At 44.6% G+C, this 71,590-nt stretch overlaps 3 protein-coding genes and 1 pseudogene across 3 annotated transcripts; 1 reads left to right on the forward strand and 3 right to left on the reverse strand.

Annotated features, from left to right (window-relative positions):
* Window positions 1–15,985: 15,985 nt before the first annotated feature.
* On the reverse strand, window positions 15,986–26,545 carry LOC120915990 (phospholipase A2 inhibitor 25 kDa subunit-like). The gene is made up of 5 exons (XM_040326831.1): window positions 26,278–26,545; window positions 20,949–21,062; window positions 19,250–19,399; window positions 18,073–18,216; window positions 15,986–16,281 (listed from the first exon to the last, which is right to left on the reverse strand). The coding sequence occupies exons 1-5, from the start codon at window positions 26,327–26,329 to the stop codon at window positions 16,088–16,090; spliced, it is 654 nt and encodes a 217-aa protein (XP_040182765.1). The 5' UTR covers window positions 26,330–26,545; the 3' UTR covers window positions 15,986–16,087.
* An 11,245-nt stretch (window positions 26,546–37,790) lies between these two features.
* Window positions 37,791–37,900, forward strand: LOC120916612 (annotated as a pseudogene).
* A 3,054-nt stretch (window positions 37,901–40,954) lies between these two features.
* LOC120916326 (phospholipase A2 inhibitor and Ly6/PLAUR domain-containing protein-like) lies at window positions 40,955–54,355 on the reverse strand. Its single transcript, XM_040327232.1, has 5 exons — window positions 54,255–54,355; window positions 50,338–50,457; window positions 45,476–45,625; window positions 44,106–44,243; window positions 40,955–41,495 (listed from the first exon to the last, which is right to left on the reverse strand). Exons 1-5 carry the CDS (start codon window positions 54,304–54,306, stop codon window positions 41,293–41,295), a joined length of 663 nt encoding a protein of 220 aa, XP_040183166.1. The 5' UTR covers window positions 54,307–54,355; the 3' UTR covers window positions 40,955–41,292.
* A 4,714-nt stretch (window positions 54,356–59,069) lies between these two features.
* Window positions 59,070–70,262, reverse strand: LOC120916327 (phospholipase A2 inhibitor 25 kDa subunit-like). Its single transcript, XM_040327233.1, has 5 exons — window positions 69,920–70,262; window positions 66,543–66,662; window positions 65,570–65,716; window positions 62,765–62,908; window positions 59,070–59,470 (listed from the first exon to the last, which is right to left on the reverse strand). The coding sequence occupies exons 1-5, from the start codon at window positions 69,963–69,965 to the stop codon at window positions 59,277–59,279; spliced, it is 651 nt and encodes a 216-aa protein (XP_040183167.1). The 5' UTR covers window positions 69,966–70,262; the 3' UTR covers window positions 59,070–59,276.
* Window positions 70,263–71,590: the final 1,328 nt, after the last annotated feature.

The raw sequence follows: 71,590 nt of genomic DNA on the forward strand, positions 1-71,590 counted from the left end.
ATATATATTTTTTTTAAATTGTTGCTCTTTTTTTGTTTATAGCGCAAAAAATAAAAACCGCAGAGGTGATCAAATACCACCAAAAGAAAGCTCTATTTGTGGGGAAAAAAGGACGCCAATTTTGTTTGGGAGCCACGTCGCACGACCGCGCAATTGTCAGTTAAAGCGACGCAGTGCCGGACGCTGAGATTTCGCCTGGGAACGAAGGGGGTTTATGTGCCCAGTAAGCAAGTGGTTAAGATCCGCTCCCGCAAGTTTGGGAGGCAAGTGGGTAATTCACAAACCACTTACCTCCAAACTTGCGGCGGCGGATCGTAAATGCAAATTCCGCGGCTAGGGGGAGTGTACTATTTAAATCAGGCGCGTTCCCGCGCCGATTTAAATGCGCATGCGCCGTCCGGAAAATTTCCCGGCGTGCATTGCTCCCACTGACGTCACTAGGACGTCAGTGGTTTCGACGTGAGCGTGACTTGCGACGCGCGTGTTTGTGAATCGGCATACGCAAACGACGTTAGAAAATTCAAATTCGACGCAGGAACGCCGGCTATACTTAACATTGGCTGCGCCTGATAAAAGGTATACGACGGAAAACCGCTACGGAAACGTCGTAAGAAGACTGCGACGGGTCCGCGTACGTTCGTGAATTCGCGTATCTCGCTGATTTACATATTATTTATCGTAAATCAGCGGGAACGCCCCCGGCGCCATTTTTAAATTGAAAAAAAGATCCGACAGTGTAACACAGTGTAACACTGTCAGATCTTAGCCCTATCTATGCGTAACTGATTCTATGAATCAGGCGCATAGATAGGACCAGTGTAAGTCAGAGATACGATGGTGTATCTGTAGATACACCGTCGTATCTCTTTGTGAATCTGGCCCAAACTGTCCGTTTCTGTGTCAGTCTATGAGACTTCACTGTGTGTAGAGATAATCGGCGGGAGAACAAGTTCAAACACTTCTCCCCCCCCCGATTATCTCTGTTTCATAAACTGTTTATGGGCTGTGATCAGTGGTGATCCTTGGGATCACCGCTCTTCACTGCTTCATAAACGGACACCATAGACCCATTTAACTTCACAACATTTAAACAAATGTTCATTAAAAAAAAAGGTTAACAAGATCAGTGGCGGTTCGTTCATAGAGGGCGCTGGAGCGCCGCCCCCTCTGGCTCTCACCGCCACTGAGTCTAATAACATAGATTCATGCATTGCACGAATCTATGTTATTATCGGCGCTGCCGCTGTTCTATTCAGATGGTCGGCGCACATGTCCGGCCTTCTGGTTAACGGCAGCTGGTTGGCTGTACGGAAGTGCCTATCAGAGCCAATGGCTTTCCGAGTACAGCCCTCGTGTCCCGGAAGCTTATACAAGGAACGCACTAGGGATGCGCTCCTTGTATAAGACTGACAGGTGTCTCAGCCAATCAGGTTCACCGGTTCTGGTAACCTGATTGGCTGAAGCATCATCGAGGGCGGGAGAAGACATCGAGGGACGGTGGAAGCAGGGTGGCTGACCCCAAAAAGGTAAGTGCCGGGCTGAAATGGGGAGGGGGCGTTTTACAGGGCACAGTGGCAGAATTTAACAGGGCACAGTGGCGAGTACAATTGATGGGCACAGTGGCAGAATTTAACAGGGCACAGTGGCGAGTACAATTGATGGGCACAGTGGCGAGTACAATTGATGGGCACAGTGGCGAGTACAATTGATGGGCACAGTGGCGAGTACAATTGATGGGCACAGTGGTGACAACAATTCATGGGCACAATGGTGACAACAATTGATGGGCACAGTGGTGACAACAATTGATGGGCACAGTGGTGACAACAATTGATGGGCACAGTGGTGACAACAATTGATGGGCACAATGGTGACAACAATTGATGGGCACAGTGGTGACAACAATTCATGGGCACAATGGTGACAACAATTGATGGGCACAGTGGTAACGTTTGATGGCATGGCACAGTGGCTGCATTTGGCATGGCACAGTGGTGACAACAATTGATGGGCACAGTGGTGACAATTGATGGGCATAGTGGTGACAATTGATAGCACAGTGGCTGCGTGTAATGGCATGGCACAGTGGTGACAGTTGATTGGCACAGTGGCTGCGTTTGATGGCATGGCACAGTGGCGACAATTGATGGCACAGTGGCGACAATTGATGGCATGGCACAGTGGCTGCAATTGATGTGCACAGTAGATGTGTATGATGGGCACAGTGGCTGCCTTTGATGGGCACAGTGACTGCAATTGATGGGCACAGTAGCTGTGTATGATGGGCACTGTGAGGCTGCAATAATTTTTTGTTTTTTTTTTGCGCCCCCCCAAAAAATTTGGAGCACCAGCCGCCACTGAACAAGATAAAAAAAAAAAGAAGAAGCAAATTGATACATTAGGAGCCTCATTTTTAAGCACTTGTTTTATATTTGTTGGGATTGTATTGAAATCAAATTGCCATTCTATTTTTTTTTATATATTTGTGGGGAAATGTAAAATTTAATAAAAACTTTTTATATTGTTTACAGAAGAAATACTAACTTTATCAACAATTTGTGGTTGCGCCACAAAGAGCGTCTGCGATATGGGTCGCACATATTTGTGTGAAGAAGGAATAGCGACGGATGTTGAATATAGCTGCACCAGTGGAAGTACTGCAAACTAAAGAGGCTTCAACCTCCCACCTAGGATTTGTATTTTATTTTGAAAAATGTTGATCTGAAACGTAGAAAAAGAAAAAAAAAACTTTAAACTAAGGCTGCATTCACACCTGAGCGACAAAACGCCCGACGCCCGACGCCGGACGCTTCTGCCGCTAGAGGGGAGAATTCCCATTGCTGTCTATGGAGATGGTTCACATCTCATAGACGCCGAACGCCTGTCGCCTGAAAAAAAGTCCCGGACCCTTTTTTTCAGGCGACATTGGCGTTTGCCCATTGACAGCAATGGGAAGACTTTGAGAAAAAAAAAATTGAAAGTTTCACACTCGCGGTAAAATACGCCGCTACCGCCGAACGCGGCTGTCGCTCAGATGTGAATGGAGTCTTAGATAACCGTAATCCTTCACCACTTCAATGCCGGGCACTTACACCCCCTTCCTGCCCAGGCCAACTTTCAGCTTTCTGCGCTGTCGCACTTTGAATGACAATTGCGCGGTCGTGCTACACTGTACCCAAACACATTTTTTTATCATTTTGTTCCCACAAATAGAGCTGTCTTTGGGTGGTATTTGATCACTGCTGGGGTTAAAAAAAATGCCCAAAAACCCCAAAAAAATACCAAAAATGTTGATAAAATAGGCCCGGATTCACGTAACACTTATGCCGACGTATGTCGAGATACGCCGCGTAAGTGTAAATGTGCGCCATCGTATCTCTGCGCCGTGCCCATAGAACTAGATACGCCTGAAAATAGGCTTCCTCCGAGCGACGTAACTTTCCTACGCCGGTGTATCTTGGGCGCATATTTACGCTGGCCGCAAGGGGCACTCCCATTGATTTACGCGTTGAATATGCAAATGACTGAGATAAGCCGATTCACGAACGTACTTGCGCCCGTCGCAGTAATATAAGCCGTTTGCGTAAGTCGTACGTCCGGCGTAAAGTTATTCCACATATAGGAGGCGCAGCCCATGCAAAGGTATGGACCAGGGAACAGCCGTCGTATTTTACGTCGTTTACGTAGTACTACGTGAATGGGGATGGGCGTAGGTTAAGTTCAGTGATTCGACGTATCTTAGGCGTTCTTTCCGACGTGATTCTGAGCATGCGCACTGGGAAGCGTCCACGGGACGGCGCATGCGCCGTTCGTTCGGCTCATCATTTGCATGGGGTCACGGTTCATTTAAATGGATCACGCCCACTTCCACCTACTTTGAATTAGGCGGGCTTACGCCTACGAATTTACGTTACGCCGGCGCAACGTTGGGAGCATTTCCTTTGAGAATACTGTGCTTGCCGCTCTGCGCAGCGTATATTTGATACGCTACGCCGGCATAAAGATGCGCCCAGGTATGTGAATCCGGCCCATAACGTTTTTCTTTGTTTCTGTTATAAAATTGTGTAAATAAATAGGTTTTCTCCTTTACTGAAGGGCACTGATGAGGTGGCACTGATGGGCACTGGTAAGGTGGCACTGGTGGGCTCTGATGAGGTGGTACTGATGAGGTGGCACTGATGGGCACTGATAATAGGCACTGATAGGCGACACTGATGGGCACTGATAGGTGGCACTGGTATGCAGCACTGAAGGGCACTCATAGGCAGCACTGATGGGCACTTATAAGGCGGCACTGATGAGGTGGCACTGATGGGTACTGATAATAAGCACTGATGCCGCGTCATTAAAAACGATGGTGTGTGGGCTCCAGAGCATTTTTCACGACGTAAAAAATGGGCATTAAAAATTTTGAACATGCCCTAAATTTTCACGTTGTTTTTAACGTCGTAAAAAATGGTCGTGTGTGGGCTTTAACAATGTGAAAAACCGCACATGCTCAGAAGCAAGTTATGAGACGGGAGCGCTCGTTCTGGTAAAACTAGCGTTCGTAATGGAGATATCACATTCATCACGCTGTAACAGACTGAAAAGCGCAAATCGCCTTTTACTAACACGGAATCAGCAAAAGCAGCCCCAAGGGTGGCGCCATCCGAATGGTACTTCCCCTTTATAGTGCCGTCGTACGTGTTGTACGTCACCGCGCTTTGCTAGAGCATTTTTTTTCACAATCGTGTGTAGGCAAGGCCGGGTTGAAAAAAAAACATTGGCCCAGATTCTCGTAGGAGATACGCCGTCGTATCTCTGAGTGTGAGGCGTCGTATCTTGGCGCCTGATTCAAAGAATCAGATACGCCAGAATTTGTATAAGATACGACCAGCGTAAGTCTCTTACGCCGTCGTATCCTAACTGCATATTTACGCTGGCCGCTAGGGGCGTGTACGCTGATTTACGCCTAGAAATATGTAAATCAGCTAGATATGCCAATTCACGAACGTACGCCCGGGCGACGCAGTACAGATACGCCGTTTACTTTAGGCTTTTCCCGGCGTAAAGTTACCCCTGCTATATGAGGCGCAGATGAGGCGTACCAATGTTAAGTATGGACGTCGGAACAGCGTAAAATTTTTCACATTTTACATCGTTTGCGTAAGTCGTTCGCGAATAGGGATGGGCGTCATTTCCGTTCACGTCGAAAGCATTGGCTCCTTGCGGGTTAATTTGGAGCATGCGCACTGGGATACTTTCACGGATGGCGCATGCGCCGTTCATAAAAAGCGTCATTTACGTGGGGTCACATTAAATTTACATAACACACGCCCACATCTTCCACATTTGAACTAGGCGGGCTTACGCCGGCCTATTTACGCTACGCCGCCGCAACTTTGGTTTGAGAATACTGCACTTGCCTGTCAAAGTTGCGGCGGCGTAACGTAAATAGGATACGTTACGCCCGCACAAAGATGCGCGCTTCTACGTGAATCCGGGCCATTGTTTTTTCCTAGACCATTAAAAATGGTCGTGTGTAAGCAGCATGATAGGCGGCACTGATGGGCACTGATAGGCGGCACTGGTATGCAGCACTGATGGGCACTCATAGACCAATGTTCTTCTCTGGCCTAACCACTCTCTACGTAAATACCCCAGCTATGGGAAGCTGCACAGGCCAAGCAGCAGAAACCCCATAGCATATTAACCCTACAAAACCCATCTATAAATCACAATAAACATTTTAGGCACCAGCAGATTTTTTTTTTTGATCTGTTAGTAGTAGAGAATGTTTGAAAAAACCTTTTTATTGTAGCCACAATCTCTAATGTTTTACCTAACACAGTATATATGAAAACTATAGAATTATCAGAATGATTGAATTTTCATAATAATTTAAAAAAACATGTTATATTTATGGTCGTGGCCCTCTGACCGAGAGAGATGTGGATCACATAAACACGCGACAAGACTTACAACATAAATAGACCTGAAGTGTGCCTTGGTGGTCTGGTCAGTATGCCAAGAAAAGGGGGCATACCCAAGCTAAGTAATGGGTAGTTAATTGAAGAAGGACATGCTGAGAAGTGCCCTGAAAAAGGGAAGGGCGGGAGGGTGTCGAATGCGATTGAATGCGCAGACTCACGGACATGAGGTGAGCTGGGAAGAGTCGGCCCAGTGACGTGTAGTACTGCACACTGAACCGACAAAGAGCATGTGTGAGTGGGCTGCTTAAATACCCTCCGGGCTCCTCCCATAAACTCAGGCCACCATTTTGGCCTTCTAATTTATGGTCGTGGCCCTCTGACCGAGAGAGATGTGGATCACATAAACACGCGACAAGACTTACAACATAAATAGACCTGAAGTGTGCCTTGGTGGTCTGGTCAGTATGCCAAGAAAAGGGGGCAAAAGACTCAGATAGGGAATAGTTTATATTGATTTCTTGTATTTATTGAGCCAGCTTGGTAAAGGCTTGTGCCATTCCTTCATGAGGATTTGGGATGTATGTGGCAAAACAAGGAGACTTCCATCAGCCTGGTATTTTGATTACGTAGTCTGGTACTCCCTGTTGGGAGGCAACTGAGGCTGCTCCAATTCGGAAAGAATGTCCAGAGAACTGACTGGGGTTTGAAGCCCAAGTTACTTAGGAGGATTCTGACATGCTTGACACACTGGCTGACACTCAGGGAGCTGGTTTAGAAAGGGTAGCAACGAGCTACCATCAGATTGGCTGGGTAGATGGAGCAGTAGTGGGTCGAGCACCGTCACTGGGCGTCAGGCGTTGTCAGTCTGAAACAGGTTGATGTCAACCCCAGGGGCCTGTTTGTTGCGTTTGCAGACTGTGAGAGTGTAGTGGTTCGAAAGCGAGTCAGGTGGCGTCGGAGCAGTGTGTGACTGCCGGAGCCGCTGACTAAATTCACTAGGTTGTAGGGAACCGTAGAAGGCCTGGTAGATGGTTGTTGGGTGACTAGACTGGGCAAAGCCCTAAACAGGGAACGAGTAAGGATTTTAGACATGTCCCTAAAGAGGGGACTCTTGAAAGGTAGGCGCTTGCCACTGACTACAGGTTGGTGCTTCTGTATGCCCTGTAGGAGGGACTTGACTGCATGGGCTCGAGAATACTGACGGTTTACTGGGGTCCTGCAGGGACAGGAAATGCTGGATGCCATCTAGATATGGCGTGATAGTATTGTGAGAAATGGTCAGCTGCATGTGGCAATACGATATGAAGGCTAGGATGTGTCCAACGTTGCCTATTGCTGCTCCGGGGCAAGGGGCCAAAAATTTGCGATTAGTGTTCCAAGCAGTGCGATAGGCCTTCAGTGTGTTGCGTGCCAAGGAGTGGTTAATAAGTTGGATTGCGTTGGCGAGATGCGACTTCAGTCCGTCGTCAGCAATGTCCATGGTGGGACAGGGATAGTTGTTGGGTCGGCTCCAGGCTCTTGCTGGAAAAAACATCCATTCCAAGGTTGGAATAGGATAGCGCATCAGCTGCTTTTTGCATTTGCCTGGAAAACGTCTACATAAGATATTAACTGGTGACGGAGTGACAGCTGTGTGAGCCTGCGCAGGAAGTGATGGGGAGTGACTTAGATCTATCTTAATTGATGATGTCGGCTGTGGCCTGATTGTCTGTGGTGAAGAACAGTGTCTGTCCTGTTCAAGTGTGGTCCCAGACCTGGGCAGCTGCCACGATGGGGTGCAGCACGAGGTGTGATGAAGACTGGGTGAAGCAAAAATGTAAGAGAATTTCTGGGGGCCAAGTTTTGGAGAACCAGTGGCGGCCTAAAAATGGCTGCAAAAGCCTTTGGTGGCTCGGCTGACACTGTCGGGATGAAGATTGAAATGATGTTCTATCAGGTGGGGAAGTTGTCCCACATAGCCAAGTCTGCTACTGATGCTTGGTCTAGTTTGAGAACTTGGACTGGATCTTGCATTGGTGTGAGAAAATCAAGACAATACACAGGTGCTCAACAAGACGATATACATGCACTCGCAGGCCAACGTGCACTCGCAGGCCAACGTGCACTCGCAGGCCAACGTGCACTCGCAGGCCAACGTGCACTCGCTGGTGCTGGATGAAAACCTGAACTAACCGCAGGGAAAAAAACTGAGAAAAGATGAGTGGCCCGCGTGCCACTGAAGATGAATGGCCAACTGGGTGCCACTGTGTGTTTGTGTGGCTGATTGTTTGTCACTGAGGTGTGTTTGCAAGTTTAGTTTGTATTCGGGTTTGCATGTAGGTGCGTGCCGCTAAGTGTTTTATACTACTGCAGACAATATTGTGCGGTTGCAAGGGTGTCAGTGAGTGTCAGGTTGCTGGGACGATATTGTGTGGTGGCAGGGGCCTTGAGTATGAAGGTTTGATGGTTGCAAGGGTCTGTCTGGTTTGCTGAGACGATATTGCGTGGTTACAAAGGTCTCGATGATTATGAGGTTTGTTTTGAGATGGCATGGTGTGGTTGCACAGGTCTCAACAAGTGAGGGGTTGCTGAGACGATGTTGCGTTTTGCAATGGTCTCAAATGAGTGTCGGCCGCTGAGACAACTTTGTATGGCTGCAAGGGTCTAAATGGGTGTCAGGTTGCTGAGACGATATTGCAGTTGCAATGGTCTCAAATGAGTGTCAGGTTGCTAAGATGACTTTGTATGGCTGCAAAGGTCTGAACGGCTGTCAGGTTGCTGAGATGAGATTGTGTGGTTGCAAAGGTCTAGAAGGGTGTGAGGTAGCTGAGATGATATTACATTTAGCAAGGGTCTCAAATGAGTGTCAAGTTGCCGAGACAATATTCCCCTTTATTTTAATTTTTTTATGAAAACGACTGTGAATGAAACGCTGGTAAACATGAGTTACCGCATCTGGCAGTGTTTACAAGCTGTTACAGGCATTGGCGTTTGGAATGCGTTTCGAATGCCTCTGAACATCCGTCTGAACCCATTTTTTTTTTTTTTTTTTTTTTACCAACAGCAGTGTACATGAGGCCAAAGATGATTTGTCTGGCTGCAAGGGTCTCAATGAATGCCAGGTTGCTGGGGCGAGACTGTATGGTCACAAAGGTCTTTGGCGAGTGGGAGGTTGCTCAAGACAGTATTGCGTGGTTGCAAAAGTCTTGATGAGTGTGGGGCTGCTGAGACGGTATTGTGTTTGCAAGGGTCTGAACTATGGTGTGAGGCTGCTGAGACGGTATTCCGTGGTTGCAAGGGTCTTTATGAGTGTGGGGCTGCTGAGACGGTATTGCGTTTGCGAGGATCTCAACAATGGTGTGAGGCTGCTGAGATGGTATTGCGTGGTTGCAAGGGACTTGATGAGTGTAGGGCTGCTGAGATGGTATTGCGTTTGCATGGGTCTCAACAATGGTGTGAGGCTGCTGAGATGGTATTGCGTGGTTGCAAGAGTCTTGATGAGTGTAGGGCTGCTGAGACGGTATTGCGTTTGCAAGGATCTCAACAATGGTGTGAGGCTGCTGAGACGATTTTGCATGGTTGCAATGGTCTCAACAGGTGTCAGGTTGCTGGGCCGAGATTGTGTGGTGACAATTTATTTTTTTCTGCTTTTTTTTTTTTTTTTTTGCATATTTTTTTTTTTTTTTTTTTGCGTTTTGTAAGGGTCATGTGTTGCAAGGGTCTTAACAAGGGTGTCAGGCTGCTGAGACAATTGTGTGCTTGCAAGAGTCTCCATGAGTGTGGGGTTGCTGACACGGTATTGCGTTTGCAAGGGTCTCAACAAGGGTGTCAGGCTGCAGAGACGAATTTTGCGTGCTTGCAAGAGTCTCCATGAGTGTGGGGCTGCTGAGACGGTATTGCGTTTGCAAGGGTGTCAGGCTGCTAAGACAATTTTCTGTGCTTGCAAGTGTCTCCATGAGTGTGGGGCTGCTGAGACGGTATTGCGTTTGCAAGGGTCTCAACAAGGGTGTCAGGCTGCAGAGACGAATTTTGCGTGCTTGCAAGAGTCTCCATGAGTGTGGGGCTGCTGAGACGGTATTGCGTTTGCAAGGGTCTCAACAAGGGTGTCAGGCTGCAGAGACGAATTTTGCGTGCTTGCAAGAGTCTCCATGAGTGTGGGGCTGCTGAGACGGTATTGCGTTTGCAAGGGTCTCAACAAGGGTGTCAGGCTGCGAAGACAAATTTTGCATCGTTGCAACGGTCTGAACAGGTGTCAGGTTGCGGGGCTGAGATTGTGTGGTGGCATTTTTTTTTTTTTTTTTTTTTTTTTTTTTTTTTTTTGCACTTTTATATTTCTATTTCTTTTTGCGTTTTTTTTTTTTTCTTTTTTTTTGCATTTTTTTTTTTTTTTTTTCGTTTTGTAAGGGTCATGTGTTGCAAGGGTCTTAACAAGGGTGTCAGGCTGCTGAGACGATTTAGTGTGGTTGCAAGAGTCTCGATGAGTGTGGGGCTGCTAAGACGGTATTGCGTTTGCAAGGGTCTTAACAAGGGTGTCAGGCTGTGGAGACGAATTTTGCATCGTTGCAACGGTCTCAACAGGTGTCAGGTTGCTGGGCTGAGATTACGTGGTGGCAATATTTTTTTTTTTCTTTTTTTTTTTGTTTTTTTGTATTTTTTTCTTTTTTTTGTTTTTTTTTTTTTTTTTTTTTTTTTTTTTTGCATTTTGTAAGGGTCATGTGTTGCCAGGGTCTCAGCAAGGGTATCAGACTGCTGAGATGATTTGCATGGTTGCAAGGTCTCAATCAATAAGAATTGGGTTACTGAGAAAGGATAGAAACACCTGGTTTGTTTGTACCTTAAGCAAGCAGTATAAGGTAGGACAACGCCTGTTTGAATCGTAGGTTCCATAGGGGCCACTAATGAACGATATGGGAGACAACGAATGGTAGCAAATTGATAGAACATAAAGAATGTAATAACAAATCTTACTTGCGACAGTGGGCCATGCGAGTGAGTTTGCGGCGGACTGTGGCTGGAGTGAAACATGTCGGGAAGGTGTAGCGTGCTGCCGTGCATGGGGCAAAACAACGAGGTTTGGTGTAGAAAATAGAACACAAGAAGTACGTATCAATGCTTTGTAAGCTCCACTGTGGGAACCAAACATATGGTACAGGTGACACCATGAGTGGCCACGAATTTGACATGACAAACAAGCTAACGAATCCTACCTGGGACAGTAAAGTGCGACTGGGTTTGCTTTGGACTGGAGTGGATGTGCAACACATCCCAAGAGTGTGGTGTGGCGCCATGCATGACGCACAGGCAACAACTTTGGTAAATAAATGAGAGAGAAGAGCCGTGTACAAGCAATTCGTAAGTTCCGCAGCGGGAACTAAAACACACGACATGGGGGAAACAATGAATGACAACGGTAGAAAGTATGCAATGTATCTGATACAAAACGGTTGTAAAATGCATGAAATGAATCCGATACGAATTGATAGTAAGGAGTATTGAACGAATCTGATACGAATTGGTTGTAGAGTGTATGCTACCCCTTGCTTTGAAACCGAACACCTACCAACCACCCATCCCCCCAGGCTAATCAAGTGCAGAGAAGGCACCATGTGAGTCCAATTACCACCTCAATCTGCCAAAGAACCCATACAAACACATGTCAATCTCCAAATGGATTTACAAATGAATCGTATGTTTGGCAGAAGGAAGTTGCAAATGTATTATGCCTGAGCCGAATGATGTTGGAACATGAGCAACAATAACTCAGCGGCAGATTTTCTTCCAAAAGGGATGCAGGATAGGAAGCATAACGAATTGTAAGATTGCACAAGATACGAAAAGGTTTGAATCCTACCTGCGACAGTAAGCGGGAACCGCCGGCGAAGACCATGAAGGGAAAAGCCGCAAAGCGCTTGCGATGTCGAATGCGATTGAATGCGCAGACTCACGGACATGAGGTGAGCTGGGAAGAGTCGGCCCAGTGACGTGTAGTACTGCACACTGAACCGACAAAGAGCATGTGTGAGTGGGCTGCTTAAATACCCTCCGGGCTCCTCCCATAAACTCAGGCCACCATTTTGGCCTTCTAATATATAAACTGATTATTTATTTCAATGTTTTTGAACAAACATTTTATGTTAGAAATAAAAATGTAATACAAATTGTATTGGCTTTTCAAATGCATAGCTTTAATTGTAAATCCAGGGTGTCGGCAACTCTTTTTAAGGATGAAGCACAAAATTGGAACCAAAATATATGATGAGCACTTTGAGAATTCATTGAGAATTGCTACTCCATCCATCCATCCAACCAGATATTGATGAGTAACAAAAACAGTGGGGTAGATTCAGGTAGGGGTGCGCAAAACTGCGGCGGCGTAACGTATGACATTTACATTATGCAGCCGCAAGTTTTATGGGCAAGTGCTTGATTCACAAAGCACTTGCCTATAAAGTTGCGTAATTCAAATGATCCCGTAGGGGGCATGGATCATTTAAATTAGGCGCGTTCCCGCGCCGAACGTACTGCACATGCGCCGTCCCTAAAATTTCCCGACGTGCATTGCGGTAATTGACATCGCAAGGACTTCATTGGTATCGACGTGAACGTAAATGGCGTCCAGCGCCATTCATGGACAACTTACGCAAACAGCATAAAAAGTTCAAATCGCAACGCGGGAACAACGTCCATACTTAACATTGGCTGCGCCTCCTAATAGCAGGAGCAGCCTTACAACGAAAACGACGTACGCAAACTACGTAAAAAATTACCGCCGGGCGCACGTACGTTCGTGAATCGGCATAAGTATGTAATTTGCATACTCTACCCTGACATCTATGGGAGCGCCACCTAGCGGCCAGCGTCAGAATGCACCCTAAGATATGACGGCGTAAGAGACTTATGCCAGCCGTATCTTAGGCTAAAGTCGGCGTATCTAGCTTTCTAAATACAGAAAGTAGATACGCTGGCGCTACTTAGCAATTACGCGGCGTATCTATGGATTCGCCGGCGTAATTGCTCTCTGAATCTACCCCAGTGTCAAATATTGCATTCGTTTTATGTTCCTTCTTTTACCTTTATAATAAAAAATATTACACAACATTTTTTAAGTTTTATTACTCAGATAGGTACACTGGGCTAGATTCACAGAGATGTGCCCATCTATAGGCGGGCGTAGCGTATCTCAGATACACTACGCCGCCGTAAGTTAGAGCGGCAGGTCCTGTATTCACAAAGAAGTTGCGCTCTAACTTATGGCGGCGTAGTGTAACTGGGCCGGCGTAAGCCCTACCTAATTCAAAATAGGCTGGTTGGGGGGCGTGTTCTATGCTAAATACTCGTGACCCCACGTATTTGACGTTTCTAACGAACGGCGCATGCGCCGTCCGTGGACGTATCCCAGTGCGCATGCTCCAAATTACGCCGCAAAGACTCATTGGTTTCGACGTGAACGTAACCTACGCCCAGCCCCATTCACGGACGACTTACGCAAACAACGTAAAACATGATTGTTAACTTGTGATCTGCCTGATTTCTTCTGCTCATAAGCTCTCCTTATTATTAGTGTATTTCTGTGCAGTCCAAGACAATTCCCTCTTCTTCCAATGTGGCCCAGGAAGGTCAAAATGTGGTCAAAATGTGCTCCTGAATAAACCTGGTAACCAAAGTGGAGTTCCAACCGTGTTTTCGTTTATTAAAAGTCAGCAGCTACAAAAAGCATATCTGCTGACTTTTAATAAACCGACACTTACCTGCCCCATGGCCCAGCGATGCGGCAGCCCGGAGGCTCGCTCCCCTCCTCTCCCTGGCACCATCATCATAACTGTGGGCACCCGGCCGTGACAGCTTATGGCTTCACGGCTGGGTGCGCTCTGCTCTCTCCTATTGGGCAGTCGTTCTTCTGGGACTTGAGTTGTGTCCCAGAAGATCACTGGCAGGGAAGGGCCGCCTAGGACGAGAGGAGGAGTCGCCTAGGCAGCCGAAGATAGGAAGGAGGAAGTGGGACAGGAAGTCCCACTAGAAATAGGTTACCCACTCCCCCCCCCCAAAAAAAAAATACATGCCAAATGTGGCGAGGAGTGCTTAAAACAGAAGTTACACTTTTGGGTGGAACTCCGCTTTAAGGGCAACACTGTAATAAGCATTACACCTAAAGGTGGTATGTGGTAAAGAAACAACGTATATATATATATAAATTTATATTTACTGTTTCTCATGTGCAAGTCCAAACAAATCCAGTTTAAGGACACATTAACTGGATTTAAATATAAATTAGTGACTATGTCACACCATACAAGAAGCTAGTTTTTGCATCTTTGAGAGCAGGAGTTGCAAGGAATTAAAGCGGAGTTCAACCCAAAACTGCTTATCTGATTCCTCCCCCTCTCTGCTGCCACATATGGCACCTTTCAGGAGGGGGGAGCTGGGGGCGGGTTTTTCGACATTTACCCTGTCCCCACTTCTGGGAGACAGTAGGGAGCTGGCCGTGAAGCCTCAAGGCTACACTGCCGGGTTCCCTCAGCGGCAATGGCGGCGGCAATGGTGCCGACATCGCTGGACTCCTGGACTGGTAAGTGTCCTTATGTTAAAAGTCAGCAGCTACAGTATGTGTAGCTGCTGACTTTTAATTTTTAAAGGGGCGGGCAGAACTCTGCTTTAAAGAGAAAATTACTGACTTAGAGGACAGGTCATGAAGAAATAATATCAAATTCAGGGGCATATCAGAAGACATTGCTCCAGCACATAAACTGCTTATCTGATTCCTCCCCCTCTCCGGTGCCACATATGGCACCTTTCGGGGGGGGGGAGCTGGGGGCGGGTTTTTCGACATGTACCCTGTACCCACTTCTGGGAGACAGTAGGGAGCTGGCCGTGAAGCCGCAAGGCTACACTGCCGGGTTCCCTCAGCGGCAATGGTGGTGGCAATGGTGCCGACATCGCTGGACTCCTGGACAGGTAAGTGTCCTTATGTTAAAAGTCAGCAGCTACAGTATGTGTAGCTGCTGACTTTTAATTTTTAAAGGGGCGTGCAGATCTCTGCTTTAAAGAGAAAATTACTGACTTAGAGGACAGGTCATGAAGAAATAATATCAAATTCAGGGACATATCAGAAGACATTGCTCCAGTACAGTTATATGTTTATTGATATTTCCGCACCAATTAACCAAAAGCTGAAAGATCTTAAAGTGATTGTAAAGGTAAAATGTAAAAAAAATTAAATTAACAAACATGTCTATACTTATCTGCTCTGTGCAATGGAATTTCACAGAATGGCTGTGAACCTCCTCTATTTGGGTCCCATGCCCTTGCTCTTGGCCCCTCCCCTTTGTTCAGTGCCCCCATGGAAAGTCGCTTGACACAGATAGAGGGACTCGGCCCCAGCCCATGCTCCTGCATCACTGGCTTTGATTGGCAGCACTGGTAGCCAACGGCTCCCAGTGACCCAGCAAAGCCAGCAAGTTAGAAATCTTGTTCATGTTGCTACCAGCGGTGGCCCATCCATAAGAGGCGCATGCCTTTAATCTACATGCTACACCAAACTCATGGATGCCAATTTTTTTATTTTTTTTAAGCACATTATTATAGACAGAGGCTCTAATAGGTTTAAAAAAAAGGGTGGGCTCGCCCACCCACTAGCACACCCACTTGTGTGACAATAGTGAATACATATTTGCTATTGTCACACCAATGTCACGCTGATTCTCCTCCCAGCAAATCAGGAAGGGGGTCTTTAGACACATCACCCGATTGTCTGAAAGAACAGGTGATCCTATTGGATGCCTCGGAGGAGGGAGGAAATGCACGGTGGAAGCTGCCATGATGCAAGAGGAGGAGGAGACCTGATAGAAGCCGCCACCTTTCCACGACCTAGATGGGGTAATTGCGTGGCTGGATGACCGACAGCATGGGGGGGCGGGTATTGGGTGCCAGCTGACCAACTGGTGGGTGGTTGAGTTGTTTGCCGCCCCCCCCAAAAAAAACACACCAGACATCACTGAGTGAGATGAATGTTTGTAGCAGGTGCACTTCCATACACATTCAAACATTTTTGCCTAGGATTTACCTAGAAATTGTTGACTCTTCTTGAGTGACAGTTGGGTGAATCTTAGATGAAAACTTTAATAAATCTCTTATTCTGCAAAACAAAACAGCTTTTGTGTTTTTGTTTGTGTACTAATAATTATTTTCCAAACATTTTAGATGAATAAATTCAGCAAGAAAAGACAGATCACAGCAGGAAGGATGAAGCCTTTTCGGAGACCCGTACTTCCACTGGTGCAGATGAACTTCCTTTCTGCTGACACGTCTTCGGTGCTATAAGATTGGCTGCTGAGGTTGCAGAGGCTTTTTGTGGCACAACCACGAAAGGCTGTTGACATTGAAATCATTCCTAATAATAATAAAAAAAATTGTTTTGCAATGTTAACCACTTCAATACTGGGCCCTTTTACCCCCTTCCTGTCCAAGCCAATTTTCAACTTTCAGTGCTGTTACAGTAGGTGCCTTTGATTTTGTATATCCAGCGCGATGGGATCACGCTGGATATCGCCGCTGGAAGCTGTGCTTCTCGCGCTCGCTGCCCCCACGAGATGCCGTGCATCCATAGGAATTCATTGAGGGCGGCGAGCTGGAGGAGCGACATAGCTCGGTGCTGGCTCCCACGACGGGGATCGCGGGTGGTCAAACTCGCCGCTAGCAGAGGCGAGATTGACACAAAATCGGCGGCACCTACTGTACATTTTAAATGACAATCACTCAGTCATGATGCAACATTGTACCCATATGACATTTTTATATTTTTTTTGAGACAGATACAGTACATGTCTGCGAGAATGTGTTTCCAGCACGACGGCGCTGATTCTCGGCGACAGGGTGCCGACATCTCGCACTCGCTGGAATAGGAAAGCACATTCCAGCGTGGGTCCCGGAGCATGCTGGAACTGTGACATCATAAGAGGCCTATATAAATCGCCGCACACTGCACAACCGGCATTACAGCGGGAGGGAGAGTGGAGTCAACATCGGAAGAAAAGAAGGCAGAAGTCGGCAAAGAAGACCGGGCTGGCCGCCGCTAGTGAAAGAGCTTCAAAGAAGATAGCGGCGGCCAGCCCCGAAGAAGTCACCAGAGAGTGAGCGGGAGAAGAACCGGAGAGCGGAGAAGACAGAAGAGGACCCCCCGGAGAGTGGAGAAGACCCCAGGAACGCGGAGAAGACCCCCGGAGAGTGGAGAAGACCCCCGTAGAGCGGAGAAGACCCCCAGAGCTGACTAATAAATTATTTTAAAAACCTGTGTTGTGTGTTTATTTTATTGACACTTTTCCTCCAGGTGAATGGGTAGGGGTACGATGTACCTTATACTCATTCACCTAGGGTGGGGGGCCGGTATCTGGGGGCCCCCTTATTAAAGGGGGCTCCCAAATTCCGATAAGCCCCCCCGCCCGCAGACCCTGACAACCAACGGCCAGGGTTGTCGGGAAGAGGCCCTGTCCTTATCAACATGGGGACAGGGTTCTTTGGTGTGGGGGGCTGCAGGGCGCCCCTCTGCCCCAGAGCACCCACCCCCCCATGTTGAGGGCATGCGGCCTGGTACGGCTCAGGAGGGGGGGCTCGCTCGTCCCCACTCCTTTCCTGACCGCCCGGGCGGCGTGCTCGGATACGGGTCTAGTATGGATTGTGGGGGAACCCCCACGCCGTTTTTTCGGCGTAGGGGTTCTCCTTACAATCCATACCAGACCTAAGGGCCTGGTATGCTCCTGGAGAGGAACGCATTGCTGGTCTTTATTTAAAATTTGGCGTGGAGTTCCCCCTCATGATTCATACCAAGCGCCACGTCTAGAATTGGCGGGAATCCAAGTCGGATCCCCGTTGCTTCTATGTCGGGTTTTTCCCATCGCGGCAAGCCGGCTCGGCGCTGGTTCCCGCGACGGGGCTCGTAGGTGGTCAATTTTGCCGTGAAAGGGAGCGAGATTGACACAATATCGCGGTCACCTACTGTAGAGCTTTCTTTTTGTGGTATTTTACCACCTGTGGGTTTTTTATTTTTGCTAAATAAATGAAAAAAGACTGAAAATGTTGAAAAAAAATATTTCTTTGTTTCTGTTATAAAATTTTGCAAATGGGTAATTTTCCTTCTTCACTGACGTGCCTTTTTTTAAAAAAACAGATCATGTCATGTCTTTACCTGACATTTTTGTAGTATGCAGAAGGCACATGTTCTCATCCCCGGTGCATTGTATGGTATTTGAAGTGTAACACCAGGTGGAGTCAGCTGACTTGCAAGATCCGCATGTCAACCCATTGTTGGGCATTGAATTGTACCATGGCACTAAAGGAAAAAGGAAAAAAAATTGCATGTGAGTACCTTTACTTTATTAATAAGCATAGAGAAGACAGACACCTTACATCACAGGTGTCAAACACAAGGCCCGCGGGCCGAATCCGGCCCTCCAGGCCATTCCATGTGGCCCTCGCACCCCCCCTTGTCTCCGCCCCACCTGGTCTCAGCAGTCAGCAGCAGAGAGCACAGGACTCCACCAGATCATGCACTTCTCTGTCCAGCCCTCCTGGCAGCAGCACAAGGCAAGGGGGTCCACTGATGTAAGGGATGGTAGGAGTGAGCCTGTTTTGGGTGCCCCCCAGAGCAAGCAATTTGGTAGGAGGGAGGGTCCAGGAGTACTGGCAGGAAATCCAAGAAGAGGAGGATCTGGTCTGCTCTGCGCAAGACCATTACATAGAACGGTTAGTATAACATGTTTGTTATTTAACAAAAACTGGCATAAATATAAAATTAAAACCCAGTTAAAGTGATACTAATGTCTCATTATTTTTCACAAAAAAATAAAAAACACTTACCTGCTCTGTGTAATGGTTTTGCACAGAGCAGCCAAGAACCTCCTCTTATCTGGTTCCTTGCCAGCACTCCTGGCCCCTCCCTCTGGCCGAGAGCCCTCACAGTAAGCAGCTTGCTAAACCGAGCCGCTGCTCTGTGTGTCCATTCAGACAAGGAGCTGAGGCTCGGCCCTGCCCCCTCTCTCTACTCATTGGCTCACTGACTTTGATTGACAGCAGCAGGAGCCACTGGTGCCCTGCTGCTGTCTCAGCCAATAAGGGGGGGAGAGTACTGGACAGCCGAGACTCTCGTGCAACGTCGGTGGATCAATATGGGCTTGGGTAAGTATTAGGGGGGCTACTGCACACAGGAGGTTTTTTAATCTAAATGCATAGAATGCATTAAGATAAAAAACCTTCTGACTTTAGAATCACTTTAAAGAGTTAGAGGGAGGCAGCAGCAATGGATTAATGTTGAAGGTCTGGGCTTTTAACTTACTGCCTGGGAGAAAGTCAAGAAAGCCACTTACAGGAAGGCAACGTTGGAATGCAAAGACTGGTGGAACAACATGAAGAACCCATCCTCAATGTCACCCCGGATGGGAAGGTGGCACTTCCACTCAAACCACACTCGTCCTGAGGCAAACATGACATCACATAGAGGTTTGTAGTATCGCAGCCTAGAATACAACAAAAGCATATCATTTCCTGCCATGAATATAAACACATTTTTAAAAGCAAACCAGTACTTAGCGCATTTAGGGATGCCTCACACCAAAAAGCAGTGCGGGAAAGGCACGTTCCCACACTGCCTTTACCAGGGCCGGACTTACCATTGGGCTTGACTGGGCTCAAGCCCATGGTCCCTGGCCAATAGGGGGCCCCGGGAGCAGGAAGCAGCAAGAGCCATGCAGCATGGGAGGAGGAAGCAGGAAGAGCCATGCAGTTGTGGAGGAAGAGGTAAGAAGTCCATCCATCCAGCGGTAGCCACCCCCTGCTCAACACAACTACAATCGTCACCCCCCCCCCCCCCCGCGCTCAGCTGCTTGCTACTGTGGTTGTCCCCCGCTCAACAACTTCGATCGCAGTCTTCCCCCCGCTCCACAACTTTGACCCCCCGCTTCTCGGCTCCCGGGGGGATAGCCAGGCTATCCCCCCGGGACGTATGACATCCTTCCATCCGAGAGGCCCTTAACCTACTGGTTTGTCCTATAACGGATACTGCAGTGTGGCTGCCCATTTTGGACATATCCCCCATCTTGGTCTTGCCCCCTGCCCTTCTGGTCCCAGCTCTGTTTGTGGTTCTGGCTACTTGCTAGAACTTACTCCTGTCGACGGACTACACGTTGGGTCTGATGTCATTTAGAGGAATTCCTCTTTGTTAGGCTATACTAAGCTTTCCTATAAGCTGCATATTGATGGTATGTCTGCGACCTTAAAGGTCCCCGGTGCACTGGATGGCTAGCGATCATTCCGATTAATGAAATAAGTAATATCTCTCTGTCAAATTCTCGTAACCTCATCCTGAGGAAGTCAAAAGGCGAAACGCCTAGACGAGACGAAAAGGAATTTTTGCAATTGAACGTATACTGTGTATTTTCTTTATAAATTTTATTGTATTTTTGTAATTAAAAGTTTATATTTTTCTAAACCCTATGTTCCTGTTTTGCCTTAAAAGTCCGCCTTGTCACTGCCCTTAGCAGTAACCTCCCTTCTATTCAATATTTCGGATGTTGGCAAATGTGAGTGCTTTTCTGTTCCCCTTCCCTATTTTTTTAATTCCGGTCAAATGCTCTGCCCATAGGCTATAGAAGAATTTGAATGTTGGTTGACTAGTAATTTAGAAATATAATTATTACTAGTGTCATCCAACATTAGAATTCTTCTATAGCCTATGGGCAGAGCATTTGACCGAAAATGTACGATTGCGGCGTCGTACAGTTTAGCTGCTTGTCGAATCTTCTTAGAACATGCGACAGACACCATAAGCCTTCAATGAAAGATTTGACCTTAATTAATTTGGATTTTCGGACGAATGCATTTTTTAACGAAATAATTAATACCTGATTCAACCTCGTGTAATATCTTCACCTTTCTGTAATACCTCAGGCTCATTGACATATACATTCGCTTTTCCCCCCTTGTATATGTTATAATCTCTAATAAAAACGTATAGAAATAAAAAAAGGTAAGCATCGGTTTTTGTTTAGAAAAAAAATAAAAACTTACCATATCCAGTTTCTGAGTATGAAACTCCACACAGAGAGTCAGAAGGACAACTTACATTGGAACCGACACACGACTTTGATTGAGATATACACTGAGTGCAATAGAGAGAGTATCCTAAAAAGAGAGAAATCACAACACTAAGGCCCGGATTCACGTAGAACCGCGTATCTTTGTGCGGGCGTAACGTATCCTATTTACGTTACGCCTCCGCAACTTTGACAGGCAAGTGCCGTATTCTCAAACCAAAGTTGCGGCGGCGTAGCGTAAATAGGCCGGCGTAAGCCCGCCTAATTCAAATGTGGTAGATGTGGGCGTGTGTTATGTAAATTTAATGTGACCCCACGTAAATGACGCTTTTTGCGAACGGCGCATGCGCCGTCCGTGAAAGTATCCCAGTGCGCATGCTCCCAATTAACCCGCAAGAAGCCAATGCTTTTGACGTGAACGTAAATGACGCCCAGCCCTATTCGCGAACGACTTGCGCAAAAAACAACGTAAAATTTTCAAAATTCGACGCGGGAACGACGTCCATACTTAACATTGGTATGCCTCATGTACGCCTCATATAGCAGGGGTAACTTTACGCCGGGAAAAGCCTAACGTAAACGGCGTATCTGTACTGCGTCGGCCGGGCGTACGTTCGTGAATTTGCGTATCTAGCTGATTTACATATTTCTAGGCGTAAATCAGCATACACGCCCCTAGCGGCCAGCGTAAATATGCAGTTAAGATCCGACGGAGTAAGAGACTTACGCCGGTCAGATCTAATACAAATCTATGCGTAACTGATTCTAAGAATCAGGCGCATAGATACGACGGCTCAGACTCAGAGTTACGACGGCGTATCCGGAGATACGCCGGCGTAACTCGTACGAGAATCCGGGCCTAAGTGAATAGAACCCTCATTATAATTTACTAAAAAGAGATTTACCTAAAAACTTGAGAAAAAATCTAAAGATTTTTTGCAAGCTGCAACTTTTTTTTTTTTGCAAGATGCATTGGATGAGGGAAGGCATTTTTTTTTTTTTTAAGGGTGTAATGAGCTTTAAGTGGTCTCTAAAGCCTCATACCACTTTTCCGCGGATTTTGATCCGAAAGGGGCATTGTCCGTGAACTTGTTCTGCAAAAACACGGCAGGACTTTTTTCAGCCAAACTTTCACCACCTCATGTGGTTTTTCTGCTCTTTACCGCCACCCTGTGGGCAACTTCTGCTATTGTTGTCTGATCTTTAGCATTGGTTCTGAGCATGCGTGTTTGTACTTTGGACTTTAGTCCAATGGACTTGTGTACACGCGATCGGATTTTGCTCCATCGGACAGTTGTTGCCGGAAAGTTTGTCCGGTGGAGCGTACACATGGTCGGATTTTCTGATAAAACAGGTCGGTCGGACAACTGTAGTCAAAAGGTCCGATCGTGTGTATGGGCCTTAAAGTGGAGGTTCACCCAAAAACTCAATTTTTAACATTAGATTGAGGCTCATTTTGTCTAGGGGAATCGGGTGTTTTTTTTTTACAATCGAAGCAGTACTTACCGTTTTAGAGAGAGATCTTCTCCGCCGCTTCTGGGTATGGGCTGCGGGACTGGGCATTCCTATTTGATTGACAGGCTTCTGACGGTCGCATACAGCGCGTCACGATTTTCCGAAAGTAGCCGAACGTCGGTGCGCAGGCGCCGTATAGAGCCGCACCGACGTTCGGCTTCTTTCGGCTACTCGTGACGCGATGTATGCGACAGTCGGAAGCCTGTCGGAAGTCTGTCAATCAAATAGGAACGCCCAGTCCCGAAGACCCATACCCGGAAGCGGCGGAGAAGATCTATCTCTAAAACGGTAAGTACGGCTTCAATTTAAAAAAAAACACCCGATTCCTCTTCACAAAATGAGCCTCAATCTAATGTTATAAATTGTTTTTCGGGTGAACTCCCGCTTTAAGGGTTACAGAAGCCCCTTGGACCTGGCTTCTTAGTAGCCTTGTTATTTTTTTACAGGAAAAAATGAAAATCACAGTAAATAATTAAACATTTTGCAAATCCAGAGCTTTCAATTTGTAGCTGCATGTAGCACAAGTTGCAAACAGAGCCAAATATTATTTAATGTGATGTTAATTGTTTTTTTTTTTTTATGTAAAACAATCAAAAAATAACAAGGGGCCAGATTCACGTAGAATCGCGGCTGCGTAACGTATCCTAGATACGTTACACCGCCGCAATATTTCATCGCAAGTGCCTGATTCACAAAGCACTTGCGATGAAAACTATGCCGGCGGCCTCCGGCGCAAGGCGGGCCAATTTAAATGGGCGTGTGCCATTTAAATTAGGCGCGCTCCCGCGCCGGACCTACTGCGCATGCTCCGTTTCTTAACTCCCGCCGTGCTTTGCGCGCCGCGACGTCATTTTTTTGAACGGCGACGTGCGTAGCGTACTTCCGTATTCTCGGACGGCTTACGCAAACAACGTTAAATTTTGAATTTCGACGCGGGAACGACGGCCATACTTTAGACAGCAATACACTTGCTGACTAAAGTTAGGGCACCAAAAAAACGACTAACTTTGCGACGGGAAACTAGACTAGCGGCGACGTAGCGAATGCGAAAATCCGTTGTGGATCCGCCGTAACTCCTAATTTGCATACCCGACGCTGGTTTACGACGCAAACTCCCCCCAGCGGCGGCCGCGGTACTGCATCCTAAGATCCGACAGTGTAAAACAATTACACCTGTCGGATCTTAGGGATATCAATGCGTAACTGATTCTATGAATCAGTCGCATAGATAGAAACAGAGATACGACGGCGTATCAGGAGAAACGCCGTCGTATCTCATTTGTGAATCTGGCCCATAGCTACTAAGAAGCCTTTAGGAGAGTTTATATAGCTTTAAAAAAAAAATCTATAAATGACATGCACAAATTATTTCACATTTTTTTTAATTTTTTAACATAAAAAAAAAAAATAATAATTTAATCACAGTAAATAATATTACATTTCACAAATCCAGAGCTTTAAATTTGTAGTTGCATGTAGCACAAGTTGCAAACAGAGCCAAATATTATTTAACGTGATTTTAATATTTTTATGTAAAACAATCAAAAAATAACAAGGCTACTAAGAAGCCTTTAGGAGAGTTTATATACCTTTAAAAAAAATTATATAAAGGACATGCATAAATGATTTCACATTTTTTTACATAAAAAATAAAAATAAATAACAAGGCTACTAAGAAGCCAGGTCCCTGGACCTGGCTTCTTTATTTTTTAATTTTTTAACATAAAAAAATAAAAAAAATGTAATCACAGTAAATAATATTACATTTCACATATCCAGAGCTTTCAATTTGTAGTTGCATGTAGCACAAGTTGCAAACAGAGACAAATAGGAGAGTTTATATACCTTTAAAAAAAATCTATAAATGACACGCATAAATTATTTCACATTTTTTTACATTAAAAAAATAACAAGGCTACTAAGAAGCCTTTAGGAGAGTTTATATACCTTTAAAAAAAATCTATAAATGACACGCATAAATTATTTCACATTTTTTTACATTAAAAAAATAACAAGGCTACTAAGAAGCCTTTAGGAGAGTTTATATACCTTTAAAAAAAATTATATAAATGACATGCATAAATTATTTCACATTTTTTTACATTAAAAAAATAACAAGGCTACTAAGAAGCCTTTAGGAGAGTTTATATACCTTTAAAAAAAATTATATAAATGACATGCATAAATTATTTCACATTTTTTTACATTAAAAAAATAACAAGGCTACTAAGAAGCCAGGTCCCTGGAACTGGCTTCTTTATTTTTTTTTAATTATTTTTTACATAAAAAATAATAAAAAAAATGTAATCACAGTAAATAATATTGCATTTCTCAAATCCAGAACTTTCAATTTGTAGTTGCATGTAGCACAAGTTGCAAACAGAGCCTGGGACTTGGTGGAGGTCTTTAGGTACTCAGAATGAAATAAAAAAATATAAAAAAAAGCATGGTCAAGCTTTTCCATTTTTATTAAATTGGTTTAGTTGAATTAGATCAGTTTAAGTATGTATTTTAATGTACCTATACTTATATATTTTTGGTTAACAATATCCTTTTAAGTCCCTTTTTTTCAGCCTTGTAATTGATGGGCTTTTTTCTCCTCTCTCTTTTCGTGACTATATTGGTACACATTATTTATTTGGCTTTCATGTATGATGTTATCTCATTGGCATACTTTTTATCCATGTAGACTATCACCCTCCACGGGTTCTTGACGAAGCCCTTTTGGGCGAAACTAGTAGAACCCCCATACGTGGGTTGTGATGAAGATCATCTGCATCATTTTGCATGTTACATGTCCTGTCCTTATTTATTGCGCATGTTTCTTGTACTTTTTCATTTGAAGGTAGCCATGTAAAGTTTTTTGGCCACCATTGATACACAGTACTTTCATATCACTTGTAACCTTTAATGCCTTAAACAATTTTGATACTAATAAATAATTTAAACGTATCATTGCTTCCTCCTACTGATCATAACAGTGTTGCTAAAAGTAATCCCTTTAAGCCAACTGGCTGATTTTCTACCTTTTTCTTTTTCTTCCTCTCTAAATCAAATCCCTTCCTCCCTCCCCCCCCCTTTTTCCTCCCTCTCCCTTTTTCTTTTTTCTTTTTCCCACCTGAAATTTTTGTGATAACAGTTTAGATTACAGCAACACAACCCATTTGGGTACTCGATCAATATAGGTAATACATACTATCTCCTATATATAACAGTGGATTATTTGCGTTCATTCCTTTCCCTGACCGTTCCCCCCCTTTTTTATATCATTTTGCATGTGCAGTACCATTTATATACTCTAGTCTGAATGTTTTTAATATGCACTAAATATTCATTATTTATTGTTTATTATTTATTTTGTACTTTTTCTATTTTTTGTAAGAATACATTTTTGATATAAAAGAAAATTGTCGGTATGACTTTAATGACTGAGGTTTGACCAGGCCTATATAGTTATTGATATATTTGACATTCATCCATCAAGCTTCAATTAAAGTCCCAAACCTTTCTAAACTATGTTTCTAGAGGGACTCGGTTGCTGATGGTTATTCATTCCTAATTGGTCTTTTTCCTCTACAATTCTACTTATCTCTAGATCAGTTTATTGTTGACTTGCCTTTCTCTTATTAGCTTTAGGAGAGTCTATATGTCTTAAAAAAAATTTAAATTAAATTAAATTAAATGATTTTATATATATATATATATATATATATATATATATATATATATATATATATACATATATGACATGCATAAATTATTTCACAAAGATATTAATAAACACTTACCAGATGCTGCCAAAGCCAAGAGCACACCGATAATATGTAAGAATGATGACATTATGAGAGCCTGCAGTAAGTCTACATTGGTACGAGGGACATCCGTCTCTGTTTGCTGGAGAACATCTTACTTGTAATTTGGGTGTGGTAATGTTTGGACCCGTTACAAATAATATTTCTGCATCACGTATATTACTGACAATGTTTTTTTTTTTTTTTTTAAGTCCCTCGAGTTCTATTCCTCTAAATGAACACTGGATTGCCTAGTCTGAAGAGTGCATTAAAGTTTGAAAGTCATATTACCGTCTGAGAGATTAAATTTTAATATTCTTATCCATTAAGGTTTTTTTTTTTTGCATAGCTAAATGCGTGGTGGAGCCCTAAACAAAATCATTAAAGGTCCTACAACTGACTCTCTAATCTCCATCAAAAAAAAAAAAAAAAAAAAAAAAAGATTCTATTGAGACAAAATAAGAATTAATTAGACAATAATCGTATAAAACAGGTGTCTCCAACCTAAAAGCGACACACATACCAAGTAGAGAGTCACATCTAAATTAACAAAGTAATAAATATATTTTTTTATGCTTTTTAGTCATTTTGTTTTGCAAAAACATATTTTATTTGCTATGCAATCTATAGACAGAAAGATGTAACACAATTTGTCACTTTTTTTTTTTACTTTTGACCATTGTTATATTGTTTTAGTATTTATAGACTTCTACCTCGTACCTTGCTCCTGAGGAGTGGCAGTACTGCCATGAAACACGTTGAGCCAATAGATGCCCCCCTTCATACCCACCGCTACTGCACCATCTACTATTCCATATACCGATTGAACCTACCCATCATTCAATCATGGCTATAATTATTACGGAGACATATTTTAACTGCTTGCCGACCAGCCGCCGTCATTCTACGGCGGCAGGTCGGCTCTGCTGGGCGAGAGCCCGTAGCTATACGGCGGCTCCCCGCTCGCCCCCGACTCCCGTGCGTGTGCCCGGCGGGCACGATCGCCGCCGGGCACACGCGATCGCTCGTTACAGAGCGGGGACCGGGAGCTGTGTGTGTAAACACACAGCTCTCGTTCCTGTCAGCGGGGGAAATGCTGATCTTCTGTTCATACAATGTATGAACAGAGGATCAGTGTTTCCCCTAGTGAGGCCACACCCCCCCCCACAGTAAGAACACACCCAGGCATACTTAACCCCTTCCCCGCCCCCTAGTGTTAACCCCTTCACTGCCAGTGGCATTTTTATAGTAATCCAATGCATTTTTATAGCACTGATCGCTATAAAAATGCCAATGGTCCCAAAAATGTGTCAAAAGTGTCCGAAGTGTCCGCCATAATGTCGCAGTACCGAAAAAAAAATCGCTGATCGCCGCCATTACTAGTAAAAAAATATATTAATAAAAATGCCATAAAAATACCCCCTATTTTGTAAACGCTATAACTTTTGCGCAAACCAATCAATTAACGCTTATTGCGTGTTTTTTTTTACGAAAAATATATAGAAGAATACGTATCGGCCTAAACTGAGGAAAAAAAATGTTTTTTTATATATTTTTGGGGGATATTTATTATGGCAAAAAGTAAAAAATATTCATTTTTTTCAAAATTGTCGCTATATTTTTGTTTATAGCGCAAAAAATAAAAACCGCAGAGGTGATCAAATACCACCAAAAGAAAGCTCTATTTGTGGGAAAAAAAGGACGCCAATTTTGTTTGGGAGCCACGTCGCACGACCGCGCAATTGTCTGTTAAAGCGACGCAGTCCCGAATCGCAAAAAGCTCTCTGGTCTTTGGGCAGCAATATGGTCCGGGGGGTAAGTGGTTAATGAATCTGGTTTTGTATAATGTCTATATTATGAACCAATGATGTATTATTAGGAGCCAACAGATGCCCCCCTGCTCAATATATGACATTTTTATCACCCACCATTTTTCTATAACAATTGGATTGTAAAATATATAAAAAGAGTGGTACTACTGCGCTACCATATAAAAAAACAAATTCAGAAAAAAAAACAGCAAAAAATATCAAATGATAAGAGCTGCGTATCAAATAGGTGAACAAAACCAAAAATTATATGAAATGAATAAGAGATAGCGCTAATATCAACTAGTGCTAAGTGAATACAGTAAGTGTTAATAGTATTAATCAAAACAGTGAATAATGTTACTAGGAAACAACAACACTTATGAAAAATACACTCTATCTAATAGAATATCACAGTGAGTTCATAATGGGTTAAACGGAGTAGACCCATATGCAGCCCTGCAGATAATCAGCTGGCGTCTCCTTCTCACTGCTTCTCATAGACAGAACCGACCTTCCCAAAGATCCAGCCAGAAAACTCCAATATGTAGGGAAGAGAAATAAAAAAGAGAGGACAGGAGTCCCAGGGGGGAAGATGGCGGCGCCCTGTAGCAGGATGTTGGTGTCAGGGAGATTGTGGAGTGGTTTAGGCATGTTTCAAGGTGCAGGAGGAAAAATCGCCACTTTATTGCCATCAGGAGCTCCTAATGTCAAAACGCTACACACCAGGTCACCTCAGCAGGGAAAAGCTGAAAAGCACGACCCCGGGTACACTGGCGGCTTCTATGTTGGGGGTGTGAAAGGGCGCAACCCCATGAAAACAGTGGGCATTGCATGGGCGATCGGGTTCCCATCTGGCATCCTACTATTTCTGTACGCAAGGAGGAAGGTGGATCAGAGACGTGTGCTGCAGATGAAAGCCTTGCAGCGGATGAGAGACGCCAACAAAGGGCCATACCAGAGCGAGAGATACAAGTCTGTGTAGACGACCTCCACGTTCTATCGGGCTTCCGGACTCAGAAGACGCATTTAACGTTTTTTGTTTTTTTTAACCCAAGAAATGTAAAATATTGCAACTCATCCGTCTATAAATAAGCGGTGCATTTGTTTTCTTTTTTTTGCAGGCTTGTCTGTAATGGTGGTGCAATTGTAATTATTTTTTGTAGATGGGATGGGTTGGCTAAATTGTGCAATAAATAATATTCTATTAAATGAAAAAAAAAAAAAAAAGAGAGGACAAGCCTCCTAGTGCAATATTGTATAACAAGGAGGGTGGACAAGGGACTACACCGACGGTGTGTACTCTCACAAATCCGCCGATTGACACAGGCTCGGAATCAAGTTGCCGCTCAGTGTGATGGTCTCCTCACTAGGATCGTAATCCTGTCACATAGGCTCCTCCCCCACGCATTACGTCACTCGGCACGTGACTTAGGCCCCATACACACGGGAGAATTTATCCGCGAATACGGTCCAGCCGACCGTTTCCGCGGATAAATCCTCTCGAGGATTTCGGCGGATTTTCATGCGATGGAGTGTATACACCATCGCATTGAAATCCGCGCCGAAATCCTCTGGCGATGACGTGTCGCGCCGTCGCCGCGATTATGACGCGGTGACGTGCGCGACGCTGTCATATAAGGAATTCCACGCATGCGTCGAATCATTACGATGCATGCGGGGGATCCCTTCGGACGGATGGATCCGGTGAGTCTGTACAGACCAGCGGATCCATCCGTTGGGATGGACTCCAGCAGATGGATATGTTCTGCATGTCAGCAAATATTCGATCTGCTGGAATCCATCCCAGGGGAGATATATCCGCGGAAACAGATCCGCTGGCGTGTACACACCATAGGATCTATCCGCTGAAACCCATTTGCTGGGATTTATCTGCGGATGGATTCTATGGTGTGTACGGGGCCTTAGTCATGGGTCTCCACATGACTGTGAAAGACGGCTGAGCTTATAACAGAGCCGCTGCGTGTCATTCAAACAGGAAGTGAAACCAAAAGAAGGGAGCTGACATCTACATCATTGCTGGCAAAAACTCGAGCACTATGCAATGCAAGGCAGTTCTAAGTGCTTGTTACATATAGAACAATATGCAATACAAAAGTTTTAATACAGAAAAGATAAAATAAGTTAAAAACTATACTATGTCACACAATTTTCCTATTGTTGTATTACTGACATGGAAGAAACATTTTATAAAAAAGGAACATGCCTTCTTAGTGGATTTACACACATCGCCCCCTTCTTGTAGTCAATAGGTACTACATACAGATATACGTAAATAATCCACAAATTCATACATCTTGAAGGGGTATGTACAAATGCTGCTGCATTATAATAAATCCGCATGAAAACCAAAACCACGGATGTTTGTAAATAAATGATATGTAGATAAAATACATTGTATACTACAATTACAAAAAAATCAAAAAGATTTAAAAATTAATCCAATTCCTATATATGTATATATAATCCCCCGCCCTCACCATATAGGCGTGGGCTTGGGCACAAATTGCGCCCATTCAAGATGTAAATTTAAAGCAAAGGGTACAAATTTCCTGGACCAATCATATCACTACATAATTAAATTGTACATGATAGAAATCATTAAAAATTTTAAAAAATCTACTCAACTAATAATCTGTAATAAAACAATTCAAATCAAATTCTACATTGAGCCCATTGGGCACTAAAGAGCGCATTTCATGTATCCACTTGGATTCACTTTTACTAAGTTCGCGAACTTTATGGCTGCCTCTCCAGTGAGGGTTGTATTTCTCAATGGCCCAAAACTTCAAATATTTGGGATCTTTGTTATGACACAATGCGAAATGACGCGAGACATTGTGATCGGGAAACCCTTTCTCAATGTTTTGGACATGTTCTCTTATGCGTTTCCACATTGGTCTTTTGGTACGCCCTATATATTGGAGTGAGCAAGAACACTGTAGGACATAAACCACGCCTTCTGTTCGGCATGTAATGAGATCTTTGATCTCATATTCTTTTTGGGTCACGTTGGACACAAATTTGGAACATTTGTGTCCATTGAGGTTCGTTTTTTTACAAGCGTAACACCGCTTGCAGGGGAAAAACCCCTTTCCCTGATAGAAAGTTAATTGATTGTGTTTTGTTGGGGGGTCAGGAACATTTTTCGCTACCAAGTCCCTTAGGGTAGGGGCTCTTCTGTATACTATCTTCGGAATACTTGGCAGCATACCTTGTAACTGCCTGTCATCTTGTAGTATAGGCCAATGTGTTCTAAATATCTTTTCCAACTTTTTGTGTTGAACACTATAGTTAAAGCGGGGGTTCACCCTTAGAGGGCACTTTTTCCCCTTAGATTCCTGCTCGTTTTCTCTAGGGGAATCGGCTATTTGTTTTAAAATATGTGCAGTACTTACCCGTTTACGAGATGCATCCTCTCCGTCGCTTCCGGGTATGGGCTGCGGGAATGGGCGTTCCTTCTTGATTGACAGTCTTCCGAGAGGCTTCCGACGGTCGCATCCATCGCGTCACGATTTTCCGAAAGAAGCCGAACGTCGGTGCGCAGGCGCAGTATAGAGCCGCACCGACGTTCGGCTTCTTTCGGCTACGAGTGACGCGATGGATGCGACCGTCGGAAGCCTCTCGGAAGACTGTCAATCAAGAAGGAACGCCCGCTCCCGAAGACCCATACCCGGAAGCGACGGAAGAAGATGCAGCTCGAAAACGGGTAAGTACTGCTCATATTTTAATACAAATAGCCGATTCCCCTAGACCGAACGAGCAGGAATCTAAGGGGAGAAATAAAAAAATTTAAGAAATGGGTGAACTCCCGCTTTAATAATAATGGGTAATTCCATTCCAACTCCATTATTTTTGATCTTATCCTGTATGAGAGATTCTCTGGATGTATCATATACTTTTGAGATTTGAGTTTGTATGAAATCTTCATCGTACCCCTTATTCACAAATTTCTTTCCCAGCATATTAGCTTGTTCCAAAAAGACATTGGGGTCAGAACAATTTCTCCGGATTCTTATCATTTGCCCTTTGGGGATGTTGATCAACCAGGGATCATGATGACAGCTATCTGTTGGTATATAGCTGTTTCTTTCTACCGGTTTGAAATACGTTTTTGTAGTTATTTTTTGGGGTTCCAAAGTGATTTCCAAATCCAGAAATTGAATCGATTTATCACTAATTTCATATGTAAGCTTGATGTTCTTCTGATTCTGGTTCAATTTATCAAGGAATTGTGTAAGGGAGGCCTCATCCCCACTCCAGATGATGATGCAATCATCTATGTATCTTCTGTACAAAACTAGGTGATGCGGCATATTTTCATAAACAGCCGTTTCCTCCCATTCGGACATAAACACATTTGCGACACTTGGCGCATATTTTGCGCCCATCCCTATTCCATTTAATTGCCGATAAAAATCAGACTTGTACCAGAAATAATTGTGCTGAAGGCCATAGGCCAAACGCCTCAAGACAAACCGTTTCTGTTTGGAAATTAAAAGACCATGCTTATTTAACCACTTAAGGACCGCCTCATGTACATATACGTCAGCAGAATGGCACAGGCAGGCACATGTACGTATATATACGTGCCCTGCTTGACGTGGGTCGGGGGTCCGATCGGGACCCCCCCCCGTACATGCGGCGGTCCCCGTGGCTTCAGGAGCGATCCGGGACGACGGCGCGGCTATTCGTTTATAGCCGCTCCGTCGCGATCGCTCCCCGGAGCTGAAGAACGGGGAGAGCCGTATGTAAACACGGCTTCCCCGTGCTTCACTGTGTCGGCGCATCGATCGCGTCATTCCCTTTATAGGGAAGACACGATCGATGATGTCATTCCTACAGCCACACCCCCCTACACTAGTAAACACACACAAAGTAAACCCTAACTCCTACAGCGCCCCCTGTGGTTAACTCCCAAACTGCAAACTGTCATTTTCACAATAAAGAATGCAATTTAAATGCATTTTTTGCTGTGAAAATGACAATGGTCCCAAAAATGTGTCAAAATTGTCCGAAGTGTCCGCCATAATGTCGCAGTCACGAAAAAAATCGCTGATCGCCGCCATTAGTAGTAAAAAAAAAAAAAAAAATGCAAAAAAACTATCCCCTATTTTGTAAACACTATAAATTTTGCGCAAACCAACCGATAAACGATTATTGCGTTTTTTTTTACCAAAAATAGGTAGAAGAATACGTATCGGCCTAAACTGAGGAAAAAAAAATGTTATATATGTTTTTGGGGGATATTTATTATAGCAAAAAGTAAAAAAATATAGCATTTTTTTCAAAATTGTCGCTCTATTTTTGTTTATAGCGCAAAAAATAAAAACCGCAGAGGTGATCAAATACCACCAAAAGAAAGCTCTATTTGTGGGGAAAAAAAGACGCCAATTTTGTTTGGGAGCCACGTCGCACGACCGCGCAATTGTCTGTTAAAGCGACGCAGTCCCGAACTGTAAAAACCCCTTGGGTCTTTAGGCAGCATTTTGGTCCGGGGCTTAAGTGGTTAAAGCCCACTTAGTTGCCCCAATTGCCTCTTCATGATTGATTATAGTGTAAAGTGATGCCACGTCAGCTGTGGCTACCAGATATTTCTCATGTGTATTTATCACTAATTTATCAAGAATCTGAATAAGATGCTTCGTATCTCTCAGATAGGCCCTTGTTAAGGGCACTAGAGGCTGGATAAACTTGTCCACATATTCTCCCAATCGGGAGTTTATTGATTGTATCCCATTTATAATGGGTCTACCCGGTGGTCTAATTGGATCCTTGTGAATTTTGGGTATTGTGTATATAATTGGAACCCTACATACTTCTGGAATAAGGTATTTTTCTTCTCTTTTGTTAAGAATACCTCTTTCTCTTCCTCGATAGATAAGTTCCGAAAGTTCCTCCTTATATTCCCCCGTGGGATTTCCCCTAAGCTTGATATAAGTATTGACATCACTGAGCATTCGGTATTGCATGCCATTGAAGTCAATGCGGAACACATTATTTTCTTTTCTATTGACTTCAATGGGAAAACTTGCTTTGATATGCAAGTACTTTGGATTACGAGCATTCTCCTGGAACGGATTATGCTTGTAATCTGAGGTTCAACTGTACATATATATGTATATATGAAGGTGAATGTGGCAGGAGATTTGAACTTTATCATCAAACCAAGTTTAGATGCTAACCCTATCTCAACAGGAGCACTGATCAAAAATAAATAAAAATACTGAGAGTTTTAACCACTTCCGGACCGCCGTACACCGATATACGTCGGTTGTTTGAAGAGGGATATCTCTGTTATGGCAGGAGCTAGCTACCATAATCCCGTTATCCTCTTCTTCAGCCGGCGGTCCGTGGATTCGCCGCGAGATCACCATTATCCTGTACCCTCCGCCGCTTACTGGAGCCGTCGGCAGCGGTGGAGGCGATCGAGTCCTTCATGTTGCTGGGTATGGAGCTGGGTGAGGGGAAGATGGCCCCCACCCGTCTCCATACCATAGCAGGGCAGAAGTGACGTTACTTCCACCCATAGCTCTTAAAGGACAATTTTTGAAAAAAAAAGATTCTTTTTTTTTTTATTGCATTTTAGTGTAAATATGAGATCTGATGTATTTTTGACCCCCAGATCTCATATTTAAGAGGACCTGTCATGTTTTTTTCTATTACAAGGGATGTTTACATTCCGTGCAATGGGAATAAAGGTGACACAATAATAGGTGGATTCAAATAGACCGCCGCATCTTTGCGGCGGCGTAGCGTAACGTATTTACACTACGCCGCTGTAAGTTAGCAAGGCAAGTACTGTATTCACAGAGTACTTGCCTGCTAAGTTACGGTGGTGTAGCGCAAATGCGGCGGGCGTAAGCGCGCCAAATTCAAATTAGGATGAGGGGGCGTGTTTTATGTTAATGGGGGGTGACCTGACGTGATTGACGTTTTTTACGGACGGCGCATGCGCCGTCCGTGTACATATCTCAGTGTGCATTGCTCCAAAGTACGCCGCAAGGACGTATTGGTTTCGACGTGGACGTAAATTACGCCCAGCCCCATTCACGACTTACGCAAACAACGTAAAATTTTCAAATTTCGACGCGGGAACGATGGCCATACTTAACATTACTAGTCCAGCTAGTTGATGGAATAACTTTACGCCTGAAAATGCCTTACGTAAACGGCGTATCTTTACTGCGACGGGCAAGCGTACGTTCGTGAATTGGCGTATCTAGTGATTTACATATTCTACGCCGACCGCAATTGAAGCGCTACCTAGCAGCCAGCCCAAATATTGCACCCTAAGATAGGACGGCGCAAGCCGTCGTATCTTAGATAGGTTTAAGTGTATCTCTGTTTGAGAATACACTTAAACATAGGTCGGCGCAGATTCCGAGTTAGGTCGGCGTATCTACTGATACGCCGGCCTAACTCTTACTGAATCCAGCTATAAATTTTTTAAAAGAACAGTGTAAAAATTGAAAAAAAGGTAAAATAAATAAGAAAAAAACGTTTTAAAGAAACCAGCTTTTGCGTCAATAGACACAGAATGGCGGACTGCCCCCCCCCCCAGTGCCCAATCTATTCAATCAAGAGCCGAGACAACAGACAGAGAGGAAGAGCGCGTCTCTGGAGAGGGAACGCCAAAGGGGAGTAAAACACTGGGTTGCTGGTCAGTAACAGAAGTTTTTTCACTTTAATGCATAAGATGCATTAAGGTGAAAAAACACGAGGGATTACAAACCCTTTAAAACACACCTAGGGAACACAGTTAACCCCTTGATTGCCCCCTAGTGTCATTTCTTCATTGATCAGTGCATTTTTATAGCACCGATCAATATAATAATGTCACTGGTCCCCAAAAAGTGTAATTTGGGGTCAGATTTGTCCGCCGCAATGTCGCAGCCCCGCAACAATTGCAGACCGCTGCCATTGCTAGTAAAAACAATAAAAAATAAACAAAAGTCCCTAAATCTATCTCATAGTTTGTAGATGTGATAACTTATGCGCAAACCAGCTTTGTTTAGCTGTTTGGTATAGTAACCCAAAAGCGATGGAGTGACATCACTTCCGGTTTACCTGGATGTCAACGGCACCATTTTCAAAAACCTGAAAGCATTCAAAAACAAGGATCTTGGTGTTTTGAATGCTTTTAAGGGCAGATGAGGGATTTGGGACCTTATAGACCCCAGATCTATGCATAAAGAGGACCTGTCACATGCCTATTGCTGTCACAAGGATGTTTGTATTCTTTGTGACAGCAATAAAAGTCATTAAAAAAACAGTTTTAAACCAACTGTGTAAAATTAGAAATTAAAAAATAAATGAATAATAATGAAAAGAAAATGTAAGTGCCCCCACCCCTGTACTTGCGTGCAAAGTCGAACGCATGTGTCGGTCCCACACGTACGCAAACAGCAATCGGCCCACACATGTGAGGCATCGCTAATTTCAGATCATGGGCAGTAATTCTAACACCAGACCTCCTCTTTAAGGCGGAGCTCCACCCTAAAGTGGAACTCCCGCTGATCGGAACCCTCCCCCCCCCCCCCCTCCGGTGTCTCCGTTTTTTTTTTCAAAAATTGGGTCATTTTTTTCTTTTTTTGAATTGAAATTCAAGAAAGGCCATTTTTCACCAACGTACCGTGTGACATAAATGTAGCAAAACCCACCAATTTATTCTAGAGGGCCTCTGCATTCAAAAATATATAATGTTTGGGGGGGTTCTAAGGAACTTTGGCCCAGATTCTCAAAGGGCTTACGACGGCGCAACGCCATTTGGATTGTCTAGAGAGGCCCGGAGTGACAGGACAGAAGAGAAGGAATAACGCAGGGCCGGGCATGACTGGAGCAGAGGATGGGCAACAGAGGGTTAATGGGGAAGGAGGCGGTTTCAGGGGAGTGGTCGTAGGTTAATGTGCAGAGGGGGGAGGAGCCCTATATATAGGGGACGGGGGCGCACATGGCGCATTGCGGGAAGGATTTTACACAGGGAGGCAGGTTTTCCCACCCACCCTCCCCGTTTTGTTGTGTGTTTGGTGTTGTGCGTTTGTTTTCTTTTCTTTCAGGTTCGTTGGAAAGGGTTGTCATGACAGCTGTGGCAGTGTCCTTGGTCTTTGATGGTGACAGTGTCCGCTGAAAAACAGTGCGGGGTAAAAGGGGGTGTCTCCGAGCTGGAGTCGGCTGGAGGCCGGCTATGGTAATGGTACCGCAGTGTGGTGGTGGAAGGAAAGGTTAATGTGGGGTTGCTGTCAAAGACCAATTAGACTGGTGTTAATAAAGTTGTTTGGTAAAAATGTTAATGAATAACGTTTTGGAATTATTTGAAATTATTTAAATTTTGTTAAATATTTAATTTGTGAGTTTTAAATAAAAAAGACTGTTGTGGCCAATTTACTCCAATTTCTGTGTTGCTCTCGTTAATGGGAAAAGGAGGGGGTTTAAAATAAAGGGGGAGGGAAAAAGGTGAAGAGAAGGTTGGGCTATCTGAGCTGCACTAGTCATGTCTTGTCTCTGATGAACCTTGAACTCTTTGCTGATTTAAGCCATGTCTTCTGCTTTATTTTAGTAAATAACCTCCATAGTGGTTAGTGAAATGTTGCTTGCAAACTGCCAGTTGAACTTCTTCTTGTGCTCGTATTAAAAGCATGACTTACCTGGGCTCTACTTCCATTTCCAAATTCCCCAGGAACACTCATCTTGGCCTTTTGGCTATGATCAATTGTAGTATCTGTTCTTATCAGTTGCCAAAGGATGCGCTGAAGCACCTCCCAAGCGGAGAGGGTGGATGCAAATCCAATGGCATCATTGCACCTGGAAGGACAGTTTCGGTAGGGGCTGGTGGATTACTATGCTCCGACTGAGATCGGAGGTAGGCCATCAGTGGAGTCTGAGCCGTCTGGAAGGGTGCTTCTGGTGAGGATGGGTGGCTGCACTTGGTCTGGCTTTTTTTGCCGAGTCTTATTCTGGCCTTCTGGCTGGCGTCGGTGTAAGTGCTGTCTCTGCTGAAGATCCTGTGTGAGGAGCTGGTGGAGCCCTGTATTGAGACAGGGTGAGGCCATGCAAATCCGCCGGGTTGAGGGGTTCATAGAAGGGCTAGTACCGGGTTGCTGTACGAGAGATGGCTTCTCCGAGAAAACCTGGAAGGGGCTCTCTCCCGGCGGGATGGAGGGCTGCACTGACCAGGTTGGGGGGCCAGATAGGAACTTGAAAGCCTATGGTGCATGTGCCCCTGGAGTGGCAGTCCAGGGGTACCTGAAAACCACTGTGAGTGAGGGTCACTTTGGTTCGAAGGTACCAGAATCACGCTTTTTTTTTAAGCACCTGCCTCCTGGGCTGGGCCTTTTGGCTGGGACCGGAGGAATTTTTTATTCCTGGCCGGAGGGCCTGGCCATTGTGTTGCACAATGGCCACCTTTTCACTCTCCTCTTCACTATCCCTCTCCCCACTTTATTTTATTTATTCCTTTGTTTGTCACTTTTTGTATTTTTATGTTTGTACACGGTTTTGCACTGTGACTGGTTGGGTGTAGGTCCTAGGGCCTGCCCTGAAAGTCTTGGGGGGGGGTGGACATGGCCTTCTGGCTTAGTTTGCCCTCTTTCATGGGGTCTCCCTTCAGGGGAGCCCCACCTAGTACTTGGGGGGGTTCTGTTTCGGCAGACCCCCCAAAGAATGGGGTCCGTCTGGATTCGGCCAGATGGACAAAAGTGTAAGTACCCTTTATCCCTGTCAGGAGCCTAACCCCCCGGGCTGTAGCTTCCTGATGACGCATTAAGTTGCGAAATGCATAGAGGCTGCAGGACCATTGCCAGCTCGTCATGTCCAGTCTGAGTATAACAAGGCTGGGAACGCAGGCGACAAAGTGAGGCATCACATGTGCGGACCTGGACACACTCGTACATTTGTATACTCCTATTTACAGCTGGATTAGCTCAGTGCCGGCTCCCAGGCACTTTTACATGTGAGTGGAATAACTATATGTGTTTTAATCATAAATACATTTTTTGATATACTACACCATGATAGTCTTTTATGTGTTACATGAGTGGACATAGAACGAGACTACAGCCTAAGCATTGGGAGTGATTGCTGATAACCCTGAGAGAGGGAGTGGTTATCCATATGAACCAAAGGCAGATTTCTGGGTCCATCTGGTGAGTGGCCATTTTATCCGGTGATGGTGTAGGCACTATTTGCGGTGAAGGTGGAAACATAGCTGGGCATCACTGCAAGAAATTATCTATTAACCACTTCCCGACCTCCTCATGTACATTTACGTCGGCAGAATGGCACGGACAGGCACAATCCCGTACCTGTATGTGCCTGCCTAGACGTGGGTGGGGGGTCCGATCGGGACCCCCCCCCGGTACATGCGGAGGTCGGGTCCGCTCGGGGAGCGATCCGGGACGACGGCGCGGCTATTCGTTTCTAGCCGCCCCCTCACGATCGGCTTCCCCGTGCTTCACTGTGGCGGCGCATCGATCGAGTGATCCCTTTTATTAGAGAGACTCGATCGATGATGTCAGTCCTACAGCCACACCCCCCTACACTAGTAAACACATACACAGTGATCCCTAAATGTTACAGCGCCCCCTGTGTTTAACTCCCAAACTGCAACTGTCATTTTCACAATAAACAATGCAATTTAAATGCATTTTTTGCTGTGAAAATGATAATGGTCCCAAAAATGTGTCAAAATTGTCCGAAGTGTCCGCCATAATGTCGTAGTCACGAAAAAAATTGCTGATCGCCGCCATTACTAGTAAAAAAAATAAAAAAAATAAAAATGCAAAAAAACTATCCCCTATTTTGTAAACGCTATAAATTTTGCGCAAACCAACCGATAAACGCTTATTGCGATTTTTTTTACCAAAAATAGGTAGAAGAATACGTATCGGCCTAAACTGAGGAAAAAAATTTTTTAGATATGTTTTTGGGGGATATTTATTACAGCAAAAAGTAAAAAATATTGCATTTTTTTCAAAATTGTCGCTCTATTTTTGTTTATAGCGCAAAAAATAAAAACCGCAGAGGTGATCAAATACCACCAAAAGAAAGCTCTATTTGTGGGGAAAAAAGGACGCCAATTTTGTTTGGGAGCCACGTCGCACGACCGCGCAATTGTCTGTTAAAGCGATGCAGTCCCGAACTGTAAAAAAACCCTTGGGTCTTTAGCCAGCATATTGGTCCGGGGCTTAAGTGGTTAAGGACTTTCTTAGCACATATACATATATATTTTTTATTTATATATATATATATATTTTTTCGTATATAATACATTTTTCTTGCTTTCTTGGGGCACATTCAATCTGTGGATTGTAATAGTAGCATATTTGAATTTTTTGGGGATTTATTTCACATTTTTTTGATGGATTGAGAAATTCATGTGTTATAGTTTGGCACAGGGCACTGTATTGGTATTTATTGCACACTATTTGTTGATTGTTTGCACATCAATTAATAATCATAGACACATGTACATACTTTTTATTTTTTGAGTAACAAGTTCACAGGATCAGTCGTGGTAAAATGTTTACATAAATATAAGTTAGCGCAATACACTTCACAAATACACAAAAGCACCGATCTCCCTGTATAACTTTGAATAAAGCACCTGACAGCCGCAGGAGGGAGAGGAGGAGGATCGGCTATCAGAAAAGCTATAAAGGCAGATCGGTGCTTTTAACTGCCCCCACAGCTGCACCGATCACCTTAGAGCAGTGATGGCGAACCTTGGCACCCCAGACGTTTTGGAACTACATTTACCATGATGCTCATGCACTCTGCAGTGTAGTTGAGCATCATGGGAAATGTAGTTCCAAAACATCTGGGGTGCCAAGGTTCGCCATCACTGCCTTAGAGGCTGCCTGGCTCCCCTGCTGAGCTTGAGGATGCCCAACAGGTATCAGATTAGGCATCGGAGCATTTGCACGGGTACCGATACTCATGCAAATGCTTGGTATCGGCATCGGTGCAACCCTAATTACAATGAAAAAAAAAAACATGAAAATAAAATCAATCTAATACCTCTAATATTTTTAATTTATACTGTGTTCAGCAAAGCATTATGTATTGTGGTTATCATAAAAAGGGTCATTTAAAAAAAAATGTAACTACTGACTGAAGGTTTAAAAAAGAAATCTGTCTGCCCCATAAATCTTTTTGTTTCTGTATCTACTCTAGGGACCATTTTTTAGTCATTCCAGATCAATAACTTTAACAACAAAATACAAATCACAGCCGGGAGGTAGAAGCCTTTTTGGAGACCAATACTTCCACTAGTGCAGATAAATTTAACCTCCATGGACACTCCTTCGGCACTACTGGATTCGCTGCCAAGATTGCAGATGCTTTTTGTGGCACAACCACGCATTGCTATTGATGCTGGTTTCGGTCCTGTAAAAAAAAAAAATACATTGAAAAGTTGGGGAAATTTTAATTTTCAAACAAATAAAAAAATAAATAAACTATAATGGCAATTTCATCTCAATTACACCAAAACATATAGACATGTTTTTTTAAAAATTGGCCTCCTTTTCAAAACCAGGCGCCCCTTCCATAGACTCCCATGTTAAACGTCAGTCTAGTCATGGGCACAGTGGGGCATGGACACAGTGAGGCATGGGCACAGTGAGGCATGGACACAGTGAGGCATGGGCACAGTGAGGCATGGACACAGTGAGGCATGGGCACAGTGAGGCATGGACACAGTGAGGCATGAGCACAGTGAGGCATGGACACAGTGAGGCATGAGCACAGTGAGGCATGGGCACAGTGAGGCATGGGCACAGTGAGGCATGGGCACAGTGAGGCAATCACATTGACACAGTGAGGTAAAGTGAGGCATGCAGATGGACACCCTAGTCTTATACTCGAGTCAATACGTTTTCCCATTTTTTTGTGGTAAAATTAGGTGCCTCGGCTTATATTCAGGCCTGCTTATACTCGAGTATATACGGTAATTCATTTTTAGTATTCAAAGCAATCTCCCCTATCCCTCCACGTCTGTGCTTTATTTTGCTGAGAAATCACTTTGAAAGCCATCCCCTGGCATATCAGGCCGTGGCCATGTTGGGTAAGGGCAGTGGATTTATATAACATTTACTTCAATCAATCAATTACCTAATTCCAACGCTGTATCCTGGCCTAGGCCAACAAGGCCCAGGCCTAGGGCAGCACATTGCACGGAAAGTGTCCCCTCTGGCTTGCGCTTCACTGTTGGTGTAACACAAGCTGCTTCTAATTTTGACTGTCCTATCATCTTGGACCACAAACCTTCCTCACTGTGCTATATGTTTTCTGCTGCACCATTGGCATGGTTATATCTTCTTAGTCCTCTCCATAAAATTATCAGAAATTTGTGCTTAACCAGTTCCCGACCCCCGCATGTACATATACGTCCACAATATGGCACGTACAGGCACATGGGCGTACACGTACGTCCTCGCCTATTAGCGGGTGGGGGGTCCGATCGGGACCCCCCCCGCTACATGCGGAGGTCGGGTCCGCTCGGGGAGCGATCCGGGACCACGGCGCGGCTATTTGTTTATAGCCGCTCCGTCGCGATCGCTCCCCGGAGCTGAAGAACGGGGAGAGCCGTGTGTAAACACGGCTTCCCCGTCCTTCACTATGGCGGCGCATCGATCGCGTCATTCCCTTTATAGGGAAGACACGATCGATGACGTCATTCCTACAGCCACACCCCCAAACAGTTGTAAACACATACTAGGTGCACCCTAACTCCTACAGCGCCGCCTGTGGTTAACTCCCAAACTGCAACTGTCATTTTCACAATAAAGAATGCAATTTAAATGCATTTTTTGCTGTGAAAATGACAATGGTCCCAAAAATGTGTCAAAATTGTCCGAAGTGTCCGCCATAATGTCGCAGTCACGAAAAAAATTGCTGATCGCCGCCATTAGTAGTAAAAAAAAAATAAAAAATAAAAATGCAATAAAACTATCCCCTATTTTGTAAACACTATAAATTTTGCGCAAACCAATCGATAAACGCTTATTGCGATTTTTTTTACTAAAAATAGGTAGAAGAATACGTATCGGCCTAAACTGAGGAAAAAAAATGTTTTTATATATGTTTTTGGGGGATATTTATTACAGCAAAAAGTAAAAAATATTGCTTTTTTTTCAAAATTGTCGCTCTATTTTTGTTTATAGCGCAAAAACTAAAAACCGCAGATGTGATCAAATACCACCAAAAGAAAGCTCTATTTGTGGGGAAAAAAGGACGCCAATTTTGTTTGGGAGCCACGTCGCACGACCGCGCAATTGTCTGTTAAAGCGACGCAGTCCCGAACTGTAAAAACACCTTGGGTCTTTAGGCTGCATATTGGTCCGGGGCTTAAGTGGTTAAAGTAAAACTATAGGCAACACTTTTTTGTTTTTCATTTTGCATAGAGTAAGGGAGGGTTATAGCCCCTGTCAGTTTATTTTTTACTATCCCTGTCCCATTGCAGAGATTTCAATTCACTTCCTGCCCCATAGCCAAACAGGAAGTGAGAGGAAATCTGTGCAAATTAAAGGAATCCATTCCCCCCCCCCCCCAGGGCCCTCAGAACTAGTGTCCCCACTCAAAAATTTCAGGACAGGTCTTAAACATAAAGGGGTGTGGCCTTGACAGGAAGGGGTGGGTCATATTTAAATTAGGGGGTGCTCAAGTTTAGTCAGGCCTAGGGCAGCACAAAACCTAAATACACTACTGCCTAATTCCATACAGATTACTTAGCACCACAAAATGATACTTGGTTCTGTTTTCTCTAAAATAGGTGGTACTGGGAGGTGGGTATGGGGTGGAAACAAGGGACTGGGCTTGGAGGTGGGGAGGGGGGGCAGAGACAAGGGGTAACTTGGTAGAGGAGAGTTTCTTTACCTATTCTCTGAGAAGAAAAGCCCTGAGCATAATGCATAATATCACCACAATTTGCTGTAATGCAAGAGTACACATGGGCCCACAAGGATAAATGACTGTGGCTCTGTCTGTAATACTGACCTGATACTTTTGTGGTCTGGAGAAGACACATGTTCTCATCCCCCGTACACTGCATCGTATCTGAAGTGTAACACCAGGTGGAATCAGATATGCAGGATCGACACGTCAATCCATTGGATCCGGAGCTGTCCCTTGGCACTAAGGTAAAAACATAACATGGATGTAATGGCATGAGATTAAAGAGCACCTACATTTTAGTAATTAATAAAGAGTCAACATGCTTGGTCCTTCCAACAATAAAGCTCTCCCCGTTCTTCAGCTCCTGTGACCCGATTGCGGGACGCGGGTCCCGCGGTCACGGAGCTTTGGACCGGGTCGCGAGCGCGCCACCGGTGGTGCACTCACGACCCACAGCTGGGCTCTTAAAGCGGACGTATATATACGTCCCTGTGCCCAGCCGTGCCATTCTGCTGACGTATATGGTCGTCCGGCGGTCCTTAAGTGGGTAAATTGTAAAGCACTGCACAAACTGTTGTCACTATATAAACCATGTATAATAATAACAATAAATATAAAAACAAATATAAAAATAATTTCATAATTTTAAATCATCATTGCTTAAAGCGGTTCTCCACCCTAAAGTGGAGTCCCGCTGATCGGAACCCTCCCCCCCTCCGGTGTCACATTTGACACCTTTCAGGGGGGAGGGGGGTGCAGATACCTGTCTAAAGACAGGTATTTGCACCCACTTCCGGCCCGGCATTCACGGGCAAAAGACGGGCATTCCATCACTTCCCGTCACCCCCCCCCCCCCCCCCGTTGTGTGCTGGGAACACTCGGCTCCCAGCACACAGCGGGAGCCAATCGGCGGGCGCGACTCGCGCATGCGCCGTAGGGAACCGGGCAGTGAAGCCGCAGCGCTTCACTTCCTGGTTCCCTCAGCGTGGATGGCGGGGGGAGCAGCAGAGAGACGAGCGATCGCTCGTCCTCTGCTGCGATCGGCGCTGGACTCCAGGACAGGTAAGTGTCCTTATATTAAAAGTCAGCAGCTGCAGTATTTGTAGCTGCTGGCTTTTAATATGTTTTTCCCATGGCACATCCGCTTTAAGCTGCATGTTTATTTCAATAGTTATGACTTTTATTTATAATATTTATGATTTTTCTTATATTTGCATTTGTTTTGTAGCCCTGATGTCTGTTGGGCCCTCAAAATGCATTGGATGTTTCTGCTGATTTTATCAATAAAACTTTGGAATCTTTGATGTGTGCTTGGCACTCACATTGGGCTGTATATACAAGGACTTTATTGTGTAGAAGAGCTGTGCAAATCTCAGAACAGGATGAACAGGAATACAAATTATTTGGAAGGTAAAACAACCACAGACGTGCATTTTGTTTTTTATATAAAGGCAGCAGACAGAGTAACTTACGGGAAGGAAAAGTCGGGGTGCATTGATCAGTTTTACAGCAGGTTGTACCCATCTTCATTCTTACATTGTTAGGAAGGCTCATACTTCCTGTCTTGTCACACTTGTCCTGAGGTACACATGACATTGTGTATGATTTTGAAACACGGATACCTACAAGTGAACAAAATGTATCATTCTCTGCAATTAAAATAAACAAAAGTTTAATGTGAAACAGAAAAGGAAACCCCCCAGTTTATAGCAAGCTTTTAGAAAATTTAGAGTAAGGTACACATGGGAGAACTTTGCAAAGAACAGACATGGGCCGAACGTCCCCTGGTTCGGATTGCGGCAGAACTTTCGAAAATCTTAACTATTCGGAACCGAATAAGGATCCCCATTGAACTCTATGGGATCCGAACTGGAAAAAAATCAAAAGAGCTCATTTTGACAGCTTATACAGTATGCAAGTAATGTGAAAACGTAGGAACCCATGAGTAAGTCGCGTGCCTGTGACGTAACGCGTAGGGAGGAGCCTGCGATCGAATCCGAGTGCATTGGATCGAGCTGAGGAAACAGCACACTGAGCGGCGTTTTCATGCTTTACTGAAAGCGGGGATTCGTGAGTGCATATGTCAATGCTCTGATTACATTTTTGATCTGTCATCGAATATTGCGCAATGAGGTTTTTCTCTTTTCTTTCATGCAATCCCTGTCTGTGAGTGCCTGTATCATCTGATCACAGCGGTGGAGGGCTGGATTAGCATTCAGATTGATGAGAGTGATTTTTCCCTGCATGGAATCCTGCTAATCACTGTGCACTAATTAAGGACATATTAGTAATTCACAGTTTATGGAGTGTTCTCCCTGATTAGTTTTCTTTGTACGTTTTATCACCTTTTAAGTTAATATTAGCGCATCTATATTTTATATGTTATACAGTATGCAAGTAATTGGGCATACAATGGTTATGGGGGTCTGGGTTCTGCCCTGGGGGACATGATGTATCATTGAACACAAAGCTTGTAAAAAACACAATTTTTAAATGAGCAGTGATTTACTGACGCTGAACCACCTCAATACCGGGCACCCCCTTCCTGCCCAAGCCATTTTTTAGCTTTCAGCGCTGTCGCACTTTGAATGACAATTGCACGGTCATGCAACACTGTACCCGTATACATTTTTATAATTTTCCCCCACAAATAGAGCTTTCTTTTGGTGGTATTTGATAACCTCTGCGTTTTTTATTTCTTGCGCTAAAAACAAAAGAAGAGTGACAAGTTTGAAAAAAAAAAACACAATATTTGCTTTGTAACCAACACTCCTAACTGACTAAATACATTAGGTGGGGCAGTTGCATCCTCCATCCCGATAAATAGGGTGTCAGGTGGTATTCCTCCTCCACTCTAAGCATATTGCATGCCCCCATTTCTCCATGATCCACTGTGAATTACCAATTATTTAACCACTTTCATACCGGGCACGTATACACCTTCCCGCCCAAGCCAATTTTCAGCTTTCAGCACTGTCGCACTTTGAATGGCAATTGCGCGGTCATGCTACACTGTACCCAAACAAAACTGGCGTCCTTTTTTCCCACAAATAGAGCTTTCTTTTGGTGGTATTTGATCACCTCTGCAATTTTTTTTTGTGCGCAACAACTAAAAAAAGACTGAAAATTTTGAAAAAAAATATGTTTTTATTTTTTTCTGTTAATTTTTTTGTAAATAAGTACGTTTTCTTTCAATTACGGGCACTGATATGGCGGCACTGATGGGCACCGATGAGATGGCACTGATGGGCATCGATGAGGTAGTACTGACGGGCACAGATGAGGTGGCACTGATTGGCGGCGCTTGTATGCGGCACTGATGGGCACACATAGGCGGCACTGATGGGCACACATAGGCGGCACTGATGGGCACACATAGGCGGCACTGATGGGCACACATAGGCGGCACTGATGGGCACTCATGGGCGGCACTGATGGGCACTGATGGGCGGCACTGGGCACTCATAGGCGGCACAAATGGGCACTCATGGGCAGCACTTATGGGTGGCACTGATGGCTACTTATGGGTGGCACAGATGGGCACTGATAGGTGGGCACTGGGCATGGATGGGCACTGTGGGGTGGCACTGATGGACACTGTAGGGTGGCACTGATGGACAATGTGGGGTGGCACTGATGGACACTGGGGCGGCACTGATTTAGCTATGTTGCCAGTCAGTGCCCATTTGTGGGCACTGATTGGCATCTTTTTTTTTTTAATGCTTTTTTTTTTTTTTTTTTTACAGACTTTTTTTTTTTTTTTTACAGACTTTTTTTTTTTTTTTGCCCACCCTGGTGGTCCAGGGTGGGCTTCCCTGGTGGTCCATGTGGCGATCCGAGGGGGGGCTGCGCTGATAAACAATCAGCGCAAGCCCCCCCTGTCAGGAGAGCCGCAGATCGGCTTTCCTCTACTCGCGTCTGTCAGACGTGAGTGAGGAAGAGCCGACAACGGCTTTTCCTGTTTACATCGTGAACAGCCGTGATTCGACACGGCTGATCACGTGGTAAAGAGTCTCCGTGAGAGACTCTTTACCGAGATCGGTGTTGCGGGGTGTCAGACTGACACCCCGCAACAACGATCGCCGCGATGCGCGCCCCCGGGGGCGCGCAGCGGCTCAGAATCCTGAGGACGTCATATGACGTCCGGTCAGGATCAGACAACCACTTTGCCGCCGTCAATATGTCATTGGCGGGCGGCAAGTGGTTAATCTATTACTTGGAGAGGACAGGTCCAGCCACCAGCTCCCCATCCCCGGGGGGCTCCCCGCAGACTAGATGTCATAATAATATTCACACTTAGTTGTTTTTTGGGGTTTATTCCAGTTAGCGATATTTATCACATGGCATCACAGCTGCGTGTCGCGATTAGGCGTCCGGAGGTCCAGTTTTAAATGTACATGTCTTGTCATATTATGTGTTTGTCCTTGCCAGTTTACCGCCTGATTTGTGATATGCCCACCAGGTGGAACTTGACTTGAGCAATCACTTTAGGCATCAATAAATCACTGCTCATTTAACCACTTAAGGACCACCTAACGCCGATATACGTCGGCAGAATGGCACGGCTGGGCACAGGCACGTACAGGTACGTCGCCTTTAAGAGCCCAGCCGTGGGTTGTGCGCGCGCGACTCGGTCCGAAGCTCTGTGACCGCGCCCGCAGGACCCGCGGACCCGATCACCGCCAGTGTCCCGCGATCGGTCACAGGAGCTGAAGAACGGGGAGAGCTGTGTGTAAACAAACCTTCCCCGTTCTTCACTGTGGCAATGTCACTGATCGTGTGTTCCCTGATATAGGGAACAACGATCACTGACGTCACACATCCAGCCCCGCCCCCCTACAGTTAGAAACACACATGAGGTCACACTTAACCCCTTCAGCGTCCCCTAGTGGTTAACTCCTAAACTGCCATTGTAATTTTCACAGTAATCAGTGCATTTTTATAGCACTTTTCGCTGTGAAAATGACAATGGTCCCAAAAATGTGTCAAAATTGTCCGATGTGTCCGCCATAATAAAGATTGTCTCTGGACAGCCGCACTCTGAACAAATTGTAGCCTTTTATTAAAAGAAGGACAGCACTACAAGTCACAGCAAAATAAAATAAAACCTGACTGCTGACCATTTGCTTACTGGGCACATATACCCCCTTCCTGCCAAGGCGAAATTTCAGCTTTCAGCACTGCGACGATTTTAAATTAAAATTGCGCGGTCGTGCGACGTGCATCCCAAACAAAATTGATGTCCTTTTTTTCCCACAAATAGAGCTTTCTTTTGGTGGTATTTGATAACCTCTGCGGTTTTTATTTTTTGCGCTATAAACAAAAAAATGCGACAATTTTGAAAAAAAAAAATATTTTTTACTTTTTGCTATAATAAATATACAATTTAAAAAAAAAAAAAAACTATTTTTTTTCTCAGTTTAGGCCGATACGTATTCTACATATTTTTGGTAAAAAAAAAAATCGCAATAAGCGTATAGTGATTGGTTTGCGCAAAAGTTATAGTGACTACAAAATAGGGGATAGAATTCTGACATTTTTTTTTATTCTTTTTTTTTTTACTAGTAATACGGTGATCTGCGAATTTTGTCAGGACTGCGATATTGCGGCGGACACATCGGACACTTTTGACAAATTTTTGGGACCATTCACATTTATACAGCGATCAGTGCTATAAAAATGCACTGATTACTGTATAAATGTGACTGGCAGGGAAGGGGTTAACACTAGGGGGATGAGGAAGGGGTTAAATGTGTATCCTGGGTGTGTTCTAACTGTGTGTGGAGGGGGGGTGACTGGGGTAGGTGACCGATGCTGTGTCCCTATGTACAAGGGACACAACATCTGTCTCCTCTCCCTGGCTCTGTCATTGCCGATCGCGGGTATCTAGCGGACATCGCGGCCGCCAGGCACGCGCATCGGCATCTCGGGGATGCGCCGGGTATGCCGGCGCGCGCCCCCCAGTGGCCGGAGGACCTGAGGACGCCATATGACGTCCTCCTGGATTTACAGAGTTCGAAAGTTAAGGTGCGAACCGACCAGGGGGTCGTTCGGCCCATCCCTATTAAAAACTTCTTGTCATCCAGATCTGCTTTAGGGAGTGAATATTGACTGGTATTATTGGGCTATTGTATTTTGTGCATTGCGATACTGTTTCGCTTTTTGGAAGACATTATTGAACGTGAGTGTGTTATTCAGACACTGTGCATGTAAAACAGAAAAAACAGACATCTCTGGAATAATAAAGGATCCAGTGTCCTCTGATGTGAACTGACACTTGTGAAACTTTAACAAAAAATATACATAGATTACATTTTTTTTTTTTTAAACTTACCCAGAGCCCAGCTTTCTGCGTATCCAGCTCCACACAGAGAGCCAGAAGGACAAGTCTCACTGGGGCCGGTACATGAGTCCGATATAGAAGAAGAACACTTCGTACAAGAGAGCGAGTATCCTAAAGAGAGAGAAAACAGGACAGGATCAGCATCAAACATCGCAGTCACATTTTATCAAATTGAGAACCTCACTGATCATCCATTTTCCAACCATTATTTTCCAGTGTGGATTTAAAGCAGCGATCTCCAAACTATGACCCTCCAGCTGCTGCGGAACTACGCGTCCCATGAGGCATTGTAAAACGCTGACGTTCACAGACATGACTAGGCATGATGGGAATTGTAGTTCCTGAACAACTGAAGGGCCGTAGTTTGAAGGTTTTACCCCCTTCCTGACCGGGCCATTTTTTTGTGATACGGCACTGCCTCGCTTTAACTGACAATTGCGGTCGTGCGACGCTGTACAAATAAAATTGACGTTCTTTTTTTCCCACAAATAGAGATTTCTTTTGATGGTATTTGATCACCTCTGCAGTTTTTATTGTTTGAGCTATAAACAAAAAGGAGTGACAATTTTAAATAAAAAACAATATTTTTGACATTCTGCTATAAAACATATTGGGCCGGATTCAGGTAGAATTGCCCATTATTTACGGAGGCGCAGGGCAAAGTTTTTGCCCTGCGCCCCCGCAAATTTGCTCCGCTGCCCTTGATTCACGGAGCAGAAGCTCTGTGAATTGCGCGGGCGCGCCGGCAAAATGCCCGGCGCTAGAGCACGCAATTTAATTGATCCCGTAGATCGTAGCGCGCATGCTCCGTCTCGAAACTTTCCCGACGTGCATTGCGGCAAATGACGTCGCAAGGACGTCATTTGCTTCAAAGTGAACGTGAATGGCGTCCAGCGCCAGTCACGATTCACTTACGCAAAGTACGTAAAATTCGAATTTCGCGACGCGGGAACGACGGGTATACGTAACATGGGCTGCCCCTGCTAATAGCAGGGGCAGCCTTGCGCGAAAACCGCCGTACGGAAATTTGCAATTTGCATACTATACACTAAGCACAACGTGAACGCCACCTAGCGTCCACCGCAAGAATGCAGCCTAAGATATGCGGGCATAAGAGCCTTATGCCGCGCAGATCTTAGGCTGCAGTCGGCGTAACAAGGTTCCTGAATCAGGAGCACTCGTTACGCCGGGGCAAGTAAGCAATTGCGCTGTGTAACCTATGGTTACACAGGCGCAATTGCTTCTTGAATCCACCCCATTGTTTTCATGAATTTAGGCCAATATGTATTCTGCTACATATTCTTGGTAAGAAAAAATCCCAATAAGTGTTTATTGATTGATTTGTGCAAACATTATGGTGTCTACAAACTATGGATTAGAGTTATGGCTTAAGGCTTCATTCACGCTTTTTTTGATGCATTTTGCATTTTGCAGAAATGCAGGTAAATTTTTTAACATGGTTTCCTATGGAACTATCAGCCCTGGTTCACACTGGGCTGCCGGAGTGAAGCCGTGCGAGTTCAGCTGAACTCGCACGGCTTCACTCCCGCTGGCAGTCCCGATTTCGGCCGCGATTTAAGAGACATCTGTGCAGGTTTCTGCACAGATGTCTATGTAAATTGCGGCCCGAAATCGCAAAAAGTAGTACAGGAACTACTTTTTGAAATCGGTGCAGCGCCGCAGATGCGGCGTCGCACCGATTAGGACGGTGTCATTGCCGACAATTGCCGCCGATTTGAGATGCGATTTCACATGTGAAATCGCATCTCAAATCGAAGCAAATCGTACCCAGTGTGAACCTGGGCTCAATGCTTTTTTGTGCCTCTGTGTTTTTGGAAAGGGTCAGGGACTTTTTTTCCTGAAAAAAGCAGCGTTTTGCATGCAATAGAATTCAATGGACCTGCATCCAAAACGCAAGTACCGCGATTTTGCCGCGATTTGCGTTTTGCTTTTTTTTTTACCTGTTTATAGCTGGTTGTTAAAGGAAATGCAAAAAAAATAAAAAATTACTGGCTAAAAAAAAAAAATTACGTTTTGCGTTTTTTTTTTTTAGCCAGTAATTCTTTTTTTACATTTCCTTTAACAGCCAGCTATAAACATGTTAAAAAAAAACGCAAACCGCGGCAAAACGCTGCTTTTTGCAGGAAAAAAAGTCCCTGACCCTTTCCAAAAATGCAGAGTCACAAAAAAGCATTGATGTGAACATGTTCCATAGGAAACCATGTTAAAAAAACGTCCCTGCTTTTCTGCAAAATGCACCAAAAAACGCATTAGTGTGAATGGAGCCTCATGGTGGGGATCTGCAAATTTTTGTTGGACTGCAACATTGCGGCGGACGAATCTGACACCTAACTGGCACTTTTCGGGGACCGGTGACAACAATACAGTGATCAGTGTTAAAAAAAAATATCATTGATCCCTGTATAAATGACACTGGCAGAGAAGGGGGTAACACCAGGGGCGATCCAACAGTTAAAGGGGTAGTAAAGGAAAAACATTTTTCCCCTAAATAGCTTCCTTTACCTTAATGCAGTCCTTCTTCACTTACCTCATCCTTCCATTTTGCTTTTAAATGTCCTTATTTCTTCTGAGAAATCCTCACTTCCTGTTCTTCTGTCTGTAACTCCACACAGTAATGCGAGGCTTTCTCCCTGGTGTGGAGTGTCGTGCTCGCCCCCTCCCTTGGACTACAGGAGAGTCAGGACGCCCACTAACACACAGCTCCTATCTGCAAAGTAGAGAGTGTCCTGACTTGCCTGCTCGCCCCCTCCCGCCTCAAGAGGCTTTCTCCACACCAGCGAGAAAGCCTCACATGGTCTCCACATATACTCTTAAAGGTGAACTAAGGGCAAATGTATTTACATTTTGTATTGCGGAAGGGAGGGATTTAACCCCTGTCAGTTTTTCTTTAGCCATCTGTGCCTCATTGGGGAAATTTCCCTTCAATCCCAATCTCATAGCCGTAAAATAAAGTGAGAGGAAATCCCTCCAAAGTGAAGAAATACCTGGTTCTTATTTTGGAGCTAAATGTAGCATTTTGTATACTTGGGCCCAGATTCAGGTAGGAGATACGACAGTGTATCTCCATATACGCTGTCTTATCTCTGAGTGTGAGGGGTCATATCTTAACTGCATATTTACGCTGGCCGCTAGGGGCGTGTACGCTGATTTACGCCTAGAATATGTAAATCAGCTAGATACACCTATTCACGAACGTACGCCCGGCCGTCGCAGTACAGATACGCCGTTTACGTTAGGCTTTTTCCAGCGTAAAGTTACCCCTGCTATATGGACGTCGGGCCAGCGTCAAATTTTCCGTCGATTACGCCGTTTGCGTAAGTCGTTCGCGAATAGGGCTGTGCGTCATTTACGTTCACGTCTAAAGCATCGGCTTTTTGCGGGTTAATTTGGAGCATGCGCACTGGGATACTTTCACAGACGGCGCATGCGCCGTTTCGTAAAAAGCGTCATTTACGTGGGGTCACAATAAATTATCATAAAACACGCCCACATGTTCCACATTTGAATTAGGTGGGCTTACGCCGGCCTATTTACGCTACGCCGCCGCAACTTTGCTTTGAGAATACTGCACTTGCCTGTCAAAGTTGCGGAGGGGTAGCGTAATAGGATACGTTACGCCCGCTCACAAATACGCGCTCCCTACGTGAATCTGGCCCTTAGTTCCCAGGCCCTGAGTCTTGGAGTGCTTTGAAGGACCAATGTCCATTTACTTCTTGTTGAAATCTCTGACCTTCTAAAATTGTCTAAATCACTTCAGATAGCTTTGCTTTACATTATTATTGATCCCCATTATTTATTTAAAAAAACGCATTTATTGTTTAAAATAAAATAAAATGGCGCATTCTTTTAAAGACATTTGTGAATTGTTAAGATTAAAAAGCTCTTACCAGATGTCACCAAAGCCGAGAGCACACCGAGAATTTTGAGAAGTGATGCCATTTGTGGGAGTCTGCTATATCTCTAAGTTGGCACAAGAGTGAACTGGCTGAGTGTGCTGGACGGCCGTTTTATGTTGTTTGATTTATGGGCGTAGGCATTTGCATGAAGTGAACATGCATAAAAATTCTGTGCCACAAAAACGGATTAGGTTTCGTTTCTTTTCTTTGAGTCGATTTACAATAAATGCCAAGTTTGAAGGATAAATGAAACTATAAAATGTTTCACTCACTTTCAAATTCCTGAGATGGCAAATGGGCCATATTTATTTGCATCCCAAAAGCATGACCCTTCTGTACTCGATATCACGCTTCACAGTATTTTAGATAATAATAAACTGATCCTCAATTTATTATATCCAAAAAACACATTTACAGATACTCATATGGGTTAGTGTTAGATAGCGGTGGGCCACAAGCTGGATTGCATAGTCACCATATGTACTCTTAAAGGTCAACTAAAGGCAAAACTTTTGTTTAAGCACTGAGGCTGGGTTCACACTACTACACTACTTTCATCCTACTTTGCTCTGTGTTCAATGTTTCCCTATGAGAGCGTCTTGTAGCGTCCTACACAAGTCGGTCCGACTTTGAAAATGCTCCCTGTACTACTTTTGGTCCTACATTGATCCTACTTCAGGCCCATTGAATATCATTGAAGTCGGACCAAAGTAGTATCCTGTTCATGAAAGTAGGATGGATGTAGGACCAATGTAGGATAAATGTAGGACCAATGTAGCAGAGCAAAGTAGGATGAAAGTAGTGTAGTAGTGTGAACCCAGCCTTAACAACCGCCCATAGCCGAATAACAGCTACAAGGCGGTTCCTTAACTCCGGGAGGACATTATATAACATCCTCCCAGAATCGCGCTCCCGAGTGCCCCATGGGGCACGCACACGGGAGTGTCCATGACTGCCAGGCCCAGAGGACCCGGCGCCTCACGGATCGCGGTAAGTAGCCGCTGATAGCGGCCGTTTACCATGTGATCGATCTGTCAAATGACGGAGCGATCACTTGTAAACAAGCCGGCGTCATGTCATGATGTCGGTTCCTCTCTCCCCTCTCTGTACCGACCAGTACAGTGTGAGAGGGGGAGAGATAGATCCATCCCTGCTCAGCCATCCCTGTCCTGCTGAAGGGATGAGCTTTGTGTTCGATTCGAACGTATGTTCGACTCGAACATTGTCTGTTCGTACGTTCGATGAATTTCGAACAAAACAGGTCGTTCTCGCCAAATTCGAGTGACGCGCAACGGCCCATAATTCACTGCGGCATTGCGTGCTGATGATTGGTCAAGCATGCACCATGACCCTGCATGCTTGGCCAATCACAGCGCGCAAAAAACTAAGAACCAGGGGGTTTAGTACACGCCCCACACTATATTAGGCCGCCTGCAAGGCGTGTTGTATTGCCTGCATGTTGTTTAGTTTACACCTAAACATAGTACTCAGTGTTAGTGGACGTGTGCTAATTAAATTGCACATAAACGCAGTTGCTGTTACTGCACGTGTGCTATTTAATTAAACATAAACGCAGTTGCTGTTAGTGCATGTATACTATTTAATTGCACATATATGCAGTTGTTGTTACTGCACGTGGGCTATTTAATTGCACATAAACGCAGTTGCTGTTACTGCACGTGGGCTATTTAATTGCACATAAACGCAGTTGCTGTTACTGCACATGGGCTATTTAATTGCACATAAACGCAGTCGCTGTTACTGCACGTGGGCTATTTAATTGCACATGAACGCATTTGCTCTTACTGCACGTGTGCTGTTTTTTTGCCCGTAAACTCAGTCGCTCTTACTGCACGTGTGCTGTTTTTTTGCCCATAAATGCAGTCACTCTTACTGCACGTGTGCTGTTTTTTTGCCCATAAACGCAGTCACTTTTACTGCACGTGTACTGTTTTTTTGCCCATAAACGCATTAGCTGTTACTGCACGTGGGCTATTTAATTGCACATAAACGCAGTTGCTGTTACTGCACGTGGGCTATTTAATTGCACATAAACGATGTTCCTCTTACTGCACGTGGGCTATTTAATTGCACATAAACGCATTTGCTCTTACTGCACGTGTGCTGTTTTTTTGCCCATAAACGCAGTCGCTCTTACTGCACATGTTCTTTTTTTTGCCCATAAACGCAGTCGCTCTTACTGCACGTTTGCTTTTTTTTGCCCATAAACGCAGTCGCTCTTGCTGCACGTGTGCTGTTTTTTTGCCCATAAACGCAGTCGCTCTTACTGCACGTGTGCTATTTAATTGCACATAAATGCAGTTGCTGTTACTGCACGTGGGCTATTTAATTGCACATAAACACAGTTGCTGTTACTGCACATGGGCTATTTAATTGCACATAAAAGCATTAGCTGTTAGTGCACGTGTGCTATTTATTTGCACATAAACGCTGTTGCTGTTAGTGCACGTGTGTTATTTAATTGCACATAAACGCAGTCGCTCTTACTGCACGTGTGCTGTTTATTTCTGATTTTGTCCTGTGCAAGCCATTATAATGTCTTGAAGGACAACAAAGAGAGGCAGAGAGTCACGAGGGCAAGCAGGCTCTGCATCTAGAGGCAATGCTGGTGGTGGACATGGTGCATCCTCTTCAGCACGTGGCCGTCTGACACGCTCGTCCTTCTTTTCGGGAGCTGGCCGTGTTGAGCCTCAACATGCAGAGAAATTTGTACAGTGGATGACCAAGCCGTCCTCGTCCTCCTCATCCTCTCTCACACAGACTGATCATAGTTTGTCTGGCAAAGCAGCTGCCAAGGCGTCCTCTTCCCTCTGTACAATGGCATCACACAATCCTTCCCTAGTCCCACCATGTCCTCCTGAGGAGTCCCCCGAACTGTTTCAACACAGTGTTGGGTACATGCTGCATGAAGATGCGCAGCGTTTTGAAGGCTCAGATGACGGAACACAGATAGAGGAAGGCATTGATGTGAGCCCAGAGAGAGCGGGTGCCCGAGAGGGACAGCAATCTGGCAGTCATGTTCCCCCAGCTGCAGCATACTGCCAGGTTTTTGACAGTGATGAGGAGGGAGGGGATGATGAGGTCACTGACTCTACATGGGTGCCTGATAGGAGAGAGGAGGAGGAAGAGGAGGAGGAGGAGGAGGAGGAGGAAGAGGCACAGGCACATCTCCAAAGAGGCAGGATGCCCTCCAGGGGCCAGCTTAAGGGCAGCACACTAACTGCATTACATCGCAGAGCTTTTTTGAGACATGTGCATCAGATCGCATTGTTGCTATTAGCAACATATGTCTCAAGCGTATCTCGCGTGGCCAAAACATCACCCACTTGGGCACCACATGCTTGACCAAGACATATGTCGACCTGCCATGCAGTTCGTTGGCAAGCATACCAGAAAGACACCAAAGAACAAAGCGGACCTCCCCTTGCCCCTCATCAGCTGGGACCTCCAACCCCACTAGACACTCAGTCCTCTCTGAAGCCTGCACTGATAGGACTGAAGGTGTAGAAATAGGTGTGTCACAACCTAGTAGTACATGCGGGAAATCTACTGATGGTAGCAGACAAATTTCCCTGCCCCAGCTGCTGCAGCGCCGAAAGAAGTACTCTCTCAGCCATCCACATGCCCAGCGGTTGAATGCTAGCTTAGCGAAATTGCTAGCACTTCAACTGCTACCTTTTCAGTTGGTAGATTCTGCCCCCTTCCTTGAGTTTGTGGAATGTGCGGTACCTCAGTGGCAAGTACCCAACCGCCACTTTTTCTCACGGAAGGCGATTCCCCCTCTCTACCGCCATGTGGAAGGCAATGTCCCGGCCTCGCTGGACAGGGCGGTCAGTGGTAAGGTGCATCTTACCGCTGCCTCATGGTCCAGCAGGCATGGACAGGGACGTTACCTCTCTTTCACGGCGCATTGGGAGACTCTGGAGGTTGTTCCGCCACCATGCCTCCAAAACACTTCTTCCTCTGTGGCCTCTTCCTGTGCTGATGTTTCCTCGGAACCAGCCGTGCTCCGTAGGCGTACGAGGGGCTACGCAGGAATGCAGGCAAAGAGATGCCATGCGGTCCTAGAGCTGGTGTGCTTGGGAGACAGGAGCCACACTGGGGCAGAGTTTCTGTCAGCTCTACAGGGGCAGGCTCAGAGGTGGTTGATGCCACGCCAGCTGAAGCCAGGAATGATGGCACCAACCTCCTCTCTGCCCTGCGACAGGGAAAACTGACCCATGTGCCCTGTTTTGCTCATGTTCTGAATTTGGTGGTGCAGTGGTTCTTGGGCAGGTACCCAGGCTTACAGGATGTCCAGAAGCAGGCCAGAAAAGTCTGTGTGCATTTCCGAAGGTCATACAATGCCACTGCTCGGCTGACAGACCTCCAAAGGGAATACAACCTGCCCAAGAACCGCCTAATCTGTGACATGCCCACCAGATGGAACTCTACATTGGCCATGCTGCAGCGGCTGCACACGCAGCAGAGGGCCATCAATGAGTACAGTGATTCACCCAAACCTGGTCCTTAAGCGGTTAAATTAAAAAACCTTATTTAAATTTAAAAAATCCGATTTTTTTTTATAATTTTTTTTTCAAATCATTGATTTTTATCCACCCTGGTATTGATTGGTTAAATAAAAAAAAAAAACGTATTTAAATGTAAAAAATCCAATTTTTTTTTTAATAATTTTTTCAAAAAATCATTGATTTTTATACAGCCTGGTATTGGTCTCTTTTGTGTAGATATTTTGCTTACCAAAAAAAAGCAAGAGGGAATTGGCAATCTTGCAAAATATATATATAGTAGATCCAAAGGGAATTTTATTTTTACTATTATACTTTTTACACATTCTTCTTATTAAATAACAATACATTTGGTTTGACATTCAATACTGCAAGAAAAATAGTGATGCTACTTCAAAAAAGTTAGCACCATAATGACAATAATCCAGAAGTCCGTAACTTATAGTATATCACAAAGATTAAAAAGATACTTGTGATTCCGTAGCTAAAGCAATAATTTCAGTAAAAGAGCAAAAACAATCAACGGCACGAGGGCGCCATGATGGAGTCCAAGACTTGCACTATTGCAGACGTAATTATAGGTCGTGGTTATTCCACTGGTGGTGAAAAGCGTGCTGGTGAGCTTGCAGATACTTTCTGTGGCACAACCCTGAAATGCCAGTGCAGATGTTTGATACCCTGGGGGGAGAGAAGAAAAATTTGTTTACAATATGGCACTAGTATTCCTAAAAACGATTGTTTTGTATGGATTCTATCATTACGATGTTTGCATAAGAACATTTTTGATGTAATTATCAATTTTTTCATTACTGTGCCAGAATTCACAATGATCCTTTGAGTACAGATACATAAATGTTCCCTCTAGAGCAGGGGTCTCCAAACTTCTCAAACAAAGGGCCAGTTTATTGTCCTTCAGACTTTGGAAGGGCCGGATTGTGGCCAATTAGGGGGCAGAAAATGTCCCGGGCCCAGCATTAGCAAGAATAAATATGGCCTCAAGGTTGGGGGTCAGTAGGAGGAGGAGTAGTGCCCATATCAGTAGGAGAAATAATATCCCATCATTGTTTTCAGTAGAAGAATAGTGCCCCCTTGTTGGTGTCAGTGGGAGTAATAGTGCCCCAAGGGGGCTGGATAAAGGCTAGCAAAGAGCCACATCTGGCCCTCGGGCCGCAGTTTGGAGACCCCTGCTCTAGAGCAGCCTTAGACAGGCCATACATGATCAAATTTCAAAATAATTTTCTTTCGAAAATCAGAAAATTTGTGTGTTTTGTGATCCGATGGTGCCACCATTGATTTCGAAATTCGACCAACCAAGCCTTCAGTTTCACCTCATGTTCCTACAAAAAAAGAATTTACGTGGCTGGGAATCTTTTATTTCCGGGAATTTTCTTTTCCTGCACATGCACATTTATTTTTCGATTTCATTTCTCGCACGATTCTCCCATCAATAATTCGAAAATCGTTTGTTTTTCAAAACATTTCCAACATGTCCGATTATTAAAATTCAATGGCTGCACGAAAATCGGCTGTTGCTGCAGCCCACTAATGGTGCGAAATACGAACGAAAATTCTTAGATAAGATTTTCAAATGAAAATTATTTTCAAAATTCGACCTGTGTATGACCAGCCTTACTGAACCAGGAAGCCTTGAGAGGTTGATAGGGGCTTCTCAGGCAATGACACATTTCTGCCTCTCAGTTAGGGAAGACTCTTACCAATGACCACAAGTGTAAGGAACATTGGGCCAGATTCACAAAAGAGATACGACGGCGTATCTCCTGATACGCCGTCGTATCTCTGTGATCCGCCCGTCCTAACTATGCGGCTGATTCATAGAATCAGTTACGCATAGATAGCCAAAAGATCCGACAGGTGTAATTGACTTACACTGTTGGATCTTAAGGATGCAATTCTATGCCGGCCGCTAGGTGGCAAGGCCATTGTGGTCGGTGTAGAATATGCAAATGACTAGTTACGGCGATTCTCGAACGTCCGCGCTGCCCGTCGATCTAACTTTATGTCGTTTCCGTCGAATTACGCCGCGTAAAATTAGGGCTGAGCCTTAGGTGTTCTAAGCCATGTTAAGTATGGCCGTCGTTCCCGCGTCGAAATGTTAAAAATCACGTCGTTTGCATAAGTCGTCCGTGAATGGCGCTGGACGTCTAAACAAATGGCGTCCGTGCGACGTCATTTAGCGCAATGCACGTCGGGTAATTTTCCCGACGGAGCATGCGCAGTACTTTCGGCGCGGGAACGCGCCTAATTTAAATGGTGCCCGCCCCATTTGAATTAGGCGGGCTTGCGCCGATCGGATTTACGTTACACCGCCGCAAGTTTACAGGTAAGAGTTTTGAGAATCAGGCACTTACGCTGTAAACCTGCGGCGGTGTAACGTAAATGGGATACGTTACGCCGCCGTGGAGTAACGTAATTCTATGTGAATCTGGCCCATTTTTCCCGGTGGCCATCATACTAATTTACCATGAGCTGTAGATATAGTCATAATTAGTAGGGGTTTCAATAGACCTGAACGTTGTTTCAAGGGTTCCTCCAAGTTATCTGTTTCAGTACTGGCCACTTTTACCCCCTTCCTGCTCAGGTCAATGTTCAGCTTTCAATGCTGTCAATTTTGATTGACAATTGCGCGGTCATGCAACACTGTACCCATCAGATTTTTATAAATTTTTTTTCCACACAAATAGAGCTTTCTTATGGTTGTATTTAATCACCACTGGGTTTTTTATTTTTTATTTTTTGCTTAACAAAAATAAAAAAAAATGCATTTTTCTTTGTTTCTGTTATAACATTTTGCAAATAAATAATCTTTCTTCATAAATGTAATTCAAAATGTATTCTGCTATATTTCCTTGGTGAAAATAACCCAACGTGTTAATTATTTAGTCTGTAGGAGAGTTATAGAGTCCACAAACTATGGGATATATCTGAAAATTGATCAATTCTGATGTATTAACACTCTATCTAATTTTTTGAGACCTAAAAACGCCAGGACAGTAAAAATATCCCCCAAATAACCCCTTTTTAGAAAGTAGACAATCCAAGGTATTTAGTAAGAGGCATGGCAAGTTTTTTGAAGTGGTAATTTCACAATTTTTTGGAAATAAAGATATAAAAAAATAAAAATATTTTATTTTTTTACATACAGTCAGCGTTTTTTTACATACAGTCAGCGGTTTCCTATAACTGGTGTGGCGGTGATCAGGGACACTGACTGGTGACAGTATGTAAAAAAAAAAAAATACTTCTTTGAATTATGGAAATCAATAATGTGATGGATTAGATAACCCAGCCCAGTTTCTTTTTTGTGGGTTTAGTAGTCATTAGACAGTGTGATAACAACCTCTTCACGCTGACGTAACCCATATATGACCTCACTGCACTGGGCTTTTTTCCGGGGGAAAATATATGTTTCTCAAGTGGCAGTTGCCGCTAAATAATTCAGGGGAGTGCAAGCTAGCGGCCCTTACCCCCCCGGGAGGAGGAAAAGGGAAGGTGAAGATCACCGCAAGCACATCAATGACCCCCCCAGGCGTTAGACAGATTTGATGCCCACCCCAACCACCCCCCCCCCCCGCGGGAGATTAACCTTAACATAGGAGGCAGAGAGAATGAAGAGCTGGGGCATTGCTTCTCCTCCGGGCTGAACAGGAAGTGTGTCCTCTGACATTTGGAGTCCTAAGCCTCCCTGGCCAATCTCTGCACCCCGAGCACCCACCCTTTTTTAAAGCCAATTAGAGCCTGAGGCTCTAATCATGTGCTTTAAAAAAAACACATTGAAATCTATGTGTCCGGTGCCCTGCATGTAGATTAGGGGCCGGGCACATGGATTAGGGGGTGGTGCCCATGCGCCCCTTATGAACTGGCCACCACTGTGTTTCTCCCTTTGTGCTGGGAGCGTACCACACCTGTAAATAAATATCATTGTAAACTGAATTATACACATTATTGGTTTACCTGTATCAGTTCTAGCAAGGCGCATACAGTTCGTTTCATTGCCTGTGCACAGCATGCTGTTGTCCGGTGTACACTGCTCACTGTTAATTGACAGACACTGTGAACAGGATTTCCCATTTTGTGTTGTGGTATTGTATTCTGGTACTGTGTAAAAGAAAGAGAACAAGGGGACTATATTAATATACAATTGAAAATATATTGCTAGATATGACATCATGAGGTAAGGAAAATAGAAAACAGGAAATGAAAGAAGATGATGGAAAAGGAGAGGAGGGGAGGAGAAGAGGTGGGAGGAGAGGAGGGGAGTAAAAAGGAATGGTGAAAAGAAGTGAGGAAATAGAGGAAGGGAGGACAGTGGCTAAGTAATAAAGAGGAAGGAGGGGGGAGAGATAAGGGAACGGAAATGGCGAGAAAGGAAAAGGGGGAAGGAGGGGAAATGGTTTACAAATAAGTATAGGGTAGGGAAAAGGGGAGGATGGAAGAGGAAAGGTTGAGAAGAGAAGAGGGGAGGATTAGAGAGGAAAGGGTGGAAAAGAGAGAACGGAGGATGGAAGAGAAAAGGGTAAAAAACTGGAGAAGGAACAAAAGAAGAAAATAGGGTGGGAGATTATAGGATTTTAGAGGAAAAAGTGGTTAGAGGCGAGGGGAGAATTCAAGAGGAAAGGGTAAAAAAGGGAGACCAGAGAATGGAAGAGGACAAGGTAAGAATGTGAGAGGGTAGGATGGGAGAAGAAAGGATTCAAAGGAGAGATTATAGGATGGCTGAGGAAAGAGTGGGAAGAGGAGAGGGTACCATAGGAGAGTAAAGGGTGGCAGCGAGAGACCAGAGGGTGGAGGAGGAAAGGGTAAGAATTGGAGAGGGAAGGAAGGAAGAAGAAAAGGGTGGAAATGAAAGATTATAGGATGAGAGAGGAAAGGGTGGGAAGAGGAGAGGGGAGGATTGGAGAGAAAAGGAAGAAAAAGAGAGACCGTAGGATGAAAAAGGAAAGGGTAAGAATGGGAGAGGGGCGGGTGGGAGAAGAAAGGGTGGAAATTAGAGATTATAAAATGGGAGAGGAAAGGGTGAGAAGAAAAGAGGGGAGGATTGGAGAGGAAAGGGTACGAACAGGAGAGGGAACAAAGGACAAAAATAGGGTGGGAGGGAGACATTATAGGATTTCAGAGGAAAAAGTGGGAAGAGGATAGGAAAGAGATCAAGAGGAAAGGGTGATAAAGAGAGACTAAAGAGAGACCAGAGGACGGAAGAGGAAAGGGTAAGAATGGGAGAGGGAAGGAAGGAAGAAAAAGGGGTTCAAAGGAGAGATTATGGGATGGCTGAGGAAAGAGTGGGAAGAGGACAGGGTACTATTGGAGAGGAAAGAGTAAAAAAGAGAGACCAGAGGATGGAAGAGAAAAGGGTAAAAATTGGAGAGGGGAGGATGAGAGAAGAAAGGGTGGGAAGGAGAGATTATAGGATGGGAGATGAAACGGTGGGAAGAGGAGAGGATTAAAGAGGATAAGGCTGAAAAGAGAGACTGGACGATGGAAAAGGAAAGGGTAAGGCCGCGTACACACGATCAGTCCATCCGATGAGAACGGTCCGAAGGACCATTGTCATTGGTGAACCGATGAAGCTGACTGATGGTCTGATGTGCCTACACACCATCAGTTAAAAACCTATCGTGTCAGACGTAAAACACAACGACGTGCAGAAAAAAACGAAGTTCAATGCTTCCAAGCATGCGTCAACTTGATTCTGAGCATGCACGGGTTTTGAACCAACGCTTTTGCATACTAACCATCGGTTTTGACCTATCGGTTATCAGTCCATCGGTTCAATTTTAAAGCAAGTTCTAAATTTTTAGACCGAAGGATAACTGACCGATGGGGCCCACACACGATCGGTTTGGACCGATGAAAAGGTCCTTCAGTCCGTTTTCATCGGTTTTGACCGATCCTGTGTACGCGGCCTAAGAATGGGAGAGTGGAGGATGAGAGAAAAAAAGGGGCAAGGAGAGATTATGGTATTGGAGAGGAAAGGGTGGAAAGAGGAGAGGATAGGATTGTAGAGGAATAAGTGGAAAAGAGAGACCGGACAATGGCAAAGAAAAGGGTAAGGATGGGAGAGGGAAGGATTGGAGAAAAAAGGTGGCAAGGAGAGATTATAGTATTGGAGAGGAAAGGGTAGAAAGAGGAGAGGGGAGGATTGTAGAGGAATAAGTGGAAAAGAGAGACCGGACAATGGCAAAGAAAAGGGTAAGGATGGGAGAGGGGAGGATGGGAGAAAAAAAGGTGGCAAGGAGAGATCATAGTATTGGAGAGGAAAGGGTAGAAAGAGGAGAGAGGAGTATTGTAGAGGAATAAGTGGAAAAGAGAGACTGAACAATGGCAAAAGAAAGGGTAAAAAAGGAAGAGGGGAGGATCTGAGAAAAAAGGACTAAAAGGAGAGATTATAGGATGGAGGAGGAAAGAATTGAAAGAGGACAGGGGACTATTGGAGAGGAAAGGGTGGAAAAGAGAGACTGTAGTATGGAAGAGAAAGGTGTAAGGTTGGGAGAGGGGAGGTTGGGGAAAAAAGCATGGGAAAGAGAGATTATAGGATGGGAGAGGAAAGGGTGGGATGCAGAGAGGGGAGGAGAGGAGAAAAGAAGAGAAGACAAGAGAAGACAAGAGAGGACATGTGGGCTGGGGGTGAGAGAAGAGAGTGAGGCAAAAGTAGAAGTAGTGGAAAGGAGAGAGAGAAAAAAAGTAAAGGGAAGAAGAGGAGAAGGGGGAAAGAAAAGGAAGAGAAGGGTGGGATGGGTAGAAAACGTTTGGAACACTTACATTTAGGTATAGAGGGGGAACATCTATTGTTTATTGAGCAGCATGAAATTGCCATCCTTAGGGACCCTCCTGGGAAAGTGCTGCTTCCAGTCATGTTACATTGTTTAACTGGAGAACATGATCTGAATATATTTGTAGAAGTTCCATCTGTGTGAAAAAGTAGAAAACACAGTCTGTAGTTGTCATAATAACGTAATATTAATCTACATTCTATCCCATGTTTATGATAATCTGGGTGTGAGAATCAATGTTAGTCAATCCCAACCTTCTAATATAAGACAAAGTCACCTTGCTCTACAGTAATAATAAGGACATTTTTTGTGTATTAGTATTGTTCTGACAACAAAAAAACCAGGGTGACTTCCTTTTCTTTGAGGCCATATATGTGTTGAGGCAGTCCCAGACTTTTCTTTTTAGAAAGCCCAACAAGGGTTACAAACAACCTCAAGGAACCATTATTCAATTTTGAAAATAAAGAATGTACACAAATAATGTTCTGATGGGTTAAATAGGGACAAGTCAGTAAAAGATCAGGATAAATTATAGTATTAAAAACGTATTTTTTATTTTATTTTAAGAGAATATCCCATGATAGAAAATTACTACTGCATGTATGATTGTAAAACAGATCGGGGACTCCTTTCCTTTAATATGTATTTATTTTTTGTTGTTGTTTACAAACAAACATATCAATAAAATGTTTATAAAAGTACAAAATAATGTAAAAAAAAGTGTAAAAGCAGAATTGATCGACAAATGTAGTTTCCGGTAAAAATATCGAATGACATGATATACCAACTTGCCATCTTGCCATTTAGGCTTATATAAGTATATGAAGTGTATTGCCACATCTACAGTATGCATTTTTCTTTTTTGTATGTACACAAAAGCAAACTTGCAATTATTACAATTAACAAAGAAAAACAAGTTAATTTTTTTTTCTTCTTTTTTTTTAAATGCTTTTTTGACTTACTTTGGGTGATGGTTTCAATGTGTGTAGTGGAGCATTCATTCTCGGCTGGACAGTTCACAGTGCCTCCCGTACAGTCTGAGTTTGATGAGCTTGAACATTTTGTGCAAGATAAAGCTCTGCCTGTAATTAAATAAAATCACAATTGGAAGTCCATTTTACCCTTCTGTTGGTTTGTCAGAGGCTAGGAGTTAGAGCAGGGGTGCCCAACCAGTGGCCCGGGGGCCACATGTGGCCCGCGGGGGCCCTCTGATGTGGCCCATGACCTCCTGCTCTGGGATGGCTGGTTGGCTGCCATCCCAGAGCCCAATGTTGTGAATGAAGCCAGCGGTAGAGGAAGCAAGCGACTTTTCAGAAAGTGCACCACTGCTGCAGGATATAATAGACGTCTATGGCAAAGTGCAGCTAACCGCCGGGCAAAACTCAGGTACACTGTGCTGCACCCACAGTGTGGGTAGACCGCAGACCATCAGTGTAAAAGCAGTCTTAGGCCCCTTTCACACGATTGGTCCAACCCAATCGGACCCTCCATTCACCTCTATGGAGCGGCAGACTTTTGTCCATTTACAGCCGCCTACCTCCAATCCAATCCGTTAAAAAAAAAAACAGAAGTGGATCCCTCCCCTTCTAATCCGATCGGATCAGAGGGCCCATAGAGTAGATTGGGCTGTGTCGGTTTTGCATATGCAGACTGGACACAGACCTGACAACTGCCCACAACGCTCATTGTGGCCCTCGGCCTTCAAAAGGTTGGGCACCCCTGAGTTAGAGCTTCTGATGGCAAAAATAACGGTAAAATAAAAAGCTTACCCAAAACTGGCCTTTAACCCTTTTGCTGGCAGGTCTGTACGTTAAAAGTGAGGGGTTTCACACAGAATCCGGTGGCTGCTGTCCAATTGCACACACACACCCCCGGTACCGATGATTGCCACCTCCCCTCCATTCCCCGTCATGTTTTCTGGGTTCCGCTTCCCTACCTAAGGGCCCAGGAGCAACATGGTGGGTTGACACATGTCCACTCTCCTCCCCTTCTCTGTATCCCCGGCTAGCTTAGCTAGAATAATGTTTTGCAATACGACCTGCATTGCAAAACATTCAGAGGAGCCCAAAGGAGATGTGAAGGGTCTTTTAGACCCTGCATGTCTCAATAAGGAGAACCTGTTACCTAAAAATCATCACGTGATAAAAAAAGTTAAATAACAAAAAATGGGGGGGGGGGGATAAACTTACACCCAAGCACATACAACCCCTCAAAATGGAATCGGGGTGTCAGCTATAGGCCTACCCCTTAGTCAACAATGAATAGCTCACATATTGTTTGGTTTTCAAGTTTTGAATTTTCAAAGTTTACATATTTTTGGTGTTTTTTTGTTGGGGGGGGGGGGGGTTAGATGGTTGAGTGGAATTCTGAATACAGTCTGGAGGAAGAATGGAAAAGGTATCTATGTTTTAAAGATTAGTGCCTGTATTATATTTGCTTTCCCGTTATATACAATGAAAGTTGGTAATTATATGTTCATCGTGTGGCATATGAAATCCCTCTGGATTTTTAATAATTTTTATTAATAATTTTTTTATAATTTTTTTTGTTAATAATTTATGTACATTCCAGGAATACTACCTGCGTCTTTGATTGTTTTCTAAGAAAAGAAGGGGAAACTGTCCTGCACGCTCTTAGCCTAGTCCTGGGGTATGCGGTGACATACAGTATTTCTCTACAAGTTTTAACTTTGTATTGACCTTTTTTGTAAAATGTTATATATAAATATGTGTTGTAATAAATCCAATAATTATTTTTTTAAAAATCCCACCAACCCAGAGGTGTTCAGTCTTCAAAAAAAGAAGGGGGTGCCCCAGGGATTGTGTGGGACAAAGTTAGATACCATGAAATAGAGTAGAAAATATAAAAAAAGTAGTACAAGTTTATTACAAAAAAAGCGTACAATTACATACAATGGATAATTTATAAGATCAAAGACACAAAGGTCGTGTTACAGAGATGTACAGCTAAATTCTAGAGCACTATGTAGGTCTCAGAAATGAAAGTCCAACCATAATACATGGGTTCAGAAGTCCCGACATGTTTCGGAATATTACAATTCCTTCTTCACAGGGCTGAAAAAACATAATGACCATGTAAGCTGAAGATCTCAGCACTGCGCCCACATCTGGGGTTGAGGAGGGGGGGAGCACCTGCCTGAAGTCAGAGATTTTACCTGACACCTTGTCTTTGTTGCTGGATAAACCAAACAGCCAAATCTCAAACCCTTTAATTTCCTTTTTAGAAAATTCTTACAACACCTGTTATATCAGTGGTCATCAACCCTGTCCTCGGGGCCCACTATCAGGCCAGGTTTGCAAGATAACTGAAATACATGACAGGTGATATCATTTGCTGCTCAGTGATTGCAGTATTCCAGTCTGCATCTCCCCAAGGTAATCCATAAAATCTGGCCTGTTAGTGGGCCCCGAGGACAAGGTTGATGATCACCAGGGCGGACTGACAACTCATGGGGTCCCCGGGCAATAGGAGATTATGGGGCCCCCGGGCAATAGGAGATTATGGGGCCCCTCGGGCAATAGGAGATTATGGGGCCCTCGAGCAATAGGAGATTATGGGCCCCCCGGGCAATAGGAGATTATGGGGCCCCCAGGCAATAGGAGATTATGGGGCCCCCGGGCAATAGGAAATTATGGGGCCCCCAGGCAATAGGAGATTATGGGGCCCCCGGGCAATAGAAGATTATGGTACCCCGGGCAATAGGAGATTATGGGGCCCCCGGGCAATAGGAAATGATGGGGCCCCCAGGCAATAGGAGATTATGGGGCCCCTGAGCAATAGGAGATTATGGGGCCCACAGGCAATAGTAGATTATGGGGCCACACAGAATACACACACACAGACAGTATACATGCACAGTATTCACACACAGACACACAATATACACACACTGAAATGGTACTGAAGAGGCGGGGCAGCTATAATCTTGGGATTTTTAGACCAGAAGGATGTTGGTAAGGGACATTTCAGGGACAGATGTAAAAAAAAAAAAGATTTTTAAATACTGTCCCTGGTTTTACTGAGTCTGGTAACCCTGATGGGGCCCCCAGGCAGTGCCCGAGTGACTAAATGGTCAGTCCGCCCCTGATGATCACTGTGTTATATGACCTTAGATCAGGCTTGCCAAAGCTCCGGCAGGGAGTAAATACAAGTAAATAATGCAATCTATTCCCAGAGAATAGGCTGAATTATCACATTTTAAGAGTAAGAATTTAGATTATTACAGATGCCCATTGGTAACTGTTTCTCTTTCAGTACCAGTGAACCAACGCCGCATGTAAAAAAAAAAAATTAAATATAAAATAAGAAGGTCACTTACCAGTTGTTACAAGAGAAGTCAGCGCAAATAAAGCTACTAAAAGCATTCTGGTCGGGAGGATTTCACAGATTCAACCAAGATAGTAACAAGCTATCTAATGCTTACTCCTGTCAGTATAAGGTGTGGAGGAGAGCAGAGATTTAGAGACAATTGCGTAAAAGTTGATTCCAAGCAGAAAGCACATTTCAGTGGTGGGTGCAGCTGTTCCATCCAGTGTGGGGACATCTTGTCATTGCCAGCAGTCTGACGTACTGACGGGTGTAATAGGTGTGTGACAATGCAGGTTATGGGAGAGACTCGTCGCTATTCAGCTATGCCGCTCGGCAGCTTTTTACAGGTTTGTCTGAACACCGTATAAGTGTCTGCATTCTAAGAATACTTTCCTTTTCTTTACCCGAGGCAAATGACTTTACACACCCAAGTTGTCATTTTATGTAACAAGATCATTGGGCTCAAAACCAAGTTCAGTAAGAAGCCTAGACCTGTTCTTGCTTTTGTTCTTAGGGCCTTCCTTTCATTTTTTTCTTCCCCTTCTTAAATTATTTTTTCTAGCCTGTTTTCAATCTTCCTTCCTTCTGTCTTTCCTTCTTCCCATCCACCCATCCTTCCTTTCCATCATCCCTCCCTCCCCTTCCTTCCTATCCTCACTCTCTGCCATCCTTCCTTCCTTTCCTGCTGCCTTTCCTTCCCCCTACTATTTACTTCTGCCCTTCCTCCCTTCCCTCCTTCCCTCTTGCCCTTTCTACCATCCCTCCTCCCACCCTTCCTCCCTTCCCTCCAATCACTCAATCCTTCTCTTCCTTCGTTCCTTCCTCCCTCTCTCCAATCATTTATTCCTTCTCTCCTTCCCTTCTTTCCTTCCCTTCTTTCGTTCTTCCCTTCCTTCCTTCCTTCCTTCCTTCCTTCCTTCCTTCCTTCCTTCCTTCCTTCCTTCCTTCCTTCCTTTCTTCTTAATTTTATTCCTGCCCTTCCTTCCTTGACACCAGCCCTTCCTTACCTACTCCCCTTCCTCCCTTTCTTCCTGCCTATCCCCACTCCCTGCTGTCCTTCCTTCCTTCCATCCACCCTTCCTTCTACTCTTTCCTCCGTCCCTCATGCTCTTTCTTCCTTCATTCGCTTCCTCCTATACCTCCCACCCTTATTTTCTTTCCTTCCTTTCCTCCCTAAAACCATTCCTTCTTTCCTTCCTCCCCTCCCTCCAATTGTTCCATCCTTCCCTACTTCTCTCCTTAATTGCTTCCCTTCCTTCCTTATTTCCTTCCCTTCTTTAGTTCTTCCCTTCCTTCCTTCCTTCCTTCCTTCCTTCCTTCCTTCCTTCCTTCCTTCCTTCCTTCCTTCCTTCCTTCCTTCCTTTCTTCTTAATTTTATTCCTGCCCTTCCTTCCTTGACTCAAGTCCTTCCTTACCTACTCCCATTCCTCCCTTCCTTCCTTCCTATCCTCACTCCCTGTTATGCTTCCTTACTTCCCCCTCTTATTTACTTCTGCCTACTCCTTCCTCCTTCCATTAGACCTTCCACCTTCCCTCTTGCCTTTTCTTCCTACATGCCCTTCCTTCTATCCCTCCCACCCTTCTTTTCATTCTTTTCATTCCTTCCTGCCTTCCTTCCCTTCCTCCCTACAATCTTTCCTTCTTTCCTTCCTTCCCTCCTTCCCTCTAATTGTTCCATCCT

The sequence above is a fragment of the Rana temporaria genome, chromosome 10, assembly GCF_905171775.1.
Source record: "Rana temporaria chromosome 10, aRanTem1.1, whole genome shotgun sequence".
NCBI lineage: Eukaryota > Metazoa > Chordata > Amphibia > Anura > Ranidae > Rana > Rana temporaria.

Excerpts from the sequence above, each read along its gene's own strand:
- LOC120915990 (XM_040326831.1), bottom strand. The coding sequence starts at position 26,329 with ATGTCATCATTCTTACATATTATCGGTGTGCTCTTGGCTTTGGCAGCA. Across the intron at positions 18,217-19,249 it reads CATTCCAACGTTGCCTTCCT|TGCCATGGTACAATTCAATG; the intron begins GTAAGTGGCTTT and ends TTTTTCCTTTAG. Across the intron at positions 16,282-18,072 it reads GCATACTACAAAAATGTCAG|GAATGATTTCAATGTCAACA; the intron begins GTAAAGACATGA and ends TATTATTATTAG.
- LOC120916327 (XM_040327233.1), bottom strand. The coding sequence starts at position 69,965 with ATGCTTTTAGTAGCTTTATTTGCGCTGACTTCTCTTGTAACAACTG. Across the intron at positions 62,909-65,569 it reads TTCCCCCTCTATACCTAAAT|TACCAGAATACAATACCACA; the intron begins GTAAGTGTTCCA and ends TCTTTTACACAG. Across the intron at positions 59,471-62,764 it reads CCTTGCTAGAACTGATACAG|GGTATCAAACATCTGCACTG; the intron begins GTAAACCAATAA and ends CTCTCCCCCCAG.
- LOC120916326 (XM_040327232.1), bottom strand. The coding sequence starts at position 54,306 with ATGGCATCACTTCTCAAAATTCTCGGTGTGCTCTCGGCTTTGGTGACA. Across the intron at positions 45,626-50,337 it reads CGCAGAAAGCTGGGCTCTGG|GTATCCGTGTTTCAAAATCA; the intron begins GTAAGTTTAAAA and ends GTTCACTTGTAG. Across the intron at positions 44,244-45,475 it reads CACCCCGACTTTTCCTTCCC|TGCCAAGGGACAGCTCCGGA; the intron begins GTAAGTTACTCT and ends TTTTTACCTTAG.